This window comes from Spinacia oleracea, chromosome 3 (assembly GCF_020520425.1).
Source record: "Spinacia oleracea cultivar Varoflay chromosome 3, BTI_SOV_V1, whole genome shotgun sequence".
Classification (NCBI taxonomy): Eukaryota; Viridiplantae; Streptophyta; class Magnoliopsida; order Caryophyllales; family Amaranthaceae; genus Spinacia; species Spinacia oleracea.
Window position 1 is genome coordinate 83,110,640 of NC_079489.1, and position 72,089 is coordinate 83,182,728.

Consider the following 72,089-nt stretch of genomic DNA (forward strand, 5'->3'; position numbering starts at 1 on the left):
CCATGAGACATGGGTAGGTAGCCTCGTTTGGAGTCTGCCATCTTGAACCTATCAAGTACTTTATTGATATAAGTGCTTTGACTAAGTCCAATCATCCTTTTAGATCTATCTCTGTAAATCTTGATGCCCAATATGTACTGTGCTTCTCCTAGATCCTTTATCGAAAAACATTTCCCAAGCCAAATCTAAACAGAGTTCAACATAGGAATGTCATTTCCGATAAGTAATATATCGTCGACATATAATACTAGAAAAGCAATTTTGCTCCCACTGACCTTCTTGTATACACAAGATTCGTCTGCGTTCTTGATGAAACCAAAGTCACTGACTGCTTCATCAAAACGTAAATTCCAGCTCCTGGATGCCTGCTTCAATCCGTAGATTGATTTCTTTAGCTTGCATACCTTTTTAGCATTCTTTAGATCCTCAAAACCCTCAGGCTGTGTCATAAACACAGTTTCTGTTAAAACGCCGTTTAAGAAAGCGGTTTTGACATCCATCTGCCATATTTCGTAATCATAATATGCAGCGATTGCTAACATTATCCGAATAGACTTTAGCATTGCAACTGGTGAAAATGTTTCATCGTAATCCACACCGTGGACTTGCCTGTAACCTTTTGCAACCAATCTAGCTTTGAAAACTTCAAGTTTCCCATCCTTGTCCTTTTTCAGTTTGAAAACCCATTTGCTTCCAATGACTTGGTAGCCATCTGGCAAATCGACCGAATCCCATACTTGGTTTTCAGACATGGAGTCTAATTCAGATTGCATGGCTTCATGCCATTGCTTGGAGCTAGGGCTCGTCATAGCTTGTTTGTAAGTCGCAGGTTCATCACTTTCAAGTAATAGAACATCATAGCTCTCGTTCGTCAAAATACCTAAGTACCTTTCTGGTTGAGATCTATATCTCTGCGATCTACGCGGGGTTACATCTCTAGATTGACCATGATTCTCACCAGATACTGAATGTCATCTTGAGCATTCTCTAGAGTTTTTTGTTCGACTCGAATTTCTTCGAGGTCTACTTTTCTCCCACTTGTCATTTTGGAAATGTGATCCTTTTCCAAAAAGATACCATCTTGAGCAACAAACACCTTGTTCTCAGATGTATTGTAGAAGTAATACCCCTTTGTTTCCTTTGGATAGCCCACAAGGATACATTTGTCAGATTTTGGATGAAGTTTGTCTGAAATTAATTGTTTGACGTATACTTCACATCCCCAAATCTTAAGAAAAGACACTTTTGGAGGCTTTCCAAACCATAACTCATATGGAGTCTTTTCAACAGCTTTAGACGGAGCTCTATTTATAGTGAGTGCAGCTGTATTTAGTGCATGTCCCCAAAATTCTATTGGAAGTTCGGCCTGACCCATCATTGATCTAACCATGTCTAGCAAGGTTCTGTTCCTCCGTTCCGACACACCGTTCCATTGTGGTGTTCCAGGTGGAGTCAATTCAGATAGAATTCCACATTCTTTCAGATTTTCATCAAATTCATAGCTCAAATATTCACCGCCTCTATCAAACCGCAGTGCCTTAAAATCTTCTTGCCTAATTGATTCTCTACTTCACTCTCAAAATCCTTGAATTTGTCAAAGGATTCAGACTTATGCTTCATTAGGTAGACATAACCATATCTACTGAAGTCATCAGTGAAAGTGATAAAGTAGCTCAAACCACCCCTAGCATTTGTACTCATTGGTCCACATACATCTGTATGGATTAAACCCAATAGTTCAGTTGCTCTTTCTCCAACTTTAGAGAAAGGTTGCTTTGTCATTTTGCCAAGTAAACATGATTCGCACTTACCATAATCCTCTAAGTCAAATGGTTCTAGAATTCCTTCCTTTTGAAGTCTTTCCATGCGTTTCAAGTTAATATGGCCTAATCGACAATGCCATAGATAGGTGAGATCTGAATCATCCTTTTTAGCCTTTTTGGTATTTATGTTATAAACTTGTTTGTCGTGATCTAATAAATAAAATCCATTGACTAATCTAGCAGATCCATAAAACATCTCTTTAAAATAAAACGAACAACTATTGTCTTTTATTAAAAAGGAAAATCCCTTAGCATCTAAGCAAGAAATAGAAATGATGTTTTTTAGTAAGACTTGGAACATGGAAACATTCTTCCAGTTCCAAAACTAGCCCAGAGGGAAACGACAAATAATAAGTTCCTACAGCTAATGCAGCAATCCGTGCTCCATTTCCCACTCGTAGGTCGACTTCACCCTTTCTTAACTTTCTACTTCTTCTTAGTCCCTGTGAATTGGAACATAAGTGTGAGCCACAACCTGTATCTAATAACCAAGAAGTTGAATTAACAAGTGTACAGTTTCTAACGAAAATACCTGAAGATGGAACGACTGTTCCGTTCTTCTGATCTTCCTTTAGCTTCAAGAAATCTCTCTTCCAATGCCCCTTCTTCTTGCAGTAGAAGCATTCGGATTCAGAAGTGGTTTGACTGACCTTCCTCTTTTCAGACTTGGCGCCAGTTTGCTTATTTGGGCTGGCCTTGTTGCCACCTTTCTTAGCATTCCTCTTCTTTCCAGATTTCTTGAACTTGCCCCCACGCACCATAAGCACATCTTGCTTATCACTTTTGAGCGTCTTTTCAACGGTCTTCAGCATACCGTGAAGCTCAGTGAGCATTTTGTCCAGACTATTCATACTGTAGTTCAGCTTGAACTGATCATACCCGTTATGAAGAGAATGGAGGATGGTGTCTACAGCCATTTCCTGAGAGAATTGCTGATCCAGCCGACTCATATTCTCAATGAGTCAAATCATTTTGAGAACATGTGGACTTACGGGCTCGCCTTTCTTAAGCTTGGTCTCAAGAATTTGCATATGAGTCTCGAATATTTCGACTCGAGCCAGATCTTGGAACATGTTTTTTAACTCACTGATGATCGTGAAAGCATCTGGGTTGATGAACGTTTTCTGTAGATCTGCACTCATGGTTGCAAGCATTAGACATTTCACATCCTTGTTGGCATCAACCAACGATTGAAGGCTGCCTGAGTGACCCCTTCGCCTGCGGCTTCGGGCATCGCCTCTTCCAGGACATACTCCTTTTCTTCCTGCATAAGAACTATTTGCAAGTTCCTTTGCCAGTCAAGGAAGTTTTTCCCGCTCAACTTCTCCTTTTCGAGAATTGATCGAATGTTGAATGAATTGTTGTTTGCCATAATTAAAACTACAATTGAAAAAGAATAAACAAATAAATAATCATTCACAGTTTCTCTTAATAAACTTAAATTCTAGCATACATGCATAATTCAATGTTCATTAAGCATTTTATTCAAGTTATGTGTTCCGGCAGGTGTGAATAAAATGATTCCAAGATCCTAAAAACCATTGAAGAATTAAGCACATTATGTATTTAGACTCAATTCTAAAATCTTTTAGGTAAGCAAAAGCCTTATGCTAATAGTCTAGAAACTACTCTTGGTTGATAGGTACGTCTAAGAACTTATTAGGTAAACCTATCGATTTTGCCACGACATAAAAGGACTCCTTACTTATATCGTTGAGTTTCACCAAAACTAACATGTACTCATAATTATTTGTGTACCTTACCCCTTTAGTATCGATAAGTAACACCTCGCTATGGCGGAAAACTATTACTAAGATCGATGAAAAAAGGATATCCAAGTAAGTGTTATTTTGGCATGGCACCTTTTAACTCAATTTTTAAGTTTGGAACTTAAGGCTCTTACTATGTTGGTTAGATTTTAAGTGAACTAAAATCCTTAATCATGCAACATAATCAAGCTTTGATCTCATGCATATTTAAGACATATTTAAAAGCAATAAATAACTTAAACCATGCATAAGATAAATGTGATCTAGTATGGCCCGACTTCATCTTGAAGCTTCAACTTCAAAGTCCGTCTTGAAAATCTCCGTGGGAGGCGCCATTTTCTTCAAATAGGATAAGCTATAATTAAACTAATTACAACTATTTGATGGTACGCAGACCATATTTGAATTGACAAACAATTTTGGTACTTTAGACCAATTACATTCAAATTAATGGCACGCAGACCATATTTTCTATCCTATTTGGGCCATACTAATCACTTCATAACCTGCAAAACAGTACATATACAATATATACCATTCACCCATTCATTATCATGAATGGCCCACATAGCTGGTTAGTAAAACACGTTATGCATCACATAAATATTTGCAGCAATTAATCAAGGGCACCAATAATCTACCAATTATCCAGTCCTTATTAATTCTAATCAAGTTGTTTAACCTTAAAGGATTTGTAGACCTAATCAAGAGTTTATGACTAAAATTGCTCCCACTTAAACCAATAAATTCATATGCTTTACTAATTTTAAACATAAAAATATATTTCTAGTCTAACCGGAAACATACAAATTTAATTAAAATTTAAAGCTCATATAAATTTATAATTGAATCCACTTATTTAATTTATTTTCAGTCAAATTTAAATTAATTCAAGGTTTTTAATTTTAGTAAAATAATTAGAGTAAATTAAAATTTATAATAATTATAATATTCAAAATTAAAATCCAAGAAAACAATTTAAATTATTAATTTTAAAATTAATTAAAATTACATGAACTGAAAATCTCAAATTAAAATTTAAAACGCGACAATCGTAACATGACGAGCACTTGGGCTTGCGCCCAAGCCCCGTCGAGTGCACGACCAATCGCTGGCCCATGGCACACCGCAGCAGCAGCCACGCGCAAACGCAACAAGCCAAGCCACGCTTGCGCGCAACCTGCTTGCCCGCATGCATCGCAGCAGCTACGGTAGGAGCGCTCGCTCGCTCGCGCGCAAGCAAGCCCTCGAGGCCACGCGTGTTGGTGCGCGGCGCAGCGATCGCTGGGCGACCCAGCTCTCGCCCTCGCGCGCGCGCCTCTCCTCGTGCCACGCCATCGCCCTTCGCCCATCTCCCATAGCACACAGCACACACGCACAGGCTCCCTTGCCTCGTGCGCGGGCCATGCGTTAGGTTGCTCGCTGCATTCGTACCGCACGGGCGACGAGCTCCCTTGCTCGTCGTCGCGTGCCCGCACTATACAACACCCCTTAAGGGTAACACGTAACTTCCATTACTTTGTGCATGCAACATTCATGAGCGTTTTCATAAAAATTTAAAATTTTTAATTTAAAATTATTGACAAATTAATAAAACATATTAATTTCATAATTTTAGGGCGAAAAATCGAAAATTTATTAATCAATTAATTTCCGATTAACATGGATTCAAATCTAGGTCATAAAATTTAAAAATTTAACATAAATTAACAATTTTTATGGTGGATTTTAATCATTGGTACCTAATTAAATTATTAATTAATCCTGAAAATCAAATCAATTCTAAATTATTCGAATTTCAACAAATTAATCATAATTACAAATTAGGTTGTATAATTAAAAAGTCTAGGCATTCATAATTGTTAAAGATATACACTAGGTCAATCAAAAACTGAAGATTTATCAACAAGAATCGCAAATACTTAATTTAACATCTTAAATTTACAAACTTTTGCGTTCGAAAAACTAAAACCTCCGAAAAGTCATAGTTAGGCTTCGAATTTGGGAATTCTGGGTTCGACCGAAATTTTTTATTTTTGTCAAAATTTTAGAATGCCTTTTACATGCGGAATTGACACAAAAATCACTCGATTTGGATGAGTAACGAAGAAACTGCCGAAAAACTACGTACATATAATTAAATAAACGCAATTTGCAATTAATTACGAAAATTAATCACCCCTTTAATTCTTTGCAAATTTGTAAAATTTAACCATGTTCATGCAATTTAGATTATGAAAATAATAAGAGGCTCGTGATACCACTGTTAGGTTATGATACATATGAATAAACATAAATCATGCGGAAAAACCATAAAGCCAGGAAACATATTATTTACAAATAATCATATAGCATAATTTAGATGCATACACTTTGTAGCGTGCCCTCCCTAGCTGCGCCCGAACCGAACAAGAACAAGTCTTTAGGACTCCAAGTGTCGTCCCTCCGTAGATAGTCCACAACACGTCCGGATCCGCCTTAAGATTGACCAACTAGAATCGCCCTTAAGGTACTATAATTTTCGGCAATTACGGGCAAGAATGTGACTGAATTTTTGCTCTCAAAAATCACTTTGAATACTTCAAAAACTCGTTATAAATTGTGAACCCAGGCCACATATTTATAGGGGTATGGAAAGAGAATTGGAATTCTACTAGGATACGAATTAATTAAATTAGAATCCTAGTAGAACTCTTATTTAAATAATTTATCTTTTAGGATTAGGAATTTAATCATTTAAACGAATCCTATACGCTTTAGGTTTCGTATGTGAACACAAACACACATGCACGCACAGCATCCCACGAGGGGCGCCATGCGCGCGCGCGCGCAGCCCACGAGCACTCGCAGCCCCTGCCACGAGGCCCACACGCTGCCGCAGCCTTGGCGCGCGCTGGGCCTGCCTTGCGGTGGGCCTGGCGCAGCCTTGGCTGGTGCGTTGTGGCGCGCGTTTCTCTTGCTGGACGTGGGCCTGGCTTCGTGTTGGGCCTTCGTCTAGCAATCTCGTCCGATGCTAATTCGTACGACGCGCTACCGATTAATTTCCCGATTCCGAACAATATTTAACATTTCCGATTCCGGAATTAATTTCCGTTTCGAACAAATATTTAATATTTCCGTTTCCGGAATTATTTTCCGGTTCCGATAATATTTCCGATTCAGACAATATTTCCGTTTCCGGCAATATTTCCGATTCCGGCAATATTTCCATTTCCATTAATATTTTCCGATACGTACCATGTTTCCGTTTTCGGCAACATCTACGACTTGGATAATATTTATATTTCCGATACGATCCATATTTCCGTTTCCGGCAATATCATCGTTTCCGGAGTATTCATTTCTTGCTTGTGACGATCTCAGCTCCCACTGAAACCAAGATCCGTCGATTCCGAATATCCATAGATGGAGTATTTAATGCCATTAAATACTTGATCCGTTTACGTACTATTTGTGTGACCCTACGGGTTCAGTCAAGAGTAAGCTGTGGATTAATATAATTAATTCCACTTGAACTGAAGCGGCCTCTAGCTAGACATTCAGCTCACTTGATCTCACTGAATTATTAAATTGTTAATTAATACTGAACCGCATTTAGACTTAATATTATATGCATACTTGGACCAAGGGCACTATTTCCTTCAATCCTTACTAGCTCAGCATAAATAATTGAAGGGACATGCGTTAAACTATTAAACTATTCTGAATTGATTTTAGCAATATGCAACACATAATACTAAATCGATCGTGATTATCTTATTTAGATTGATTTAAGGTACCTAGCATGATAATTCAATTGTCCAGGGTATTATCTTATTAGGCGTGATAGATCAATCAAATTAATAGTTTGACAATTTTATAAAAGGGTTATGAAAGCGATTAAATCATATGAGGGACACATTACAACGCACCCTTGAGAGGTGCGTTGTGGTTCTCAGAAAACTAACCACTTGGCTTTGCTATTTCTCCTTTTATTTAGCGAATCTCGGGTTTCCAAGCAATGTTCCAGTATTTAGGCTTAATTCATCAAGCTACAAGGGGCAGGATGCGTCCTGTTCGACTTTTGGGTCGATTGCGACAGAACGCCTGATCAATTTTGTAGCGTGAGGCTTAGGCTTAAGGCTAGAGTCAATACTCAGATTATGGAAATGTTTGTTCTTTTCACGTCGGTTTTTAGGCTGTATTTATAGGAAAAGAGTGTGTGAAAAGGTGAGTACAATTTTCAAGATTAAAAATTTCAAGCAAAAATAGTCATACTCCAATAAGATTGGATATTAATGCAATAATACAGTAGGATTAATCTATCGGATCGAGTATAAATGCATAATAACTGTAATGAAAAGGTGAGTAAATCGAACCTGAAGATGCGATTTTAGCCCTTATTGGATTTTCTATTCCGTACAACTTAGGCCCTGTTTAGTTCACCTTATTTCAGGACCTTATTACTTATTTCAGATCTAATCAGATCAGATCAGACCAGATCAGACCAGATCAGATCAGATCAGATCAAATCAGAAAAAATAAGTCCAGATCAGATCAGATCATATCAGAAAAGATAAGTTCAGATCAGATCAGATCAGACCAGATTATTATTATTATTATTATTATTATTATTATTATTATAATGAGAAAACACCAGAACGTTACAAGCTTAACCAGCTACAAAGATCAAGTGAACTATAAGAAGTTGGAGGGGAGCCGAGATACAATCTGGGCCCCCACTCCTCTAGCGATGGCGAACCCGATCCTGCTGAAAATGTGGGCAGCTGCCCGTGCCCCAATGTCTTGAGCCCTGGAGTACGTCTGGACCCGCTTCAGCAAAGAAACAGCCCCTTTCTCTAATTCCCCAAAAGAAGAGAAGGAAAAAGGAAAGAAACCGTAACCCAAAGCCCTACAACATGCCGCATACTTATCCAGCTTCCGCTGCGCTGCAACCGCCACAACCCGACCCGGAACGAAGCCTGACAACCCCGATTGCGTCATAGGGGAAGACCCAGTCAAGTCAACACACACATCTAGACCGCCATCCCATGAATAAAGCAATATATTTGCAGGACGAAGAGCTCCATCACCCTCACTAGTCAGCCCAACATCAACCTCCTTGCGAGCAGAAATCCCCGACCGATAGCAAATATCCAAAAGGGTATCACGAACAACATTATGTCGATGTTTGATACCCACAATCCCAGCACAAGACACGGCATGATCCCCATAAATGTCCCCATCAAAAACCCGAGAGCAAGCAGAACACGGCGTCGAATCAGAGAACAACGGAATACCCAACCGATAGCAAAGAACCGAACGATAAGTCTTACCGTTCATAGTCTGGCCTAAACCTGAGATGGGGACTGCCCGCAACCAAGCTGAGGAGTGATCCCCCTGCTGTGATTTCCATAAGGCAACATGACGTGAAGATAAGGAGTAAGCGGATACCGCATCAACAGTAACCTTCGTGAAATATATGTCTGCCAATTTCTTCATGAGTGTGGGGGCAGCGATCTCACTAGGGCTACTCATAAGGTCGGTATCCACGGTCCTATTGAAAAGACCAAGAGCATCATCGAAGGCCGGTCCCCGACCATCAACACCTGAAAGCCGAAGAAGCGAATCCTGCAAACCAGAAGACTGCAAACGGGATGCAAGAAAAGCATAATGCCGAACATCACCAGCTGAATAAACACCCAATCCTTCATAAGAATAAGGCAAGGTGGCAAGACGCCATTGCCAGTCACCGAACCCAGGTCCCGAAGCAGTCACGATACGCTCTAAAGAAGCCCGAAGAGCCACATCAAAGGATAATTGGGCCGCTTCGAAAAGATGAGGCGGACAAGTGCGCATAGCAAAGTAGAGTTTAGAGACTCCAGTACACGCACGAAGAAGCAACAACTCACACTAGGGATCATTAAGCTTAGCTACAGCATCCATCAACACAAGAGTCTTCGACACACGCTGCGAAACCAACTCCTTACAAAAAGAGGAATCCGAACTGACTGGACCACCAAGCAACTTAACACCAAGCGCAGGACGAGCAATATCCGCAGGAAAAACACCCTCTAAACGACTGCGTGGGTCCTCCGAAGGCCAGAACACCTCTGTCTTCTCAACATTAACATGGAGACCTAAATGAGGACCCTCCTCCAAAATCAACTCCAAGACCTTTCCAACCACCAAAGTGTCACCAATGATAGTGCCATCGTCCAAGTACCAAGCCTGTAGAGATAGATCAAAAGAGTCCCTCATTCGACACACCAATAGATGTAGAACCAAAGAAAATAGCAAAGGGCCGAGAGGATCCCCTTGCTGCACACCTTGACAAGACCATAAGGTATGCTCCCCATAATACAACCGTGCTGGAGAAGAGTAGCAGAATTCAACCCAACGCGAAAGAGCAGGACAATGTAGCCGAACCTCACGCAACAAAGCCGAACGATCAACCAAATTGAAAGCATTATGAAAATCCACCAATAACATAGACAGGCCGACATTGGCCCCACGAGCCTCAACCAAACGATTGACAGCATGGAGAATGGCCTCACCACCTGCTGGAACCCCAACTCCAAACTGAAGCCCTCCTAAGTAGTTCCCTAAACGCGGACCAATCATAGCAGCCCCGACCTTAGAAACAAGACGCTTCCAAATAGTGCCCACAGCAATAGGCCGAATACCACCACCAGGCTTAACAAGTGGCGTAAGAGGAGCACTAGCAATATATCCACCAAGCTCAGCAGGACACTTTCCAGCAAGAAAGAGATTAACTACCTGGGTGATAGAGTCCACCAACTCATCAGAAACAGCTACAGCAGCACCACCCAAGCAATCCAAAAGGTGTTGAGCACGCAAGCCATCTCTACCGCACGAAGTACCACACGGAAAGCCCCTAACCTGCTCCAACACAACAGCGGAGGAAGCAATAAGGTGATGATCAACTGGGATATCCGGTAAGGTAGGTACCGGAACAGAAGGGTGCTTTGCTTGCAAATCAGCAAGAGTAGCATCATTGTAAGGGGCAAGACCTGAGGACGAAAGAACTCTAACGGCAGCCGTGTAGTGACCGTCAGAAATCTTTCTCTTGCATTGCTTAATATTACGCTCCGCCAAATCATGGTCGTCGTCAACATCCAATGGAGGGGGAGACCCGCTAGCCAATGTGTCTAAGACAAGCTGCTCAGAACCACCAGGCACACCCCAAGAACGAATAGCAGAGGTGATACTCTCTTCCTGTCGTCGCCGCCTAACACCGGAGGAACACTCACGATTGCTCCGCGGAGAAAAAGTTGTGAGGACATAAAGAGGTAACACGAGCAACTGAACCCAACAAGCGATGTCATCTGATCTGCAAATCACCTTATCAAGCGCCCCTTTCAGAACTCGCGAAAAACCCAAACGACATTTGGGGGGGATGGATTTCACAGAACGCAACCGCTTAGACAACAAAGAGTCTAGAAGAGCAACATCAAAAGAAAAATGATGTTCTCGAGGCGCATTAGAAGAAGGAAGCTCGGAAGTAGGACCTAGAGGTTTTTGAATACCGTAGAGAATAAAACGAAGAATACCATCCCCAGAATCAGGAGGGTCCACGAAATCAGAACTAGAACCACTGCCATGTCGACACCTAATACGATGAGTATGAGTCTTGAAACAATCTCCACATAGCCAAATTCCCATACGACGAAAGGTCACCTCAGCCGAAGAAAAAACCTGCAAATTGGTAGTAAGGGAATGACGGATAACATCCCGCACACCGAAGCAACAATGACGATCCCGTAAGTGAGTAAGCAGAGAACTCCTCACCAAACCACGCCCACCACCATCCTGGCACCCGCTAAGACCCACAAAAGGGCAATGAAACTTTTCCACGGAAGCCGCCATATCAAAGCACTTCAATCAAAAAGTAACTCCAACGTCACTGCACCGGAAACTGAAACTGAACACACCGAATCTGATCACCGAAACTGAAATCAAATGCCCCAAACTACCAGAACCACAACACCCAAAACTGAAACTGAATTCACAAAACACTTTCTGCCTTGAATATTACCACGCATATGCCGTGGCTGATGACTGAAGAACGCACCACACAACCACAACGCACAACCCTGCTAACACCACAGCAGAACTGGAAACTGCCACACAACACCACTGAACCAGAAACACCACACTGCCGTCGCAACAACCCCACCGCTGACGTAAACAACTGACATATCGAGCCCTACAAACTGACCGAAAACACGCCTGAAACGCCGGACAACAGCACCGGAAAACAGCACCGGAAAATCGAGCCCTACAAACTGACCAAAAGCACGCCTGAAAACCTTGAATGCCGCCTAAAAACCGCTAAAAACTGCACCCAATAGACGCTGCCAACTGCTCCAAAACGCCCGCAAAACGCCCTAAAAACACCCTCAAACTGCCTGAAAATCGCCGACTAATCTCAGGCAATCCACGCCGGCGATATTGCCACCGGAATAACGTGGAACCGACGAACGAGAAAGCCCTAATCCCCCATAATCTCCCCTTTGAGAGAAACGTTAAATTATGGATATTTGCTATTATTTCTTCATGAGTGTGCGGGCAGCGATCTCACTAGGGCTACGCATAAGGTCGGTCTCCACGGTCCTATTGAAAAGACCAAGAGCATCATCAAAGGCCGGCCCCGGACCATCAACACCTGAGAGCCGAGGAAGCGAATCCTGCAAACCAGAAGACTGCAAACGGGATGCAAGAAAAGCATAAAGCCGAACATCACCAGCTGAATAAACACCCAATCCTCCATAAGAATAAGGTAAGGTGGCAAGACGCCATTGCCAGTCACCGAACCCAGGTCCCGAAGCAGTCACAATACGCTCTAAAGAAGCCCGAAGAGCCACATCAAAAGATAACTAGGCCGCTTCAAAAAGATGAGGCGGACAAGTGTGCATAGCAAAGTAGAATTTAGAAACTCCAGTACACGCACGAAGAAGCAACAACTCACACTGGGGATCATTAAGCTTAGCAACAGCATCCATCAACACAACAGTCTTCGACACACGATGCGAAACCAACTCCATACAAAAAGAGGAATCCGTACTGACAGGACCACCAAGCAACTTAACACCAAGCGCAGGACGAGCAATATCCGTAGGAAAGACACCCTCTAGACAACTGCGTGGGTCCTCCGAAGGCCAGAAAACCTCTGTCTTCTCAACATTAACATGGAGACCTAAATGAGGACCCTCCTCCAAAATCAACTCCAAGAACTTTTCAACCACCAAAGTGTCACCAACGATAGTGCCATCGTCCAAGTACCAAGCCTGAAGAGATAAATCAAATGAGTCTCTGATTCGACACACCAGTGGATGTAGAACCAGAGAAAAAAGCAAAGGGCCGAGAGGATCCCCTTGCTGCAAACCCTGACAAGACCACAAGGTATGCTCCCCATAATACAGCCGCGCTGGAGAAGAGTCGCAGAATTCAACCCAACACAAAAGAGCAGGACAATGTAGCCGAACCTCCCGCAACAAAGCCGATCGATCAACTAAATTGAACGCATTCTGAAAATCCACCAATAACATAGAGAGGCCAACATCGGCCCCACGAGCCTCAACCAAACGATTGACAGAATGGAGAATGGCCTCACCACCTGCTGGAACCCCCACTCCAAACTGAAGACCTCCGAAGTAGTTTCCTAAACGCGGACCAATCAAAGCAGCCCCGACCTTAGAAACAAGGCGCCTCCAAATAGTGCCCACAGCAATGGGCCGAAATCCACCACCAGGCTTAACAAGTGGCGTAAGAGGAGCATTAGCAATGTATCCTCCAAGCTCAGCAGGACACTTTCCAGCAAGAAAGAGATTAACTACCTAAGTGATAGCATCCACCAACTCATCAGAAACAGCTACAGCAGCACCACCCAAGCAATCCAAAAGGTGTTGAGCACGCAAGCCATCTCTACCGCACGAAGTACCACGCGGAAAGCCCCTAATCTGCTCCAAAACAACAGCGGAGGAAGTAGTAAGGTGATGATCAACAGGGATGTCCGGTAAGGTAGGGACCGGAACGGAAGGGTGCTTTGCTTGCAAATCTGCAAGAGTAGCATCATTGTAAGGGGCAAGACCTGAGGAAGAAAGAACTCTAACGGCAGCAGTGTAGTGACCGTCAGAAATCTTTCTCTTGCATTGCTTAATATTACGCTCCGCCAAATCACGGTCTTCGTCAACATCCAATAGAGGGGGAGACACGCTAGCCAATGTGTCTATGACAAGTTGCTCAGAACCACCAGGCACACCCCAAGAACGAATAGCAGAGGTGATACCCTCTTCCTGTTGCCGCCGCCTAACACCGGAGGAACACTCACGATTACTCCGCGGAGAAAAAGTCTTGAGAACACAAAGAGGTAACACGAGCAACTGAACCCAACAAGCGATGTCATCTGGTCTGCAAATCACCTTATCAAGCGCCCCTTTCAAAACTCGCGAAAAACCCAAACGACATTTGGGAGGGATGGATTTCACAGAACGCGACTGCTTAGACCATAAAGTGTTTATAAGAGCAACATCAAATGAAAAATGATGTTCTCGAGGCGCATCAGAAGTAGACGGCTCGGAAGCAGGAGCTTGCGGTTTTTGAATACCGTAGAGAATAAAACGAATAGTACCATCCCCAGAATCAGGTGGGTCCACAAAAACCGTACTAGAACCACTGCCATGTCGACACCTAATACGATGAGTATGCGTCCTGAAACAATCTCCACATAGCCAAATTCCCATACGACGAAAGGTCACCTCAGCCATAGTAAAAACCTGCAAATTGGTAGTAAGGGAATGACGGGTTACATCCCGCACACCAGGGCAAAAATGACGATCCCGTAAGTGAGTGATTAGAGAACTCCTCACCAAACCACGCCCACCTCCATCCTGGCACCCGCTAAGACCCACAAAAGGGCAATGAAACTTCTCCACGAAAGCCGCCATATTACACAAAACCTCTGCCACTTCAAAACCACACCAAGACAACACCAACAACGCTGCCCCAAACTGCACACCATAACAAACAATCACGCTGCAAACTGCACCACTTTCGCTAGAATAACCAATTCGATCCCCGCAACACCACGAAGCTGCAACACTACAATGTTGATTCGAACCCACCAGAATAATCCAAATACCAAGCACGAATACAACACACAAAAACGCCGCACGAAAAACCAAACAGAACGCCTGAATTAAACTCACGAATGAACTGAACTGTCGAAAACCAAACTGCCTGAACTGAACTCTCGAAAACCAAACAGAATGCCTGAACAATGAACCAAAGTGAACCCACGATGGCTGGAGATTCACAGCAAATTGCAATCACTACACAACATCAACGCACAAAAATGCAAGCACCACAGCCAAACCACAATGAACCAGACACACCAAAACAACACCAGAACCTACCGCCAAACCGCCACCGCCTGAAAATTAAACACCAAAACAAACCGCGAATAGCAACACTGACCAGAACCTATCTACGCAACCACAAGTATCACCGCAAAGCCAGTAGCCCAGAACCTATCTCCAGCACCAAAGCACACGCAGAAACGCCGGAAACCACACCGTAATGGGCTGAGAACCGTCCCGTATCCTCGACGCCTGAAACCGCACCGTTAAAGCCTGAAAACTGCCCCAAAACCGCGTCAGAACTGCCCCCCAAACCGCCTGAAAATTCCCTCAAAACCGCCTGAAAACCGTGCCTGAAAAAGACCCTCGAAACCGCCACAAAATTCCGCCCAGAACCGCGTTGAGATTGCCGGAGAATTCACCGGAATAGCCACCGGAATAGCGACGTGGGAGGTGCCCTAATCTCCCATAATCGCTTAATTTGAGAGAAATATTTTATATTTTATTACTATAGTTGCTTTAATAAAAAACCGATTTGTACAGATCATGTCCAGATCAGAATCGATATGTCCAAATTATAACTTGTCTAGATATCGACTCTGTAAAGATTATGTTCAGATCAGAATTGATCTGCAAAGATCATGTCCAGATCAGAACTAGTTTGTACAGATCATGACCCGATCAGAACTAATCTGTACAGATCATGACTAGATCAGAACTGATCTGTACAGATCATGATCAGATCATAACTGATCTGTACAGATCATGACCAGATCAGAACTGATCTGTACAGATCATGTCCTGATCAGAACTAATCTATACAGATCATGTCCAAATCATGTCTAGATCAGAACTGAACTGTACATATCATGTCCAGATTAGAACTGATCTGTACAGATCATGTCCAGATCAGAACTGATCTGTACAGATCATGTCTAGATCAAAACTAAACTGTACATATCATGTCCAGATCAGAACTGATTTGTACAGATCATGTCTAGATTATGACTAAACTGTACATATCATGTACAGATCAGAACTAATATGTTCAGATCATGTCCAGATTAGAACTGATCATGTCCAGTTCATAACTTATATGTACAAATCATGTATAGATCAGAACTGATCTGTACATATCATATCCAGATAAGAACTTATATGTCTAGATCATAACCGATCTATCTAGATCATGTATAGCTCTATCTAATATAAGGAATAGTTTAAGTCATGAGCAAAGTCAAGTAAATAATAACAATATTATAAATTTGTGTAACATTTATTTTACACGTAAGTCGTTTAATATTAATAAATGTAGATTTTTGTTTAAACTTAATTCAGAAAAATCAGATCAGATCAGATCAGACCAGATCAGATCAGATCAGAAAAATAAGTTCAGATCAGATCAGATCGGAAAATATAAGTTCAGATCAGATCAGACCAGACCAGATCAAATCAGATCAGATCAGATCAGATCAGGAGAAATAAGGTGAACTAAACAGGGCCTTACTTTGCAAAAATGACTAAGGAGTGGCGGTTTAGTGGATTACATATATGGTAAATGTGATCGAATTAAATCTACTTCTCCGGCCTGTTGGACAAACGGCCTGCTCCGGTCTTTTTTTTTTTTGTTCTTTAAGGCTTTGTTTGGCAATACTAACTGAAATTTAGCTGAAACTGATAAGTTAGCTGAAACTGATAAGGTGCGCCTGTAACTGATAAGGTGCTGAAACTGATAAGGTGGTTATTTGCTTAACTGTTTGGTAAAAATAATTTCTGAATTACCTGAAACTAGTTGTTCATCCGCAATATATTTAATTTGATATTTGAATATAATTAGATACTAAAATATCAAATTAAATACATCTAAGAATAGAATAATTAGTATATCTCCATATCTAAGTATTTTATACGGAATAGTATTTTCTTAAAAATAATCATATCCCTTTCTTGTTTATTGATGGTACTGAAGGGATTTATGAATTGTTTTACAAACATAAAAAATAAAAGTGCGATAATTCCCTTTACACTCATCATCTTCCTCCGGACCCCAACCATCACAACCTACAAACTACATCTTCTTATATGTTTTTCCAATTCCATTTGTGGATTTAATTTCAAGATCAAAGGTTTCTAGAAATCGATGCAAAGTCACCCACTCTCTTTTTCATGGGTAAATCACAAGGTAGTTCATATCATCTCAATTTTTTTTCATTACTCAACTTTTTCGATTTTAATTTGTCATGATTTAGGATCTGACCCCCTTAATACTCCACCAAATTTGAAATTTCCTTTTAATTTTCATAACTACTTTAACTTAACAACAAAAATAGCAGAGATATTATGGAGTTTGTAGATTAGTTCGCATCTTCTTCTATATGCACTACACTTTCCACAGTTTTGCAATACCTTGCAATATGATGTTACTCCGTATTTATTTTTCACGGAAGAAAAAAAATTTCAGGTGCTGAAAGTGAAACGTTAATCAGAGTAACGTTTCAAAATCAGTCATCTTATTCACCTTAAATTTAATTTCAGCTCTTTACCAAACACTTTTAATATTTTAAGTTGACTTATTTTATTAGCACCTTATCATTTAAGGTGACTGAAAGTGTTTGTCAAACAGAGCCATTGTATGTGTGAGGGGGTCGAAAAAGCACGAGGCTAATGCATGACCTCGTCCCTCGTGGGCGTGACGTCGTCAGATCAAGTGTAGTTAGATTTCCTGTGAGTTTACAAACCAATAATAGACAAGTAATATAGGAGTCGCCATTCAGTTTTTAACGACAATGAGAAAAACTGACAAAACCCGGTTATCGTGACATAAAGGGAGTGCAATTATGTTTGACCACGACGGCCGTAGGTTCCCTTGTGATCCCTGGTGTGGGGATCTCTCAACATACACCCGCAAGGTAGAGATTGAGGGTTCGGGGGACTGTAACTACCGAGAGGAGTACTTCGCTCGTCGATAACTCCAGAGGCAGGATATCCTTACTAGCTCAACATAAATAATTGAAGGGACATGCGTTAACTATTAAACTAATCTGAATTGATTTTAGCAATATGCAACATATAATACTAATTCGATCGTGATTATCTGATTTAAATAGCATTAAGGGACCTAGCATGATAATCCGATTTCCCAAAAATATTATATTTGTTAGGCGTGATAGAACAATCAGATTTAGTTAGTTTAACAGTTCATAAAAAGGGCGAGGAAAGCAGTTAAATCATCGAAAAGGACACATTACGACGCACCCTTGATAGGTGCGTCACGGTTCTCAGAAAACTAACCACTTTGACTTTGCTATTTCTCCTTTTTATTTAACGAATCTCAATTATGGGACAGGATACGTTCTGTTCGATTTATGGATCGATTGCGACAGAACGCGTGAACAGTTTCGCAGCGTGAGGCTTAGGCTAAGGGTTGGAGTCAATACTCTGAATATAATTATGTGTTGTGTTGTGTCTTTTCACGTCGAATTTAGGGGTCTATTTATAGGGAAGAGTTCGTGGAAAGATAGAATTGCAGAGTTCTAATCCACAAAGAATTAGGAAAAAACACGTACCCAGGTATTTTCAGCGCCCAGGCCTGGGCACCGAAGATTTCGGCGCCCAGAGCCAGGCGTTGAAAATAGGGTATGCGCTGTTTTCTTTAGTCAGATTCGGATTCCTGAAATCCGTAGAGTTTGAGATTTAATCGAGTCTTTTAGCGCGTATCAATTTTATGACGGAATGCGTCTGGGCCCGTTACGAACTCTAGGCTCGTTAGGATTTTAATTAATACGTAACTCTTATTTCCGAATCATATTAGGAATAGGATTCTCGCAGTTTTCTATCTCATTTAGGATTTATGTTGGAATGCAACACCTAATTCTGACAGGTTTCTATCTTTTATGACTTGCCACTTTTAACAGCTGCCCATTACGGCATTTACTATTTTTAGCAGGTTTTCATAAATAGAAGGTTTCTATAAATAGCAGGTTTCGGGTGAAATGAAAAGGGGAATAAAGATTCGTTATTTTATAGGAGATGCGTTGTCAAGTGGAGATTTATGTTTTCATCATCGAACCTTTCCCTTTCGGAAATGGGGACAAAAGTAGGTGTCTACAGTTAGCCCCCACTTTGACTGAGTCTTGGAGTAAGACGATGGTCAAAGTATTTAGACGGAGTGCGTCACACAAGCCATGGTATATGTGACCTGTTTTGCGAGGGTCTCACGAGCCCCCGAGTGATAACATTTGACTTAAGGGTCATCACTTGAAGTGTCGACATATCCCTCACGTGTCATTGGGATTTGGCAACTGATAGTATAGAAACTTCCTCACTTTGTCATTGGAAGGATCTAAAGGTGCGTAGAAACTCCCTCACTTTGTCATTGGGAGTAGCTACAGATGTTTTCAAAATCAAAGCTATAAAGTGTAATTGGGCCTGGCCAAGCCCAATCACGAGGTAAAAGTGTTTTTAAAGATTCTCATTTTCAGGGCTAGCTAAACGAGAAAACCCCCTTGTTTTTATGGGACGTAAAACGAAGGAAAATCCAGCACATCGCTCTTTTTTGGAAAAAACGGAAAACCAATCCTTTTAATTTTGGAAAAGGGAAAACCAGAAAAAGTTATCGCTGCAGCGACTAAGGACCTGCATTGTTAGTGATGCAGACCCCGCCGGCTAAAGATGGCGAGCCTGTCCGCTAAGGGTGGACACCCTGTCCGATAGAAGTGGACGAATCTGTTTTTGAAATTTGAAAATAAGGACCTACGCGGTTTGTGACGTAGACCCCGCCGGCTAAAGATGGCGAACCTTGTCCGCTAAGGGTGGACACCCCGTCCGATAGAAGTGGACGAATCTATTTTGAAACTTGTTTTGCTTTTTTGAAAATAAGGACCTACGCGGTTTGTGACGTAGACCCCGCCGGCTGAAGATGGCGAGCCTGTTTTAATTTTGAAGACTTTATTTTTTCGAAAATTGAGGACCTGCGCGGCTAGTGACGCAGACCCCGCCCGCTGAGGGTGGGCGAGCCCTGTCCGCTAAGGGTGGACGTCCCTGAATTTATTTTTTCGATTTGGGAACTCGCGCGGTTGGTGACGCGATCTTGCCGACTGAAGATGGACAAGTTCCTATTTCTTTGGTTCTTTGTGATTTCTTTTGAGAATTTCTTTTTATTCATTCTTGCAAGAGCGAATTCTTTCGAGGGACGCTCGAATTTAGTTGTAACCTGAACGTGGGCTGACAACGTGTTCAGACGGATCTTTGTCTTGCGGCCGTCTGCTTTCGTGATTTTGAGCTAGTCTTTACGGCTCGACTTGGTCTTTGATCAGAGGACCGTGCACAAGTGTCAGTGACGTCCTTTCGATGAGGTCAAACCTATTGTTGTTCTTTTTGAGATATCCAAACATGATATGGTGTATGGCGTAGTCCGGGAATGTGATTTTGATCGCGCGCTCCTTGTTGGAGTCCATTTTTTCGCGAGCCCCCAAGCACTGGGGCTCGTTGGTTGTTTTTCGCATCTTGTAATCATGTTTGGGGTCATGCTCGTATGTGCGAGCGACCTTTTATAGTAGTGTGCTACTTTAGCGAAGCCGTGGAGTGCGACTTTATTTTTCAGGCGACATCCGGTTTTAGCTTGGCCCGGATTAACCCTTTGACAGACAAACATTTTTTATTTGGAAAACCAATGACTTGACGACACATATTTTTGGTGTTTCGAAGAATGACCATGATATTTAACTTGTTTTTTTTGAAAAGTGTACATAAGCATTTTCTGAGACGAGTCTAAGTTTCGACCAAGTTTTAATGTTATATTTTTTTCTTGCTTATTTGGGAGCTAAAGGTGCTTTGGGCTTGATCCTACTTGCAATAGGGCCTCGTGTTTAGCAACACGGTCTTAAGTCCTTTCCTGTTCCGTGTTTTGTGAAATCTGGGCCTTGGGCTGCATTTTCAGCGCCCAAGGCCAGGCGTTAAACATTTCGGCGCCCAGCCGTGGGCGCTGAAAGTCCTTTCCTGGTAATATTTGACTTTCGGATTTCCTAACACGTTTCCGAATGGGATCAGGATGTCATTGGGTGCGTTCAGCTATATATAGGGGCTAGATACGTCCCTATTTTCTACTACTCTCAAATTCTTTCTTTTCTTTTTGTTGTGCTTTAATTATTCATTGCTTTTGCCATGTCGATCCCTACTTTCTCACTCCAACGGACTGTTAGGCGTTGGCTACGGGCCCTTACTCCCACAGAAAAAGCTTTGTTAAAAGAATACCACTTAGAGGGTACTTTTAGGCTTACAACAAATTAATATTGATTATAACTTTCTGCATGCTGCCCTAAGCTTTTGGGACTCCAATCATCATGTTTTTGCCTTTCGGGGCAACGAAATATGTCCTTTGCCCGATGAATTTGCTGCGATCCTTGGTTATCCTACTAATGCTACTCCTGTTACCCCTAGCACTATTGAAGAGGGTAAAACAACCATAAGGGCTTTCCTAGGGCTAGATGATAACATGTTTGCTGAAATTGTTGTAGATGATAAGGTTAACTTGGCAAAACTTGTAAAACATCACTTTAGGCCTAGTAAGAATATGACCGAACAGAAATTGAATATTCGAGCCCTTGTATTTTGCTTGTTGAATCATTATTTGCTATCGAATAACAATGGTGAGTTCGGTGACATAAGGTTGATCCCCTTGATTAGCCAGATGAAAAGTTGCTATTCTATCATGCCGTTGGTTGTTGCCGAGACTTTGCTGAGTGCGGATGAGTTGAAGAAGGAGGCCAAATCCGAACATTTTAAGGGAAGCCCCCTATTACTGCAGGTGATCGATTTTTCCTTGCGCACGTATACGTCCCTTTTGCATATATTTTTTTTTGCCTGGGGCTGAGTTTCAGCGCCCAGGGCTGGGCGCTCGAGTTTTCGGCGCCTGGTCCTGGGCGTTGAAACTGCGCCCCAGGGACAATTTTTTTCATCCTTTTGATTCGATCGTACCTGTTTTTGCAGATTTGGCTTGCGGAACGGCTTAGACTTTTGGAAGCTCCTGCCGATCCTAAACATTATCGCCCTATAGCCTTGGGTAACCGAAAATACTTGCACCAAGGCCAGGACGAGGCCGAATGGACCTCCTTTTTTACTTATGGCATTTGTTCTATTAAGTGGGTGGTAGCATGGTGGGGTTTGACTACTATGACAGGGGGTTCTGATGTATCGGTTTATGTTTCTTTGTTGGGGCTATCTCGTCCCATTTATATTTTCCCTTACCGAGTCATGCGTCAATATGGTTTAAGGCAGACTATCCCCTTTTCTGATACGGTACCACCTAAGGTAGCGGCCTTTTCACAAACACGGGTCTTAGCGTGGGCTAAGTATTATGATGGTCTCCCGTGTTGGGCCGTAGCTACAAATGGCTTTGCGGGTCTTTCTAAAAACTACAAGTTCTGGATGAGCTCCGATGACAAAGATGTGAGGACCGAGGCTCGTAATGGGGAGCCGGCTGAGCTTTTGATACCTCGTATTCGTGTTAAGTATGAGGGTCCTGATTCTCCCAAACCTCGTACCTATAGTGTTAAGACTGTGAAAGCTCGTCCTGATCGAAAGCGAAAGGAAGTTCCTCCCCGTTCCAGTTTCAGGCCTAAAAAGATGCCTAACATGAAGGGGCCTGCTGTTGTTAAAAGAAATGCAAGCTCTCGCGGAGATCGTCGCCGGAACAATGTATGGGTTAGGAAGGCTCAGCCGCCTGTAGAAACAGTGGCTAGTCTAGTTGATGATAATAATCCTTCTCCCACCATTGCCTGTGCCCTCGAGGCTGAGCGGGCTATAACTGAGAATGTTTCTGAAGCCTTGGCATCTTTGGAAGTTAGTGTCCAGGAGCCGGTTCTTATGGAGATTGACATTGGGGCAGCACAGAAGACTGTGGGGGTGGATCCTGCGAATATTGCCCTCTACAAGACTTTTTTTGATGATCCAGAAGAACTAGAGTAGTGTAGTTCTTGCTAGGGTGTAGGTGCCCTCCATTTATTTCAGTCGTGTTTGTTTTTATTTTTAGCACTCTGTTTTCCTTCTTATTATATTTTAATAAAGGCGTATTTTTAGTTTTCATTTTCATTTATTTTTGTTTCTCCTCTTTTTTATATATTTTATATGTCTAACACTTTTTGCACAAAGAATATATATTTTTTCTATTGGACCGAATCCTTGGTAAGGATTGCCTACGTATCTTGTCAGAATCAGGTCGCGCGTAGTTCTAGCTTTTGAATTAGTTCTAGTATGCTGGATTTCGGTAGATATGCCCTGAGGTGGAAACATATTACTTAGTCGGTCAAATGAGTGAAGTATTATCATTATTTTCATCTGCCATTTTTTTTTGCCATAAGTCGTGTAAAATATGAAATTCGAAATTCGACTAATTTGTATGGCTATATTCTTGGTTGGTAAGCCTATTTGGATACGTACTGTACCCCCCAAGTGTTCGTTATTTTTCCGTTGTGTGCGGATAAAATGACGAGCACTTCTGAATTTTTTTTTGTTAGGCAGAGAGTTTCCACGCCCAGGCTGGGGCGTCAGAAATTTCGGCGCCCAGCCCTGGGCGCTGAAAATGACTTGGGCGGTCAATTTTTGACGCTTTGCTTCACATGTTCTTGCATTTCTTTCTCTTTCTCTTTTTTGTGCCTTGATATTTTGCTCGTATTTAAAGGCCAATTTTGAGGCTACTTTGGAGGCTTTTTGACTGTTAGCGTGAAATGCGTTTTTGTCCGAATCAATTTTTTTCTATTCGTGACTCGAAACAGTTTTGAAAATGGGGTTAGGGTGTGGAAGTTATGAAGATCTTTGTGTAGGTTTTTGAGGTGTTGTTAGTGAAGGGTATGATGGAATCTATGTTTTATGAATCTGTTTTTTTGGTAACATTTGTATTGTTTTGGATTTTGATTTCCTTTGACTCTGGGTTGCATGGATTGACTCTTATGATGACACTGGTTTGGCTTTTTAGGTTTTGGGGATATGAATGGGATGGTGTGGTTTATTTTGTGGGTTTCGGGAATTGGTTCCCATGGCACTATTTCAAAACCGAGTGGGCTTTGTTTGTTGGGCCTGGAGTGGGCCGCCTCTTTATTTTTGTATTTTGCTAGTACATTTGGTGTTTATTTAGTGTTTGAATAAGATTTTTAGGAGAAATATTACGCCTTTATTGATTCGAAAAGTAAGGAAAACACACTGAAATAAAACTGACCCATATTCTAAGGGGCCTTAGGACCATCTAAAGTCTCTATTTTTTTTTCTATCAATCTAAAGAACTACTAGGCGCTTTTTACTAATGGTGCTCTATGTGGCTTAAGCCTGGGGTTTAGTCTCATAAAACTTCGGTCCTTCACCGGTACTCATCTTGAATTCCATTCCTTTTGCATTGACCCACTGATATGTCTTCACCCATCCGTTCTCGACCTCTTCTAGTGTTGATGCAGGAGAGATTAACCGGGTTGGATCGAAACGTTCATCTTGTAAAGCTAGGGTAGTCATCACAGTCTCGTTCTCCATAGGCCTCGATTCGTTAAACAATGTCCATAGAGCCTGGTTGTCCAATATTTCAGCTGTTCTAGTCTTGGTGAGGTGGGGTGCCTCATCCAAGGTGTGGCAGTCATGGAAAATTTCAAATCCGGGTTTTAGCAAGCCATCCTGAACGAAGGGTTCAGGGAAATCACAGCATGGGTGTTCTTCTCCTTCCCGAACGAACATCCCGTTAAGGGTCCTTTGATATGGGGGAAGGAAGGTGGTTTGTTTGGCTTTGTTAAGGCGTAGCCTAGATAGGCGGTCAACAATATCTTCCTCCGTTGGTTCATAACCTAAGCCAAAGGGAGTAGATTTGTCGGGAAAAGGACGGAATGTGTATTCCTTCTTCCTTATGCCCAATGGGGTTCCTAGGAAATAACCTTGAGCTAACAACATTCTAGGGATGACTCGGGATGCATGCGGGTCTAGGAATGCTGGGTCATAATCTTCGATGAACTGGATTGTTTCTTGCATTTGATTCCCGTAAAGGTCGTCTGCAGTTTCGGCCGTTCCAACCATAGTGCAACTGACGTCGAGAGGAGGGGCGCGGATTTCTAGTATTACCCCGTTATGGTTAAGTTTAACCATTTGGTGCAAGGTAGAAGCCACACCTCCTAAGTCATGGAGCCAAGGTCGCCCCAAGAGGAGGTTGAAAGTGGGCTTGATGTCGATTTTTTAAAACTTCGTGGTGCGTGCCACAGGCCCGGTTTGTATGGTGAGGTTGATTTTTCCCAATACAGGCCTTCGGGAGTTATCATAAGCTCGTACCCCTTGCGTGGAGGTTTGGAAGTCATCGTTTCCTAGCCCCAAGCAATGGGCGGTTCGCAATGGGCAGACGTTAACCGCCGAACCATTATATACGAGCGCTAGGGGGATGTTTTGTCCTTTGCATCCAACCACTAGGTAAAGGGCTTTATTGTGAGCACCCCCCTCTTTGGGTAAGTCTTTATCGGTGAAAACTATGGCCTTTTCTCCGGCATCTCTCGTGACATGGCTAACCAATGAGTCAGGTGTGATATCCGTAGGTACTGAGATGAGGTCAAGTGAGCGAATAAGCTTTTCGCGATGTTCCTTTGAAGTACACATAAGATCCCAGATGGTAATCTCGGCCTTGGTTCTTTTTAGTTGTTTCAGGAGAGGATTTTCAATGACTTCAGCGACGGTGGCGTGCCGTCCATTCTCAGGAGTTTGCCTAACCGGGATGTCTTCCATAGGAGGTGGGTGAATATCCGGTTGGTATATTCTTCCGGATCGGGTGAGGTTGTCGACCTCGGGCTCCTGAGGGGTGGTGTCAATGAGAGCATACCCGGGCCAAGTTTCAGTGAAGAGGTCCTGGCCCGACACTTGAGATAGTTAAATATCTTCAGCATCATCATTCCACACACCGCACACTTCCCTCTCGATTCGATCCATAGGGACCACAGCGAGTGGTGCACCTTGAGGTATAATATACACCGTGGGGTCGAAATTCTCTGGTTGGTCGAGAGAGATGTGACAAGAGCCGAGTGGGCTCTTGTTGTTGTTGGGTTTTCCAACGTTAGGGAGAGGTATCACTTCATCCTCTATCATGTCCTGGATCGTATGTTTTAGATTCCAGCAGTTTTCAGTGTCATGTCCATTTCCTTGATGGAATTTGCAGTAAGTACCTTCGACCCAATATTTTCTTTTGACAGGAGGGTCACGGGTGGGGCCTATAGGTCTCAACTTTCCTTGATTGGTTAGTCATTCAAAGGCTTGTACCAAAGTCGACCCGAGTGGGGCAAACTTTCGGTCTCGGACCCATCTTCCAGGGTTTCTTCGGGCGGGAGTCTCTTCTACAACATGGACTTCTTGGGCTTGGGATGTGTTACCCTGATTATAGGTGTTGTTCTTATATGTGGGTTTGCTTTGTATGGTTTTGGCGAGGTCGTCCTCGATCTTTATTCCCACATCATAAACTCTTTTGAAAGTGTCAAGTCCCAGGTACCTAAGGTGTTGTCTGTAAGCCGGGTCCAGGTTGTCAATGAATTTTTGGACCAATTCTGTTTCGGGAGGCCTATTGATTAGCTGGGCCGCCTGGTCCCTCTATCTAGCAAAGTAGGTCGTGAAACCCTCGTTTTTCTTTTGGAAGAGAACTTCCAGCTCGCGCATGGTGACTTGGAAATCCATGTTCGACGAGTATTGCTTGATGAAGACATTGACAAAGTCTTCCCAAGTGGGGAAGAGCTTAGGGTCCTGGTGATAGTACCATTTGAGCGGCACAGGTTCCAAGGACAAAGGAAAGGCAGGTAAGTACATGGACTTGTCCACGCCTTTCAAGTTCTTGGCATTCACAAAGCTCAGTAGATGATCACGGGGGTTGTCCGTGGCCTTGAACTTTGGTAAGTCAGATGAACTGAACTTTTCTGGTAGTTTTCCAAGAAAAGGTTCAGGATCGAGGGAGAAGTATTTTCTCCCCATGGTTTGCTGTAGGACCATTTTTTCAATCCTCTTCTCGTTATCGAGGTCATTTTTGGCTTGCGCAGCCGCTGAAGCTTCATTTTCCATTTTTAGTTGGCCCATGAGTCGGGTCATTTGAGCCATCTGCTCTTGCAAATCTTCGATGGACATATTTGAAGGTGCGAATCGAGGTTGGGGAAGCGGAGATCCTTGAAATGAGGGATGACGGACGGAACTTGGAGTCACTAAACCTGGTGTTGGCGATGTATATTCGAGACGCACTAACCGTTGATTCCCTGATCGGCACCAAGTGGCAGGACCAGTCCTAGGCATAAGATAAGCTAAAGTTTAGGTTCCCAAAGTTTCAAGCATTACTTAGTCTAGACTTCGACTCTCTACATTGGTTTTTCACTCTTTCTTTTGTCGGTACACTTTTTTATTTTTTTTTATTTTGGTCATTCTTTGGATTTTCGAAACACTTGCCCGTGTGACATTCATAGTTATTAGCATGTTCGGTTTTGGTGCCGGGTATTGTCGTCGTAGGAGGCCTAACAACGACACAAAGAGTTATTAATTTTTTTACGAGTCGCTTTTGAAATCGAGTGCTTTTCTTACGCCCTCGTAGCAATTCTTTTTACGGACATTTTATGTGCTACGTATTTTCCTTTCGCGCGGGTACCGAGGCTGCTGCGCTTAACCAGAAGGCCAAGCAGCAACTTCAGCGCCCAGCGAGGGGCGTGAGAAATTCTGGCGCCCAGCCAGGGGCTTTGAAAATGCGTCCCTGGCTGGTTCTCGTTTTCTGTCTTCTGTTTATGCGACTTCGATTTGCGTGCTTGCTTAATAAAGTCCTTTACGCGTAACAGCGTTTGTTGGATTCGTTACAGGCCGTCCCGAGCGTCGCTTATTTTTGTGGCGATCATTCGGGCTTGCGGAACACGTGTTTCGATATAACTCTTTGGCAAATTAGTCTATGAATGTTTGGGCAATTTTTAAGGTCGTTGGTTTTCTAGGATAGTTTGTCGCACACAATCACATATTTCGCTACACATAACTACATTACAAACATGGATTTGAAAATTAAATATGCCACGTAGTTTATGATAGGCTTCTATGGGTAGTTTATTTGCGCCTGGCTTGGTACCGCTTCTATCGTAGATCCAACACATGCCCCGGTCGAGGTAGTGTCTTCAACAGACGAATTTCGCTCAAGAGGCCAACCCGCAAGTGCAAGCCAAGGGTGTTAGGTTATGATACATATGACATTTACATAGATCATGCGGAAACAACCATTAACCCAGGAAACATATTATTTACACATAATCATATAGCATAATTTAGATGCATACTCTTTGTTGCGTGCCCTCCCTAGCTGCGCCCGAACCGAACAAGAACAAGTCTTTAGGACTCCAAGTGTCGTCCCTCCGTAGATAGTCCACAGCACGTCCGGATCCGCCTTAAGATTGACCAACTAGAATCGCCCTTAAGGTACTAGAAAATTTCGGCACTTTTGAGCAAGATGTGTGTTTGATTTTCTCTCAAAAAACTCACTTTTGAATACTTTGAAACTTGTGTATAAATTATGACCCCTAGGCCTTTATTTATAGAGTTATGGAAAAGGAATCGTAATCCTAGTAGGATGCGAATTAATTGGAATTAGAATCCTACATGAATTCTATTTAATTAATTTATCCAATTAGGAATAGACATTTAATCATACACTGACTCTTGCAGATTCAGGAATCACGCATGAGCACAAACTCACACACACACGGCAGCCACAAGGGCTGCCCATGCGCGTGCGAGCAGCAGCCCGCGCAGCACGGCCCACACAGCCGTGGCCCTTGGCGCGCGCTGGGCCTGCCTTGCGGTAGGCCTGGGCGCTGCCTTGGCTGGGCTTGTGGCGCGCATGCTTGCTGGGCGATGGCCCCGGCTTCGTGCTGGGCCTTCGTCCGGCAAGCCTCGTCCGATGCTAATTCGTACGATACGCTTCCGATTAAATTTCCATTTCCGGAATCTATTTCCGATACGAACAATATTTAATATTTCCGATTCCGGAATTAATTTCCGTTTCGAACAAATATTTAACATTTCCGTTTCCGGAATTATTTTCCGATTCCGGTAATATTTCCGATTCTGACAATATTTCCGTTTCCGGCAATATTTCCGATTCTGGTAATATTTCCATTTCCAATAATATTTTCCGATACGTACCATGTTTCCGTTTCCGGCAACATCTACGACTTGGATAATATTCATATTTCCGATACGATCCATATTTCCGTTTCCGGCAATATCATCGTTTCCGGAGTATTCATTTCTTGCCTGTGACGATCTTAGCTCCCACTGAAACCAAGATCCGTCGGTTTCCGAATATTCATAGATGGAGTATTTAATGCCATTAAATACTTGATCCGTTTACGTACTATTTGTGTGACCCTACGGGTTCAGTCAAGAGTAAGCTGTGGATTAATATCATTAATTCCACTTGAACTGAAGCGGCCTCTAGCTAGGCATTCAGCTCACTTGATCTCACTGAATTATTAACTTGTTAATTAATACTGAACCGCATTTATTAGACTTAACATAGAATGCATACTTGGACCAAGGGCATTATTTCCTTCAGTCTCCCACTTGTCCTTAGGGACAAGTGTGCATTTCCTAATTCCTTTGTCGCTCGATGCTTGCTCTTGAACATAAGGTAAGAGTTGTCATCCTTATTATGTCCAGAGGTGTTCCTCGGTTTCAGAGTTCAACTGATCAAATAAACAGATAATCATAGCCTATGATTCATCCGAGCACGGCCATGCATTTCACAGTTTCTAGCTCTCCGAGTGGCCTTGTACAACTTTTAAGCATCTCATCCCGATATATGGGAGGACAATCCCAATCTTGCGATCTTGAGATTAGACTTCGTTTGATAGGTGATTACCTGAGCGTTGCCTTTATAGCCTCCTTTTACGGTGCGACGGTTGGTCAACGTCAAAGCAACCAGTTCTCAAACAAGTAATCTCAAATCACTCAGGTATTGAGGATTTAGTGTCTAATAATTTAATGAAATTTACTTATGACAGACTTTCATCTCTTACAGTAAAGTTTCATAGGTCTTGTCCGATACTAGTCTTCCCAAAGTAAGTATCTATGCAAATGATTATGACATTGCCATGTCCACATAGTTCAAGAAACAGAACTACTAGTCATCTTGCATTCTAATCGTCTAACGTTTTCTATGCGTCCAATTTTATAGAAAACTCCGATTAGGGACCATTTTCAACCTTTGACATTCAAGTTCACTTGATAGACATTTCTTAGTCACAGGACTGGTCCTGACAGTCTATCTTGAATATATCGTCAAGTTGAAGGGACTCATCATTTAATAAACCACAAATTAAATGGAAAAATGAATTTCTTTCATTTATTGTGAATGATTAACCAATAATGTTTTACAAAGATTTAAACTCTAAAACTTTAAAACATTAAACAGAGACATCAAAGCCATTCTCCAATATGCTTGATTCCCATAGCTGCAGTGTGCGAGTTGTGCTTCGCTTGCGGCAGAGGTTTAGTTAATGGATCTGATATGTTGTCATCAGTTCCAATTTTGCTTATCTCGACTTCTTTTCTTTCAACGAACTCTCGTAGAAGGTGAAATCTACGAAGTACATGCTTGACTCTCTGGTGGTGTCTAGGCTCTTTTGCCTGTGCAATAGCTCCGTTATTATCACAATACAGGGCTATTGGTCCTTTAATGGAGGGGACTACACCAAGTTCTCCTATGAACTTCCTTAGCCATATAGCTTCCTTTGCTGCTTCATGTGCAGCAATGTACTCCGCTTCAGTTGTAGAATCCGCAATGGTGCTTTGCTTAGCACTTTTCCAGCTTACTGCTCCTCCGTTGAGGCAGAAGACAAACCCAGACTGTGATCTGAAATCATCTTTGTCGGTTTGGAAACTTGCGTCCGTATAGCCTTTAACAATTAATTCATCATCTCCACCATAGACTAGGAAGTCATCTTTGTGCCTTTTCAGGTACTTCAGAATGTTCTTGGCAGCAGTCCAATGCGCCTCTCCTGGGTCTGACTGGTATCTGCTCGTAGCACTGAGTGCGTACGCAACATCCGGGCGTGTACATATCATAGCATACATTATTGAACCAATCAATGATGCATATGGAATCCCACTCATTCGTCTACGCTCATCAAGTGTTTTTGGGCACTGAGTCTTGCTTAGAGTCATTCCATGAGACATGGGTAGGTAGCCTCGCTTGGAGTCCGCCATTTTGAACCTATCAAGCACCTTATTGATATAAGTGCTTTGACTAAGTCCAATCATCTTTTTAGATCTATCTCTGTAAATCTTGATGCCCAATATGTACTGTGCTTCTCCTAGATCCTTCATCGAAAAACATTTCCCAAGCCAAATCTTGACAGAGTTCAACATAGGAATGTCATTTCCGATAAGCAATATGTCGTCGACATATAATACTAGGAAAGCAATTTTGCTCCCACTGACCTTCTTGTATACACAAGATTCGTCTGCGTTCTTGATGAAACCAAAGTCACTGACTGCTTCATCAAAACGTATATTCCAGCTCCTGGATGCCTGCTTCAATCCGTAGATTGATTTCTTTAGCTTGCATACCTTTTTAGCATTCTTTGGATCCTCAAAACCTTCAGGCTGTGTCATAAACACAGTTTCTGTTAAAACGCCGTTTAAGAAAGCAGTTTTGACATCCATCTGCCATATTTCGTAATCGTAATATGCAGCGATTGCTAACATTATTCGAATAGACTTTAGCATTGCAACTGGTGAAAAGGTTTCATCGTAATCCACACCGTGGACTTGCCTGTAACCTTTTGCAACCAATCTAGCTTTGAAAACTTCAAGTTTCCCATCCTTGTCCTTTTTCAGTTTGAAAACCCATTTGCTTCCAATGGCTTGGTAGCCATCTGGCAAATCGACCAAATCCCATACTTGGTTTTCAGACATGGAGTCTAATTCAGATTGCATGGCTTCTTGCCATTGCTTGGAGCTGGGGCTCGTCATAGCTTGCTTGTAAGTCGCAGGTTCATCACTTTCAAGTAATAGAACGTCATAGCTCTCGTTCGTCAAAATACCTAAGTACCTTTCCGGTTGAGATCTATATCTTTGCGATCTACGCGGGGTAACATTTCTAGATTGACCATGATTCTCACCAGATTCTTCTAAAGATCTCTGAGTTTCATCCTGAATGTCATCTTGAGCATTCTCTAGAGTTTGTTGTTCGACTCGAATTTCTTCGAGGTCTACTTTTCTCCCACTTGTCATTTTGGAAATGTGATCCTTCTCCAAAAAGACACCATCTCGAGCAACAAACACTTTGTTCTCAGATGTATTGTAGAAGTAATACCCTTTTGTTTCCTTTGGATAGCCCACAAGGATACATTTGTCAGATTTTGGATGAAGTTTGTCTGAAATTAATCGTTTGACGTATACTTCACATCCCCAAATCTTAAGAAAAGACACATTTGGAGGTTTTCCAAACCGTATGGAGTCTTTTCGACAGCTTTAGACGGAGCTCTATTTATAGTGAGTGCAGCTGTATTTAGTGCATGTCCCCAAAATTCTAATGGAAGTTCGGCCTGACCCATCATTGACCTGACCATGTCTAGCAAGGTTCTGTTCCTCCGTTCTGACACACCGTTCCATTGTGGTGTTCCAGGAGGAGTCAATTCTGATAGAATTCCACATTCTTTCAGATGGTCATCAAATTCATAGCTCAGATATTCACCGCCTCTATCAGACCGCAGTGCCTTAATCTTCTTGCCTAATTGATTCTCTACTTCACTCTGAAATTCCTTGAATTTGTCAAAGGATTCAGACTTATGCTTCATTAGGTAGACATAACCATACCTACTGAAGTCATCAGTGAAAGTGATAAAGTAGCTGAAACCACCTCTAGCATTTGTACTCATTGGTCCACATACATCTGTATGGATTAAACCCAATAGTTCATTTGCTCTTTCTCCAACTTTAGAGAAAGGTTGCTTTGTCATTTTGCCAAGTAAACATGATTCGCATTTACCATAATCCTCTAAGTCAAATGGTTCTAGAATTCCTTCCCTTTGAAGTCTTTCTAAGCGTTTCAAGTTTATATGGCCTAATCGACAATGCCACAGATAGGTGAGATCTGAATCATCCTTTTTGGCCTTTTTGGTATTTATGTTATATACTTGTTTGTCGTGATCTAATAAATAAAGTCCATTGACTAATCTAGCAGATCCATAAAACATCTCTTTAAAATAAAACGAACAACTATTGTCTTTTATTATAAAGGAAAATCCCTTAGCATCTAAGCAAGAAACTGAAATGATGTTTTTAGTAAGACTTGGAACATGGAAACATTCTTCCAGTTCCAAAACTAGCCCGGAGGGCAACGACAAATAGTAAGTTCCTACAGCTAATGCAGCAATCCGTGCTCCATTTCCCACTCGTAGGTCGACTTCACCCTTGCTTAACTTTCTACTTCTTCTTAGTCCCTGTGGATTGGAACATAAGTGTGAGCCACAACCTGTATCTAATACCCAAGAAGTTGAATTAGCAAGTATACAGTCTATAACGAAAATACCTGAAGATGGAACGACTGTTCCGTTCTTCTGATCTTCCTTTAGCTTCAAGCAATCTCTTTTCCAATGCCCCTTCTTCTTGCAGTAGAAGCATTCGGATTCAGAAGTGGGTTGACTGACCTTTCTCTTTGCAGATTTGGCGCCAGTTTGCTTAGTTGGGCTGGCTTTGTTGCCACCTTTCTTAGCATTCCTCTTCTTTCCAGATTTCTTGAACTTGCCCCCACGCACCATAAGCACATCCTGCTTATCACTTTTGAGCGTCTTTTCAGCGGTCTTCAGCATACCGTGAAGCTCAGTGAGCGTTTTGTCCAGACTATTCATACTGTAGTTCAGTTTGAACTGATCATACCCGCTATGAAGAGAATGGAGGATGGTGTCTATAGCCATTTCCTGAGAAAATTGCTGATCCAGCCGACTCATATTCTCAATGAGTCCAATCATTTTGAGAACATGTGGACTTACGGGCTCGCCTTTCTTAAGCTTGGTCTCAAGAATTTGCCTATGAGTCTCGAATCTTTCGACTCGAGCCAGATCTTGGAACATGTTCTTCAACTCACTGATGATTGTGAAAGCATCTGAGTTGATGAACGTTTTCTGCAGATCCGCACTCATGGTGGCGAGCATTAGACATTTCACATCCTTGTTGGCATCAATCCAACGATTGAGGGCAGCCTGAGTGACCTCGTCGCCTGGAGCTTCGGGCATCGCCTCATCTAGGACATACTCCTTTTCTTCCTGCATAAGAACTATTTGCAAGTTCCTTTGCCAGTCAAGGAAGTTTTTCCCGTTCAACTTCTCCTTTTCGAGAATTGATCGAATGTTGAATGAATTGTTGTTTGCCATATTAAAAACTACAATTGAAAAGAATAAACAAATAAATAACCATTCACAGTTTCTCTTAATAAACTTAAATTCTAGCATACATGCATAATTCAATGTTTATTAAGCATTTTATTCAAGTTATGTGTTCCGGCAGGTGTGAATAAAATGATTCCAAGATCCTAAAATCATTGAAGAACTAAGCACAGTTTGTCGACTTAATCCTAGAACATCTTAGGTAAGCAAAAGCCTTTTGCTAATAGTCTAGAAACTATTCTTGGTTGATAGGTACGTCTAAGAACTTATTAGGTAAACCTATCGAATTTGCCACGACATAAAAGGACTCCTTACTTATATCGTTGAGTTTCACCAAAACTAACATGTACTCACAATTATTTGTGTACCTTGCCCCTTTAGGACCAATAAGTAACACCTCGCTGAGCGAAAACTATTACTAGATTGATGTAAAGGATATCCAAGCAAGTGTATATTTTGGCATGGCACCTTTTAACTCAATTTTTAAGTTTGGAACTTAAGGCTCTTACTATGTTGGTTAGATTTTAAGTGAACTAAAATCCTTAATCATGCAACATAATCAAGCTTTTGATCTCATGCATTTTAAGACATATTTAAAGCAATAAATAACTTAAAACATGCATAAGATATTTGTGATCTAGTATGGCCCGACTTCATCTTGAAGCTTTGACTTCAAAGTCCGTCTTGAAAATCTCCGTGGGAGGCACCATTTTCTTCAAATAGGATAAGCTATAACTAATTACAACTATTTGATGGTTCGCAGACCATATTTGAATTGAAAAATAACTTTGGTACTTTAGACCAATTATATTCAAATTAATGGTACGCAGACCATATTTTCTATCCTATTTGGGCCATACTAGTCACTTCATAACCTGCAAAACAGTACATATACAATATATACCATTCACCCATTCATTATCATGAATGGCCCACGTAGCTGGTTAGTAAAACACATTATGCATCACGTAAACATTTGCAGCAATTAATCAAGGGCACCAATAATCTACCAATTATTCAGTCCTTATTAATTCTAATCGAGTTGTTTTAACCTTAAGGATTTGTAGACCTAATCAAGAGTTTATGACTAAAAAACGCTCCCACTCAAACCAATAAATTCATATGCTTTACTAATTTTAAACATAAAAATGTATTTCTAGTCTAACCGGAAACATACAAATTTAATTAAAATTTAAAGCTCATATCAATTTATAATTGAATCCAAAAATTTAATTTAATTTCAGTCGCATTTAAATTAATTCATGATTTTAATTTTAGTAAAATAATTAGAATAAATTCCATTTATTATAATTATAATATTCAAAATTAAAATCCAAGAAATTAATTCAAATTATTAATTTTAAAATTAATTAAAATTACGTGAACTGAAATTTTCAAATTAAACATTCAAAACGATCTAATCGTAACGCAAACACCCTACGCGTTGCACGCCCATGGGCCGTACGCACACAGCCATTGCTGGCCATGTGCGCGCAGCCCATGCGCTCGTCGCATAGCTGCTGCTGTCTCATCGCAAGCCTCCGCACAGCGCCCCATCGCACGCGAGCTATCGCTCGCAGTGCGCGCGCGAGATCGCTCGCTGGGCGCGCTGGCTCGCTCGCTGTGCGCGCGAGCCATCGCTCGCTGGGGCGCGACATCGCTCGCTGGGCGAGCGACATCGCGCGCTGCGCGCGCGAGCCATCGCTCGCTGGCGCGAGCCATCGCTCGCTGGTGCGCGACATCGCTCGCTGGGCGAGCGACATCGCGCGCTGCGCGCGCGAGCAGTGCTGGGCGCAGCGCTCGTGGCACGCGAGCTTGCGCTCGCTGCGCGCGAGGCTGCGCGCACTTGTGCGAGGCAGCGCGCGTTGTGGCGCAGCTCGCTTGCTGCCCACACGCGACTGCCTTGGCTCGCTCTACGCCCATGCCCATTCGTCCATTGGTCGTGGCACACGACACAAGGCAGGGCTGCTGCCTTGTGCTCGTGCACTACGCCCTTGCTCATTGCATTCGTGCCGCACGGGCGACGAGCTCCCTTGCTCGTCGTCGCATGCCCGCATTATACAACACCCCTTAAGGGTAACACGAAGCGTCCATTGCTTCGTGCGTGCAAGTTATATGAACGAATCGCATAAAAATTTAAAATTTATATTTAAAATTAATGACAAATTAATAAATAATATTAATTTCATAATTTTAGGGCGAAAAAATCGAAAATTTATTATCCAATTGATTTCCGATTGTTATGGATTCAAGTCTAGGTCATAAAAATTTAAAATTTATCGTAAATTTACAATTTTTATGGTGGTTTTTAATCATAGGTTTCTAATTAAATTACAATTAATTATGAAAATCAAATTAATTCTAAATTATTCTAATTTTCAACAAATTAATCATAATTACAAATTAGATTGCATAATTAACAAGACTAGGCATTCAAACTTGTTAAACATATGCAGTAGGTCAATCAAAAATTCAAGATTTATCAACAGGAATCGCAAATATTTAATTTAACATCTTAAATTTACGAAATTTTGCATTCGAAAAACTAAAACCTTCGAAAAGTCATAGTTAGACTTCGAATTTGAGAATTCTGGGTTCGGCAGAAAAATACTATTTTTGTCAAAATTTTAGAATGCCTTTTACATGCGGAATTGACACAAAAATCACTCAATTCGGATGAGTAATGAAGAAACTGCCGAAAAAACTGCGTACATATAATTAAATAAACGCAATTTGCAATTAATTAACAATTACGAAAATTAATCACCCCTTTTAATTCTTGCAAATTTGTAATATTTAACCATGTTCATGCAATTTAGATTATGAAAATAATAAGGGGCTCGTGATACCACTGTTAGGTTATGATACATATGACATTTACATAGATCATGCGGAAACAACCATTAACCCAGGAAACATATTATTTACACATAATCATATAGCATAATTTAGATGCATACTCTTTGTTGCGTGCCCTCCCTAGCTGCGCCCGAACCGAACAAGAACAAGTCTTTAGGACTCCAAGTGTCGTCCCTCCGTAGATAGTCCACAGCACGTCCGGATCCGCCTTAAGATTGACCAACTAGAATCGCCCTTAAGGTACTAGAAAATTTCGGCACTTTTGAGCAAGATGTGTGTTTGATTTTCTCTCAAAAAACTCACTTTTGAATACTTTGAAACTTGTGTATAAATTATGACCCCTAGGCCTTTATTTATAGAGTTATGGAAAAGGAATCGTAATCCTAGTAGGATGCGAATTAATTGGAATTAGAATCCTACATGAATTCTATTTAATTAATTTATCCAATTAGGAATAGACATTTAATCATACAATGACTCTTGCAGATTCAGGAATCACGCATGAGCACAAACTCACACACACACGGCAGCCACAAGGGCTGCCCATGCGCGTGCGAGCAGCAGCCCGCGCAGCACGGCCCACACAGCCGTGGCCCTTGGCGCGCGCTGGGCCTGCCTTGCGGTAGGCCTGGGCGCTGCCTTGGCTGGGCTTGTGGCGCGCATGCTTGCTGGGCGATGGCCCCGGCTTCGTGCTGGGCCTTCGTCCGGCAAGCCTCGTCCGATGCTAATTCGTACGATACGCTTCCGATTAAATTTCCATTTCCGGAATCTATTTCCGATACGAACAATATTTAATATTTCCGATTCCGGAATTAATTTCCGTTTCGAACAAATATTTAACATTTCCGTTTCCGGAATTATTTTCCGATTCCGGTAATATTTCCGATTCTGACAATATTTCCGTTTCCGGCAATATTTCCGATTCTGGTAATATTTCCATTTCCAATAATATTTTCCGATACGTACCATGTTTCCGTTTCCGGCAACATCTACGACTTGGATAATATTCATATTTCCGATACGATCCATATTTCCGTTTCCGGCAATATCATCGTTTCCGGAGTATTCATTTCTTGCCTGTGACGATCTTAGCTCCCACTGAAACCAAGATCCGTCGGTTTCCGAATATTCATAGATGGAGTATTTAATGCCATTAAATACTTGATCCGTTTACGTACTATTTGTGTGATCCTACGGGTTCAGTCAAGAGTAAGCTGTGGATTAATATCATTAATTCCACTTGAACTGAAGCGGCCTCTAGCTAGGCATTCAGCTCACTTGATCTCACTGAATTATTAACTTGTTAATTAATACTGAACCGCATTTATTAGACTTAACATAGAATGCATACTTGGACCAAGGGCATTATTTCCTTCAAAGGGGGCATGCAGGCGAGAGGGACCTAATGAGCGAGCGATTGGGTTCGGGATAGGTGTACTACCTGCACAAGTACCGAGTGGGCAACATGCGCGGCGTATGCACCCCCCTATTGGCGGGAAAATGTATCCTCCCAACTCCCGAGGGAGCCGAGATTCGTTATGCGGTTCTGCCCGTTCACATTAATATGCTGATTTTCAGGTCGTCCCAACTTGATGGGGAAATAAACGCGGGGTAGGATCGTTTCACCCTTCGGCTATTTTGATTACCTACAAGCACGAGTATTTCCTTCACTATCCCCAGTGGAGTCGCCACTGTGAGGGGGTCGAAAAAGCACGAGGCTAATGCGTGACCTCGTCCCTCGTGGGTTTGACGATTCTTTTTTATTCAATCAAGTGTAATTGGATTTCCTGTGAGTTTACACCCAATTGACTAGTAATATAGGAGTCGCCATTCAGTTTTTAACGACAATGAGAAAAACTGACAAAACCCGGTTATCGTGACATAAAGGGAGTGCAATTATGTTTGACCACGACGGCCGTAGGTTCCCTTGTGATCCCTGGTGGTGGGGATCGCTCAACGTACACCCGCAGGGTAGAGATTGAGGGTTCGGGGGACTGTAACTACCGAGAGGAGTACTCGCTTTTCGATAACTCCAGAGGCAGGATATCCTTACTAGCTCAGCATAAATAATTGAAGGGACATGCGTTAACTATTAAACTAATCTGAATTGATTTTAGCAATATGCAACATATAATACTAATTCGATCGTGATTATCTGATTTAAATAGCATTAAGGGACCTAGCATGATAATCCGATTTCCCAAAAATATTATATTTGTTAGGCGTGATAGAACAATCAGATTTAGTTAGTTTAACAGTTCATAAAAAGGGCGAGAAAAGCAGTTAAATCATTGAAAAGGGACACATTACGACGCACCCTTTAGAGGTGCGTCACGGTTCTCAGAAAACTAACCACTTTGACTTTGCTATTTCTCCTTTTTATTTAACGGATCTCAATTATGGGACAGGATACGTTCTGTTCGATTTATGGATCGATTGCGACAGAACGCGTGAACAGTTTCGCAGCGTTAGGCTTAGGCTAAGGGTTGGAGTCAATACTCAGAATATAATTATGTGTTGTGTTGTGTCTTTTCACGTCGAATTTAGGGGTCTATTTATAGGGAAGAGTTCGTGGAAAGATAGAATTGCAGAGTTCTAATCCACAAAGAATTAGGAAAAAACACCTACCCAGGTATTTTCAACGCCCAGGCCTGGGCGCCGATGATTTCGGCGCCCAGAGCCAGGCGTTGAAAAATAGGGTCTGGGCTGTTTTCTTTAGTCAGATTCGGATTCCTGAAATCCGTAGAGTTTGAGATTTAATCGAGTCTTTTAGCGCGTATCAATTTTATGACGGAATGCGTCTGGGCCCGTTACGAACTCTAGGCTCGTTAGGATTTTAATTAATACGTAACTCTTATTTCCGAATCATATTAGGAATAGGATTCTCGCAGTTTTCTATCTCATTTGGGATTTATGTTGGAATGCAACACCTAATTCTGACAGGTTTCTATCCTTTATGATTTGCCACTTTTAGAAGCTACCTTTTACGACAGTTACTATTTTTAGCAGGTTTCCATAAATAGCAGGTTTCGGGTGAAATGAAAAGGGGAATTGAGATTCGTTTATTTTATAGGAGATGCGTTGTCAAGTGGAGATTTATGCTTTCATCATCGAACCTTTCCCTTTCGGGAATGGGGACAAAAGTAGGTGTCTACAGAGGGACACATTACAACGCACCCTTGAGAGGTGCGTCACGGTTCTCAGAAAACTAACCACTTGGCTTTGCTATTTCTCCTTTTATTTAACGAATCTTGGGTTTCTAAGTACTGTTCCAGTATTTAGGCTTAATTCATCAGCTACAAAGGACAGGATGCGTTCTGTTCGACTTTTGGGTCGATTGCGACAGAACGCTGGATCAATTTCGCAGCGTGAGGCTAGGCTTAAGGCTAGAGTCAATACTCAGGTTATGGAATTGTGTCTTGTGTGTCCTCTTCACGTCAGTTTTGAGGCTGTATTTATAGGGAAAGAGTTTGTGGAAAGATAGTTTTTTAGAATACGAATTCAAAAAGAATCCGGAAATAAAACGGCCCTAGGCATAAAACGGCCCTAGGCATTTTCAAAGAATCCGGGCTGGGCGCCAAAGATTTCGGCGCCCAGGGCTGGGCGTTGAAAATATGATTTGGGCCGATTTCTTTTGAGATTTATCCGAGTCTTTTAGTGCGTATTAACTTTATGACGGAATGCGTCTGGGCCCGTTACGAACTCTAGCTTCGTTAGGAATTTAATTAATACGTAACTCTTATTTTCGAATTATAGCAGGAATAGAATTCCTTTTGCCAATTCTATCTCTTTTAGGAGTTATGTTGGAGTGCAACACCTAATTCTGACAAATTTCTATCTTTTATGGCTTTGCCACTTTTAACAACTTCTTACGGTAGTTACTATTCTGAGCAGGTTTCTATAAATAGCAGTTTTGGCTGAAATGAAAGGGTGATTGAGATTCGTTATTTTATAGGAGATGCGTTGCCAAGTGGAGATTTATGTTCTCATCATCGAACCTTCCCTTTTGGGAATGGGGACAAAAGTAGGTGTCTGCAGTTAGCCCCCACTTTGACTGAGTCTTGGAGTAAGACGATGGTCAAAGTATTAGACGGAGTGCGTCATACAAGCCATGGCGTATGTGACCTGTTTTGCGAGGGTCTCACGAGCCCCCGAGTGATAACATTTGACTTAAGAGTCATCACCTGAAGTGTTAACACATTCCTCACGTGTCATTGGAATTTGTTAAGTTTAGAAACTCCTTCACTTTGTCATTGGAAGTACCTACAGATGTATAGAAACTCCCTCACTTTGTCATTGGAAGTATCTACGGATGTTTTCGAAATCAAAGCTATAAAGTGTAACCAGGCCTGGCCAAGCCCAATCACGAGGTAAAAATGTTTTTAAAGATTCTCATTTTCAGGGTTAGCTAAACGAGAAAACCCCCTTGTTTTTATATGACGTAAAACGAAGGAAAATCCAGCACATCGCTCTTTTTGGAAAAGCGGAAAACCAATCCTTTGATTTTTGGAAAAGGGAAACCATCTTTTGATTTTTGGAAAAAGATAAACCATCCTTTTTATTTTTTGGAAAAGGGAAACCATCTTTTGATTTTTGGAAAAAGATAAACCATCATTTGATTTTTGGAAAAAGATAAACCATCCTTTGATTTTTGGAAAAGGATAAACCGGAAAAAGTTATCGCTGCAGTGACTAAGGACCTGCGCGGTTAGTGGCGCAGACCACGCCCGCTGAAGGTGGGCGTTCCTGTCCGCTGAGGGTGGACGCCCCGTCCGATAGAAGTGGACGAATCTGTTTTGATGTTTTGAAAATAAGGACCTACGCGGCTTGTGACGTAGACACCGCCGGCTGAAGATGGCGAGCCTGTTTTTGTTTTGAAGATTTTATTTTCTTTTCATTTTCGAAAACTGAGGACCTGCGCGGTTAGTGGCGCAGACCCCGCCGGCTGAAGATGGCGAGCCTGTTTTTGTTTTTTGAAGAATTTTATTTTCTTTCGAGGGATGCTCGGATTTAGTTGCAACCTGAATGTGGGTTGACAACGTGCTTATACGGACCATTGTCTCGTGGTCATCATTTTTCATGGTTTCGAGCTAGTCTTTACGGCTCAATTTTGCCACTATCTGGGTCCTTGATTAGGGGACTATGTATAAGTATCAACGGCGACCTTTGTCTTGAGGTCGTAATCCGGTTTTATCTTTTGAGATTATCCAAACACGGGACTTCGTACAGCGTAGTCTGGGAATATTGTTGTAACTTTGCATACTCTCTTTTGAAATATTTATTTTCTTTCGAGCCCCCAAGCACTCGTGCTTGACGGTCATTTCTTGTCAAAGAGGTTCCTTGGGGATACGCATTTTGTAATGTCCTTGATCGTGTTTGGGATCGTGCTCGTAAGGGCGAGCGATCTTTGTAGTGGTGTGCTACTCTTAACAAAGCCGTGAGGTACGACTTTCAGTAAAGAAATCGGCAATTTTCGAGTCGAATGGATACGACAGGACGCCATAGAAGTCAGGGCCTCTTTTGGGTCCTGGGCACATTTTAGGCACCCAGGCCTGGGCGTTAGAAATATTTCACACCCAAGTGGGGCGTTGAAAATATTGCTTGGGCTGGTCTTTTGATGACACAGTTGGCCTCTTGTTCGTTCGTTTATTTCACTTGGAAATTCTACGTATTTTCTTCTCTTTTGTTTTTCTTTATTTTTGGAACGTAGAATTTTATTTAGGGATCACAATGAGTTGAGCTGATTTCCAGCGCCCAGAGCTGGGCGTCGGAATATCTGGCGCCTGGTCCTGGGCGTTGAAAGTGCGTCCCAGGCAGGACTTTCTCGTGATGATTTCTCAAGAAGCCGTAGCCGATTGGTGGACTACGGTGTTTGTCGCTTTGGGGCGATTATTTAAAGGAACTGTTACTCTTAAGGCGTACAGTTATTGCAATAGTTGGGCGAGTCTATATGGCCCGAGGAACATACCTTGAGGCGTAAGACTTTAATCGCTCGTATATTTTTTCCTTTTGAACGCGTTCGTGAATGTTCGATACTTAGGATGATGATACGTATGTGCGAACGAGCGTTCATAGATGGCCGATGCGTGCGGTCCATTAATCAGTTCGCTTGAATCATTTTTTTTGAGCAATGACTGATGTTGAATAGTTTGCTTAGAAGCTTGATAGGGTTCAGGCCCATTCATGAAGTGGGATCAAGCATCGTGCCCTTTTGATCGTTCAAACATTTGCTTTGAGACTTCTTTTTTTTTTTTTTTGCCATGGTCGTTTCGTAGCTTGGAGCCCCCAAGTATGCATGTTGGGATGCTTCCTTTTGGCGTACGATTTTTGTAGGTTCTTTCGAGAAAGATGCCTTGGGGTTCCGCTCGTGTAGGTGCGAGCTATCCCTTCGGTGGTAGGTAATGTTTTGCTACCTTTAATCCTTAATGTAGAAGTTGTGTGGCTTGCATTTTGAATTTGGGCGATAAGTAGTCCTTGCCTGTTTTACGCATGCTCTTGGTCGTGCCCGCATTAGTGCAATATGCCTTACTCTTTTATTTTTAGACTTGTACCGTGGGATGGTTGAACTTATGGTGCGACGTAGGCTTGTGTGGCCTACAGCATGTCTTAGAACATTCCTCTAGGTGTTGGGGTATCATTATTTTTTTTGCATTGGAGTATTTCATTACGCCTCGTTCAGGTGCTCGAACAAGTGTAGCACCTTCTGCGTGGGTGCGCACGGCTTATTACTTCGTTCGATGCGAGGATTCATAGATGTTTCTTTCCCTTTTTTATCCTTGATTTTTCTTCCGCTTTTGCTTTTGGAACGACGTAGACTGTGTAACGGGCGCTTGTAGGGCGAGCGTTATGTGCAGTAGTTTGATCGGAGTTTTGGTGACTCGCGATTTTCAGTTACCCTTGTTAGTGGGGTGACTTTATATATTCTAGGTAGCGCTTAGAACTTGGGAGGGGTTGTAGCCATTCTAAAGTTCGTTTTACACGATCAAACCTTAGGATTGTGCCCCTATGACGTGTGTATAGCATTAGCGTCGAGAATTTGCGATAAAATCGTCATTTCGAGCATTTTTAGAGTGTTTTTCTCAAGCCCCCAATTGTAGCTACGGGATTGGCTTGGTGCTATAATGCTTGGCATACGTTTTTATGCATTCATGGTGACATGGAACATGAATAGTTTGAACCAGACTCGTTTAGTGCGAGGTACGTTCGAGTAGTGATTGGCTACTTCTCTTGTAAATGTCGCATTGTGCGACGTTGCCATGGTCAAGGTAGTCACATGTTGAAATGTGCCTTGACCAAAAGCTAGGTGCTTTTCTTTACCCATAATCATATTTAGAAATCTTTTTAACTCACTTGCAACATCGAGATAAACGCATACTTAGCTTAAACCAACGACACTTTATTATGTTCGAAGAAGTCTTTGAAAATTATTTGAAATCCGAGCCCTACTGTGTACAATCCAAGGTGTCCTAAGTAAGTTGACTTATAGAAGGGTTCGTACAGGATTACATGAGTGAACCAAAATACTATTACGATTTTCGGAATGCTGTCTAAGGATTTGCTGGAAGCCAGGGTGCATGCGTCAAGATATTACTTGTGCCCGTGTGGCACATGCTTTAGGTTTTTAGGGCCATCATTTCCAGAATTGCAGCAATATAAACCTCTTTCAAATTGACTTAGATTTACTTGGTGTATGTCTGTACAAAAGGTCAAGGTATACATAGTTCTTTCCCTAGCTCTTTCATTTCAATTTTTAGCCCCCAGTTGCTATTATGTCTTCTCAAATTTAGATTTTAGGTGCCCGTGTCATATGTCTGAGTAGGGTGAGCCTTGGTTAAGTGCCAAGTCCTATTGACAATGTCTGATTTTTTCAAAGAGGATTCACAAGCATTTGAATTACCATGAACGGGTGCCCTAAGTTCGAAGGAACGATGGGGTGATGCCGTAGAACAATCCTCTTTATTGCAAGCTTACTGCCTTTACTACTAGCTTGTTGGCGATTATGACTGTGTCTAGTGGTGAAAGAAGGTCTTTAAGTGAGTTACTTTGCTTTAGGGAGGGTCAAGTCGAGTATTTTAGAGTTCATGGACGCTCGCGCTAGCCCCCATTCAATTGAGGCAAAGCGAATTTTGAGTATTGGCTAAGTGTCTAGGAGTGTGAGTGCTCCTTCTGGCAAGGGTAGGTTCCCTTATTATTTTTCGATGTGTGCTCATTTTGGCATCTTGATGACCCGGATTCTTCCTTTGACTTAAATTTTTCTTTCGACTTGGATTGCAAGTAATTAAATTTCAATAAGGGACTCTATTCTTTATTCTTGTTATTCTATAGGCTTTAACATTTTTGCAAATTGGTTGGACCGAATCATGGATTGCCTACGTATCCGCCTTAAATAAATTTAATTTGGAATCAGGTCTTGCGTAGTTCTTGGCCAGAAAATGGTTTCTTAGGATGCCGATTTTAAACAAGTACGTTCGAGTGGAATCGTAATGTTTGAAATAGGGTGAAATAAGTGTACGAAAATTTTGGAGCGCGCGTATTTTGCGTATTTGATATGATCTTCTACCCCCAAGTGTTCGTTATTCTTCTGTATGTATATACGAACACTTTTGGGAATTGGGAGTTGAAAAATGATAAGCAAGAACGGCGCCCAGGGCTGGGCGTTATTATTTTTGGCGCCCAGGCTTGGGCGTTGAAAAATGTGTTATGGGCTGCCTTTTTGCGCTGCTCCTTTTCGTTTTGTGTCAAATATTTGCGAATCTTTTTTGTGCGCTAAATGTTTTTTTTTCTTTTTAGACGAACTTCAAAAGGTGCTTTGCAAAGTTTCTTTTTTATTTTATTTTACGTTAAGCGTAGAATGTACTTTCATTTGTTTTTTATTTTTATTTTTTATATTCGTGACTCAAGACGGCATGAAAGATGGGTTGAATGAGATAGGAATATTTGTATAAATATTAGTCAAGCATGAGGATTGGAAAGGGTAGAAGATCGTAGAACTTTATGTAGTTTATGTGGTATGATTTGGGTTGGTTGACTCAATTGTTTTCCTTCGTTTACTTGGGTAGATTTCGCACTTTGGGAGGTACGGGCTACGTATTTCGTGGCTTGCTCTTTTCGCTCTCCCTTTTCTCTTTCTCTTTTTTTCTTTTTTGCTTGGGATTTCTCCCCTTTTTACTTGGGCTAAAAGGTAGATGGTTGTGGTCTTTGAGTCACGAGGCGAGACTGAGTGAGCCTTGTTTGGTAGGCCTATAGTGGACCTTTAATTTTAGTAGGCCTAGGGTGGACCTTTAAATTGTCTTACTTTGCAAGCGTATTTAGTCGTTTCTTTAAAATGTGCAAATAGCGTAGATTCAAAATGTTGTTTTTACTTTATTGAAATTTAACGAAAGATTTACATCGAAAATAAATGTTTTTTCTTCTTTTCAGATTCCAGTTTCCGGGATCTAATTGGAAGTTGTGATTTAGACTCGAACTTTCATTAATTTTTCTGATTATAACCCTTGTATGAATACAAGGAGGTGGCCTAGACTTAAAATAATGACGTGGCGTAAGCCTATAATACTTGACCAAGCGACTCTCAGACTTAGGCTAATTGGACCATAACTTTCGTTGGTTGACACTTTCAGATTTTAACCCTTGGGTGTTCGTTTGTCATGCGCCATTTTGCTTAATGTTGGCAAGGTAGTTAGTTTGGGAGATCGAATTTTTATTTTTGCAAGACTAGAATCATTAGTGCGGCTTCCCTCTTAGTGTGTATTGCTTTACCCCAATGGTAGCCTTATGGCATGCCGATTTGGGTATTTTCATGGTTCATCATGTTGTATTCATGGAAAATCTTTTAGTCCGTACTTAGGAGTACTTCAAGGAGCGAGTGGCTCGAGAGGACTATGATAGTCGTGACCCAATGTGATCATAATCCTTGAAGCCATTAATTTTTTTTCTTGCCAATGGTATTGACACCTTAGGCTCACTTTGGGGGTTGTGCGACTATGGAGGAATGATTTTCAGAATGTGACTGTTTTCCATTTTGCAAATACTTGAATTACATAATATATTCTTTTTATGGGTGAGAGAGAGTATTGAGGCCGTAGATTCTTAGTAAGGGATGACAATTACATATGGGTGCTTATTGATTTAAATGTTAGGAAGGAAGACTCAATATGGTTTAACCTTTTAACTTGCAGAACGACACCAAGCATTAGGACCGATTCTATGTATAAGACAACTAACACTTAGGATTTAGATTGTACTTTGGCATAACCTAGTCTAGACTCGGATTTATTTATTTTTTATTCGAACATTATTTTTTCTTCGAAAATTTTATTTGAACATCATTTTTTTGAATACTTTGCCCATGTGACATTCAAGGTCGTTTAATCAGCGCGCTCGGTTTAGTGTCGAACATAGTCGTTATAGGAGGCCTAATGACGACACAAGGATTTATTTATTTTATAAGCCGTTCTTAGAATCGAGTGCCTTTTCCATACGTCCTCGTAGCAACTTTGTTACGAATTTTTTAATTGCCACGTATATTTGTGCGCGGGTACCGAGGCTGCAGTGCCTGGCCAAAAGGCCAAGCAGCAACTTCAGCGCCCAGCAGGGGTGTTGAAATAATTGGCGCCCAGCCAGGGGCGCTGAAAATGCGTCCCTGACTGGTACTCGTATTCTGTTCGTCTATTTTTTCGTACATACGACTTAATTTTGCGTGCTTGCCCAATAACGTCCTTTGCGCGTTATGCAGCGTCATTTGCGCCGACTTGGTACCGCTTCTATCGTAGATCCAACACATGCCCCGGTCGAGGTAGTGCATTCAACAGACGAATTTCGTCCCAAGAGGCCAATCACGATGCAAGCCAAGGGGGCATGCACCAATGAGAGGGACCTTAGTGGGCAAGAGATTGGGTTTGGGACGGGTGTACTACTACCGAAAAGTGCTGCGTGGACAACATTCGAAGCATATGCACCCCCCTGTAGGCGATGGGTATCCTTAGTCCCAACTCCCAAGATGAAACATGCCAAGGGAGCTGAGATTCGTTATGCGGTTCTGTCCGTTCACATTAATATGCTGATTTTCAGGTCGTCCCAACTTGATAAGGAAATAAACGCGGAGTAGGATCGTTTCACCCTTCAGCTATTTTGATTACCTACGAGCACGAGTATTCCATTAACGTTCCCCAGTGGAGTCGCCACTGTGAGGGGGTCGAAAAAGCACGAGGCTAATGCTTGACCTCGTCCCTCGTGGGCGTGACGTCGTCAGATCAAGTGTAGTTAGATTTCCTGTGATTTTACACCCAATCGACTAGTAATATAGGAGTCGCCATTCAGTTTTTAACGACAATGAGAAAAACTGACAAAACCCAGTTATCGTGACATAAAGGGAGTGCAATTATGTTCGACCACGACGGCCATAGGTTCCCTTGTGATCCCTGGTGTGGGGATCGCTTAACGTACACCCGCAGGGCAGAGATTGAGAGTTCGGGGGACTGTAGCTACCGAGAGGAGTGCTCATCGATAACTCCAGAGGCAGGTTATCCTTAATAGCTCAGCATAAATAATTGAAGGGACATGCATTAAACTATTAAACTATTCTGAATTGATTTTAGCAATATGCAACACATAACAATAAATCGATCGTGATTATCTTATTTAGATTGATGTAAGGTACCTAGCATGATAATTCAATTGTCCAAGGTATTATCTTATTAGACGTGATAGATCAATCAAGTTAATAGTTTGACAATTTTATAAAAGGGTGATGAAAGCGATTAAATCATATGAGGGACACATTACAACGCACCCTTGAGAGGTGCGTCACGGTTCTCACAAAACTAACCACTTGGCTTTGCTATTTCTCCTATTATTTAACGAATCTCGGGTTTCTAAGCAGTGTTCCTGTATTTAGGCTTAACGAAAATTGTTTTGATTCTTGGTATTTGATGATGGGCAATGTAGATGTGTTAGCCATGATTTGATGTTCGATTGCTTTGATGCCTAAACATGAGTCAACTCCGACTAACTACTTGTGGACTTGGTGCTTGACTAGTTGACTTGGTTAGGATGTGTGATAGCTTCCTGGTGTGCCATTGATTTTGAGTATTGGTTTGCAACTATTAGTAATGTTTTATGACTCATATACATGCACATTGTGGAGGACGAAGGCATTTTTTCTATTTAGGTAGCCTTCAGATGAAATTAGATACGTTTGTTCCCTCTTTTTCTACCCATGTTGTGCTTGTGCCATTTATTCGGTGACTAACCACATTACAAGCCCGTAAATTCCCCATTGGTTACTAGTCCCAAGCCTAGCTTGGGGGAGCTAATAGTAGTGAGGTGAGGGAGTTGTAGTGTGGTACATTTTGAGCATATTGAGTATTGAAAAGGGAAGTTCTTCTTATCATGATTGTTGTTGAAAAAATGAGATGAAAAATGAATGAGATGAGGAGAATAAAAAAAAAATTGTGTGAAGGTTCCAAAAAAAAAAATGAGATTGAGCAAGAAAAAAAAAAAGAAGAAAAAAATCGTTATTCTCAAGATAATTCAAGCTTTTGTCACTCCGGTATTATAATTTCTTATCTTCATGAGTAATTGGTTATAATTGTGAAATCAAGGCAAGAAAGTATAGTGTGGTTGTTTGTTGTTTTTATTCATGTGTTGAGTGGGAGATTGTGGTCATCATTTGTGGTTGATCATGGATTTGCTAGGATTTATGCTCCCCAAAGCCAAGGCTTTAAGCTCACATTTTACCCAAATTTACCGCACCCTTACCTAAGCCTATCATTACAAGCTTGAAAGACCTTCCGACCTTTGTGCATAGAGTTGTATTAATGTGAAAGTAGTTGTTTATCAATGCAAGTTATGACATGACACATTCCGAGTCGACTACTAGGTTGAGTGCATGTTTTTCTAGACACACGAGTGTTGTGAGTTTGGGAGGGCATTGTACACATATATGTTGGGAGGGGAGCGAACGGGTACATTTTTTATCCGCCACATAAATGAGTGACGAGTGTGTGAGAACTAGTCTTGAATTCCATTGTACACTTGTGGTTCGCTTTGCGTGACTATTGTTAAGGTGGATTGGCGATTGAATGAATTTGATTGGTTAACATTGATGCATGCTTGTTGGATTTTGCCTCGAATTATGTTTTTCATTTTGAATTATGTCGGGGGTGAAGTTGGTTTTGTGTTCATCGATGATTTCCTTGCTTAGGGACAAGCAAGGATCTAGCTTGGGGAGGTTTGATAAGCATGTTTTATATAGTATTTTTACCCCCGTCCCTTAGTACTTTTATGTGTCAAACGTGCTCTTAGGAGCCGTTTCTAGTACTAATGTGTGTTATTGAGTGTGCCTTGAGTTTCAGGTTTGATTATGAGAAATTGGTCGTTTTAGACCCGTTTGATTGTTGATCTAGGCCACTATATGAGTCCGAGAAGTTCGGGTCCTCCATCGTCGACTTTCGGGAGCCTTGGATGCTTATGGTTGAGCCCCGGGAGTTAGACTCAGTGATATGGGCGAGCTACATTGAAAATTGCAAATCGCCCTGGAAGCTGAGGGCGAAATGCGACCATCGGGCGGAATTATAAACAATCTGGATTCATCAACGCGCGCCCGATCGGGCGCACCTCGCCCGATCCGGATCGGGCGATATCCGAATGCTCATTTTCTTGACTTTTTCCTGCCCAGAATCATCCTTGACTTTTCCTCGAAATTTTCATCAACCGCCCGATCGGGCAAAATAATTTCGCCCGATCGGGCGTTCCACTCGCCTTCTGCGCTCGATCGGGCAAACAATCGCCCGACTCGGGCGTTCCACTCGCCAGACCGCCCGATCGGGCAAAATAATTTCGCCCGATCGAGCATTCCACTCGCCAGACCGCCCGATCGGGCAGAAATAAACTGCATGAAACTCATCCGTGCGCGCCGGATCGGGCGCACCTCGCCCGATTCGGATCGGGCGGTTTGCAGCGTGCTTGGCCTTGTGCGTAATTTCACTTTCTCGAACTTGGAGCTTTAGGCCTCGAACTTGGAGCTTTAGGCCTGCACATTATTAAACACCCAAACAGCGTAATGCCCTCTTCTCGCCTCACTAACACCAAAAACAATACTTAAACACACTTAGGTATGGGAAATACTAACTAAACACACAAAAATAGAATATAAAAAAATCAAACTTATACTACTAAAGCGATAAAATACGGGTTGCCTCCCGCAAAGCGCTGGTTTATTTCTAGGTCCCGCTCGACCTTGTTACCTTGAATATGCAGTCTATGAGGCGGAGGGATTGAGGTGATGGACCTCAACCACTCCTACAGTAGCCCCATCATGGTACAACTTCAGACGTTGCCCGTGGACCTTGAATCGTTCACCATTCTCATTCTCTACTTCAACAGACCCAAACTTGCTTACCATAGTCACGGTGAACGGCCCAGACCACCTAGACTTAAGTTTTCCAGGAAATAACTTAAGCCTAGAGTTAAAATGTAGAACCTTGTCGCCCACCGCGAACTCTCTATGCAAAATGTGATTGTCGTGCCACTTCTTGGTCTTTTCCTTGTAAATCCGGGCACTATCATAGGCTTGTAGTCGGAATTGATCGAGCTCACCCAATTGAAGTAACCGCTTCTCACCGGCTAGCTTTGCATCCATGTTGAGCTGTTTGATTGCCCAATAAGCCTTGTACTCCATTTCTACTGGTAAGTGACACGCCTTGCCATACACCAACCGATACGGGGAGGTACCAATAGGTGTCTTAAAGGCGGTTCTGTATGCCCATAGAGTATCATCTAGCTTATCGCTCCAATCCTTCCTAGACTTCGCCACCACTTTCTCAAGGATAGATTTGATCTCTCGGTTGGAGACCTCGACTTGACCACTCATCTGAGGATGGTAGGCTAGCCCAGTGCGGTGGTAAACCCCATACTTGCGCAGGAGCGCATCCAGATGCCTCTCATGGAAGTGTGACCCTCCATCACTGATCAAAGCGTGCGGAACCCCAAATATAGGAAAAATGATCTTCTTGAACAAGGAGATGACTGTCTTAGCATCGTTAGCAGGTGAGGCAACGGCTTCCACCCACTTTGACACATAATCTACAACAACAAGGATATACAAGTTACCCTTGGACGATGGGAATGGTACCATGTAATCAATTCCCCACACATCAAAAATCTCAACCTCAAGGATCCCGTTCTGTGGCATCTCATACCTCCTCGAAATAGTGCCGGCCCTCTGGCACGCATCACAAGCCATAATAAAAGCCTGTGCATCCTTGAACATAGTAGGCCAGTAAAAACCACATTGTGACAACTTAGCGTTTGTTTTAGACGGTCCATGGTGACCACCATAAGGTGAAGAATGACACCTACTGATAACACCTTGAACTTCCCATTCTGGAATACAACGCTTGTACAACCCTTCAGCAGTCTCACGAAACAAATAAGGGTCATCCCAAAAGTAAAACCGAACATCATGTAGGAATTTCTTCTTCTGTTGATATGAAAGATCGGCCGGAAGAATTCTCCCCACAATGTAGTTAGCAAAATCTGCGAACCATGGTGACTGGCTGGCAAGTGTAAGTAAATGATCATCCGGAAATGAATCATCAATCGGTGTAGTTCCCTTACCATCGTCATACCTCAATCTAGACAAGTGATCTGCAACCACATTCTCAGCCCCTTTCTTGTCGCGGATCTCTAGATCGAACTCCTGTAGCAGTAGTATCCATCGAATAAGCCTAGGCTTGGCTTCCTTCTTAGAGAGCAGATAATTAAAGGCCGCATGGTCAGTATAGACTATCACCTTGGATCCAATCAGATAGGTGCGGAATTTATCCAAGGCATAGACTATAGCTAGAAGCTCCTTCTCAGTAGTAGCTGTTGGGTTATGATACATATGATATTACATAAATCATGCGGAAACAACCATTAACCCAGGAATACATATTATTTACACATAATCATATAGCATAATTTAGATGCATACTCTTTGTTGCGTGCCCTCCCTAGCTGCGCCCGAACCGAACAAGAACAAGTCTTTAGGACTCCAAGTGTCGTCCCTCCGTAGATAGTCCACAGCACGTCCGGATCCGCCTTAAGATTGACCAACTAGAATCGCCCTTAAGGTACTAGAATTTTCGGCACTTTTGAGCAAGATGTGTGATTGAATTTTTCTCTCAAAAACTCACTTTGAATACTTTGAAACTCGTTATAAATTGTGAACCCAGGCCACATATTTATAGGGTTATGGAAAGGGAATTGGAATCCTATTCAGATACAAATTAATTAAACCTAGAATCCTACAAGAACTCTAATTTAATTAATTTATCAAATAGAATTAGGAATTTAATCATTAACCGAACTCTGCACGTTTTAGGAAACGTGCACGAACACAAACACTTACGCACACACACACGGCAGCCTCGATGGCCCGCCCATGCGTGCGTGCGAGCAGCAGCCCACGCAGCGAGGCCTGCGCGAGCCACAAGCCCACGCAAGCACCCGCGCGCGCTGCGCGCGCTGTGCGCGCTGCGCGCGCTGTGCGCGCTGCCACGGCCTGCTGGGCCTGGCCTTGCGCTGGGCCTGGCGTGGCTGTTTGTGTGGCGCGCTTGGCTTGCTGGGCGATGGCCTGGCTTCGTGCTGGGCCCTCGTCCGGCAGGCCTCGTCCGATGCTTATTCGTACGATACGCTTCCGATTAAATTTCCGATTCCGGAATTTATTTCCGATACGAACAATATTTAACATTTCCGATTCCGGAATTAATTTCCGTTTCGAACAAATATTTAATATTTCTGTTTCCGGAATTATTTTCCGATTCTGGTAATATTTCCGATTCTGACAATATTTCCGTTTCCGGCAATATTTCCGATTCTGGTAATATTTCCATTTCCGATAATATTTTCCGATACGTACCATGTTTCCGTTTCCGGCAACATCTACGACTTGGATAATATTTATATTTCCGATACGATCCATATTTCCGTTTCCGGTAATATCATCGTTTCCGGAGTATTCATTTCTTGCCTGTGACGATCTCAGCTCCCACTGAAACCAAGATCCGTCGATTCCGAATATCCATAGATAGAGTATTTAATGCCATTAAATACTTGATCCGTTTACGTACTATTTGTGTGACCCTACGGGTTCAGTCAAGAGTAAGCTGTGGATTAATATCATTAATTCCACTTGAACTGAAGCGGCCTCTAGCTAGGCATTCAGCTCACTTGATCTCACTGAATTATTAACTTGTTAATTAATACTGAACCGCATTTATTTAGACTTATCATAGAATGCATACTTGGACCAAAGGCATTATTTCCTTCAGTCTCCCACTTGTCCTTAGGGACAAGTGTGCATTTCCTAATTCCTTTGTCGCTCGATGCTTGCTCTTGAACATAAGGTAAGAGTTGTCATCCTTATTATGTCCAGAGGTGTTCCTCGGTTTCAGAGTTCAACTGATCAAATAAACAGATAATCATAGCCTATGATTCATCCGAGCACGGCCATGCATTTCACAGTTTCTAGCTCTCCGAGTGGCCTTGTACAACTTTTAAGCATCTCATCCCGATTTATGGGAGGACAATCCCAATCTTGCGATCTTGAGATTAGACTTCGTTTGATAGGTGATTACCTGAGCGTTGCCTTTATAGCCTCCTTTTACGGTGCGACGGTTGGTCAACGTCAAAGCAACCAGTTCTCAAACAAGTAATCTCAAATCACTCAGGTATTGAGGATTTAGTGTCTAATAATTTAATGAAATTTACTTATGACAGATTTTCATCTCTTACAGTAAAGTTTCATAGGTCTTGTCCGATACTAGTCTTCCCAAAGTAAGTATCTATGCAAATGATTATGACATTGCCATGTCCACATAGTTCAAGAAACAGAACTACTAGTCATCTTGCATTCTAATCATCTAACGTTTTCTATGCGTCCAATTTTATAGAAAACTCCGATTAGGGACCATTTTCAACCTTTGACATTCAAGTTCACTTGATAGACATTTCTTAGTCACAGGACTGGTCCTGACAGTCCATCTTGAATATATCGTCAAATTTGAAGGGACTCATCATTTAATACTAAACCAAGATTAAATGGAATATGAAAATACATTTCATATATGATAAATGTTTAACCCAATTGTTTTACAACCATGGGCCTCAAACCCATCTTTAAAACAGTTCATGGAATTCAAAGCTATGCTTGATTTCCAGTGCTACAATGTGAGTGTTGCTTCTCACTTGTTGCATAGGTTTAGTTATCATGCTTTGCCAATCTTAATATCCTTTTCATCGAATGTTCTTCGAGATATGATGATAAGATCTTTTCGAGTTTGTTTATTATGTGATCTAGTCTTTCTTACTTTGATGGTGGTTTCACTCATTTTGCAATGAAGAACCATCAAGTTAGCAGACGTTTTTCTTGCTTCAAGAGTGGTTCTACGCATTTTTCAATGAAGAACCATCAAGCCAGCAGATAGGTGATCTACCCAAGTTCAGTGAAGAACTTTAAACAACCCTGTTTTATTGCTTCTTAGGAAATAATTACTTTTACTTCAACTGTATAGGTTGCTAGTGATGCTTTGTTTGGATTTACCTATCCAAGCAGTTCATAGATATGTGGAAGACTCTCCAACTATATCTTAGAACATAGAAATTATTATTTTAATTTCCCACGCAACAACTCATGGTCTCCAACCCATGTTGCCATTTCAAAACACGATGCTCTATAGCTCGTCCTTATCAATGGTTAACTCCAAAGGGTCTTGCTTGATCCTTTGCCAGTGTTTATGCGTGTAGCATCAATATTTAGCATATCTTTATTTCCTTGAATCAAGAACTATTCCTATGTACTTTTTCAAGTACCATAAGTATTCTTGATCTCAATCTAGTTGATCTTCACTTAGATCAATAGAGATTGGTATATGTTCGTCATGCCTAAAGTCATACGATACGTTTTTGGCGATCCTCATATTATATCATACATGATAAATTCTTTTGCAGGATAATTCCCAATTGAATTCTATTCATGTAACTTTAGCTCATTCAATTTCAGCAGATACTGAATCCAGCTAAATTCTTTGACATATAATATAGGTTTAAGAATCTCATTTAGACTCTTTGATGTTTAACTTAGTAAATGCTTATACATAGTTCAAATATCCTTTACTTAGATTTATTCACATGGGTCGAATATCTCCAATGGAGACTTTCGTGTTTGATTTAGTAAATGCCATTACTTAATCCAAAACAATATCATAAGATCTTTGTAAATAGATCTTAATACCCAGTATGTACTAAGTTTCGCCATGGTCCATCATTGATGAATAATCTCAAATCTAAGTCATTAGCATTTGAATGTTATTTTACAATAGAGAGATATGTGTGTGATACACATAGGACCAATTAAGTTTTTATGTACTCCCACTAAACTTCTTTTATATCTATAAGAATCATGTATATTTTATGAAACTAAAATACTTATTAGCTTCACTAAAATACATTTCTAATTCCCAATTGCTTGCTTTAAATCTGTACTTAGATTTTATAAACCAGCTTTTCTATTCAAGCATTTATTTGGATCCACAAATCCTATGACATACCATGTACAAAGTTTATTCCAACATTTGATTGAGGAATACGTTTTGTCATCCAATTGCTATATGTACCAATATGCAATCATTGCTTGAATTATAGACTTGAGCATTACGATTATGCATGAGGTTTCAACACAATCCATGCCATGAATTTGCTTGTAACCTTTAGCAACTAATCTAGCTTTGTGTGTGAACACAATTCCATGTTTGATGGTTTTTATCCTTAAAACAAACTTGCAACCAATAGGTGTGAAACTATTCTTGCAAATCAACAAAATTTCAATTTTGTCATCAAAACATTGAGTATGTTTTATGGCCTCTAACCATTTAAAACATTTGAGTCTATATATGGCCTCTAACCATTTTAGGGAATCTGGGTTTCGTCATAGCTTTCTTACAGGTCACAAACTCATTATTCTACATGATAATAGTTTGACTGCAAGTTGTAGGTTTCTTCACTATTTAATAGAAGAATCTCATAGTTTCATTGACCTGATCTCTATGTTTCTTCACTATCTAATAGAAGAATCTCATAGTTTCAGTGACTTGAATTCTATGCCTACTTGGGTATAGAACATCAAACAATAGAATATCAATAGCCACTTGAAAGTCCTTTGAATATTCTGTTCTCTTTGCAGCACTTGTAAAGTCTTCTAAGAGAAGTCTATTCTTTAAAGCCACTTCTAAAGTCCTTAAAGAATAAGTTCGGGTTTTCTGAAGCACTTCGAAAAGCCTCCGGAATGTCCGTTTATGTTTGTTGTTCGCCTCGAAGACTTTCGAGGTCTTTTTCTCCCACTTGTCATTTTGGAAACGAATCTCCAAAAAGGACATTATTTCGAGCAAACAAACATTATGTTCTCAAAAATTCGTGGTAGAAACAATACCCTTGTGTCTCATTTTGAATAAATCACAATGAAACATATATCTAGACTTGGGCCTTAGTTTGTTGAATAACAAACACTAAGCTCCCACTGAGTTTAGCAACTCTTTAGATATATATAATTGAAAAGATATCCTGAAATTACTTTTCAATAGCTTTGACGAATTTGGTTTAGTTTGGTGGTAGTTGAGCATTTTGTTTTAGAAATTATAGGAAAAGTCTTTATGATTCATCATTGATCGAATCAAGTACTAATTGACTTTGATCATTCCAACGTAGATATGCCATATCTTATGGAGCTAGACTATGAAATTACAACACACAATCATTGATGATCATATTTGGTCTCAAGTAATCATCAACATGATCTAACCTAGATCTTTATGATTTCTTGCCAAGTGGATTTTATACTTCTGAATCTTTGAACTAGCCAAACAGATTCAACTTATATCACATTTGAGTAAATAAACCTATATTCACTCAAATCCATGTGAAATAATAAAGTCATAAAACCTTTCTTTAGCTTTGAACTCTATCGTCTAGGCGTTCTAACAGTAGTTCATATTCTTTGTTACTTTCAACAAGTAAGACTAGCTTGTCTTAAGTTGATCTAGAAATCAACCAATTTTCAAAAGTCCATCAAAATAGAGCTTTTGAATGTTAACTTGTTGATATGGTCTAAGCAACAATGCCAAAGATTAGTGGAACTCAAATCAAGGGGTTGATTTGAACCTAGTAAAGTTTTATTGTTAAAGAGTTGTTTGTTTTAATCAAGCATATTGACTCAACCCGTAATTGACCATTTCATTCAAATAAACAAACAAACAAACATTGTTTTTGTTCTTCTGAATGTGAGTCTTTCTGTGTTTGAAACAGAAATTTAGGTATGCTGATTATGGAACAAAATACCCATTAAGTTCCAGCCTTGAAAGGACTTAAAACAAACTAGATGACCCTACAACTAATGTAGCATTGCCATGCTTCATTTCCCACTTGTAGGTCATTAGTGTATCCTAGCTTCCATTGTTTGAGTTATTACCGTAGTAAGAACCTCAAGCGGTATATGATACCAAGGAAGTTTGATTGCTAGGTCACTTCTCTTTAAACATAAAATTATAGGTAGAAACGGAATCGTAAATTCCTTTCATTTGTTCCTCGTTTTCCTATTTCTTGTACCCTTTCTTATAGTCTTAAGAATTGAATTCTTTAGTGTTGACTTTTATACTTTGTTAGACATGTCCAATGTCACCAACAAGGTTCTTTACCATTTTAATTTATGTTGAATATTTTGTTTCAACTAGATGATCTTACCAGAAGCTTCTAAAGTTCTCTAAGTATCGATCTATTCGAATGTCTAGGAACTAGACTCATTCGAGAATTTAAATGGACAAAGATATTAGGTTGTTAACCATTGGTAAAGCTGAGCGTATTAAACTCAATGCTTTATGATCTCAAAACTACAGTGTATTTTGAATTCGCAAGCACCAATTGGTTTGCCATTCGACTTTGATGTTCGAAAACAACCATAAAAGTCGCTATAAGAAACGTACATTTTAAATTGCTCACTTTCTCTCATTTCCGTGAATCGTTCTTGGATTCACTACCAATCGAGGAAATTTACTGTTACCTTTCTAAAAGGATTTATTGCAGTGCAAGATATTTAATTATAAACAATAATTAAAACATTCATTGAAGCATGCAAAGTCTAAACATTTATCATGAATAATAACTTGAAATTAAAGCAACCATGCAATTCAAACAAGTCATTAGCATTTTATTCGAATTATGTGTTCCGGCAGGTGTGAATAAAATGATTCCAAGATCCTAAAACCATTGAAGAATTAAGCACAGTTTGTCGACTTAATCCTAAAACATCTTAGGTAAGCAAAAGCCTTTTGCTAATAGTCTAGAAACTATTCTTGGTTGATAGGTACGTCTAAGAACTTATTAGGTAAACCTATCGATTTTGCCACGACATAAAAGGACTCCTTACTTATATCGTTGATTTTCACCAAAACTAACATGTACTCACAATTATTTGTGTACCTTGCCCCTTTAGGACCAATAAGTAACACCTCGCTGAGCGAAAACTATTACTAGATTGATGTAAAGGATATCCAAGCAAGTGTATATTTTGGCATGGCACCTTTTAACTCAATTTTTAAGTTTGGAACTTAAGGCTCTTACTATGTTGGTTAGATTTTAAGTGAACTAAAATCCTTAATCATGCAACATAATCAAGCTTTTGATCTCATGCATTTTAAGACATATTTAAAAGCAATAAATAACTTAAAACATGCATAAGATATTTGTGATCTAGTATGGCCCGACATCATCTTGAAGCTTTAACTTCAAAGTCCGTCTTGAAAATCTCCGTGGGAGGCACCATTTTCTTCAAATAGGATAAGCTATAACTAATTACAACTATTTGATGGTACACAGACCATATTTGAATTGAAAAATAACTTTGGTACTTTAGACCAATTACATTCAAATTAATGGTACGCAGACCATATTTTCTATCCTATTTGGGCCATACTAGTCACTTCATAACCTGCAAAACAGTACATATACAATATATACCATTCACCCATTCATTATCATGAATGGCCCACATAGCTGGTTAGTAAAACACATTATGCATCACGTAAACATTTGCAGCAATTAATCAAGGGCACCAATAATCTACCAATTATTCAGTCCTTATTAATTCTAATCAAGTTGTTTTAACCTTAAGGATTTGTAGACCTAATCAAGAGTTTATGACTAAAAAGCGCTCCCACTTAAACCAATAAATTCATATGCTTTACTAATTTTAAACATAAAAATGTATTTCTAGTCTAACCGGAAACATACAAATTTAATTAAAATTTAAAGCTCATATAAATTTATAATTGAATCCAAAAAGTTTAATTTAATTTCAGTCGTATTTAAATTAATTCATGATTTTAATTTTAGTAAAATAATTAGAATAAATAACATTTATTATAATTACAATATTCAAAATTAAAATCCAAGAAAATAATTTAAATTATTAATTTTAAAATTAATTAAAATTACGTGAACTGAAATTTTCAAATTAAACATTCAAAACGATCTAATCGTAATGCAAACACCCTACGCATTGCACGCCCATGGGCCGCACGCACACAGCCATCGCTGGCCATGTGCGCGCAGCCCATGCGCTCGTCGCATAGCTGCTGCATCCCCATCGCAAGCCATCGCACGCTGTGGTGCTTGCTGCGCGCGCGCCAGCGCTCGTCGCACGCGAGCCATCGCTTGCAGTGCGCGCGAGCCATCGCTCGCTGGGCGCGCGACATAGTTCGCTGTGCGCGCGACATCGCTCGCTGGGCGCGCGACATCGCTCGCTGTGCGCGCGAGCCATCGCTCGCTGGGCGCGCGAGCCATCGCTCGCTGTGCGCGCGAGCAACGCTGGGCGCAGCGCTCGTGGCACGCGAGCTTGCGCTCGCTGCGCGCGAGGCTGCCCGCTCTTGCGCGAGGCTGTGCGCGTTGTGGCGCAGCTCGCTTGCTGCCCACACGCGACTGCCTTGGCTCGCCCTTCGCCCATGCCCATTCGTCCATTGCTCGTGGCCCACGACACAAGGCAGGGCTGTTGCCTTGTGCTCGTGCACTACGCCCTTGCTCATTGCATTCGTGCCGCACGGGCGACGAGCTCCCTTGCTCGTCGTCGCATGCCCGCATTATACAACACCCCTTAAGGGTAACACGAAGCGTCCATTGCTTTGTGCGTGCAAGTTATATGAACGAATCGCATAAAAAATTTAAAATTTATAAAATTAATGACAAATTAATAAATATTATTAATTTCATAATTTTAGGGCGAAAAATCGAAAATTTATTATCCAATTGATTTCCGATTGTTATGGATTCAAGTCTAGGTCATAAAATTTTAAAATTTATCATAAATTTACAATTTTTATGGTGGTTTTTAATCATAGGTTTCTAATTAAATTACAATTAATTATGAAAATCAAATTAATTCTAAATTATTCTAATTTTCAACAAATTAATCATAATTACAAATTAGATTGCATAATTAACAAGACTAGGCATTCAAACTAGTTAAACATATGCAGTAGGTCAATCAAAAATTCAAGATTTTTCAACAAGAATCGCAAATATTTAATTTAACATCTTAAATTTACGAAATTTTGCATTCGAAAAACTAATTTGTGCGGAACCCCAAATATAGGAACCCCAAATATAGGAAAAATGATCTTCTTGAACAAGGAGATGACTGTCTTAGCATCGTTAGCAGGTGAGGCAACGGCTTCCACCCACTTTGACACATAATCTACAACAACAAGGATATACAAGTTACCCTTGGACGATGGGAATGGTACCATGTAATCAATTCCCCACACATCAAAAATCTCAACCTCAAGGATCCCGTTCTGTGGCATCTCATACCTCCTCGAAATAGTGCCGGCCCTCTGGCACGCATCACAAGCCATAATAAAAGCCTGTGCATCCTTGAACATAGTAGGCCAGTAAAAACCACATTGTGACAACTTAGCGTTTGTTTTAGACGGTCCATGGTGACCACCATAAGGTGAAGAATGACACCTACTGATAACACCTTGAACTTCCCATTCTGGAATACAACGCTTGTACAACCCTTCAGCAGTCTCACGAAACAAATAAGGGTCATCCCAAAAGTAAAACCGAACATCATGTAGGAATTTCTTCTTCTGTTGATATGAAAGATCGGCCGGAAGAATTCTCCCCACAATGTAGTTAGCAAAATCTGCGAACCATGGTGACTGGCTGGCAAGTGTAAGTAAATGATCATCCGGAAATGAATCATCAATCGGTGTAGTTCCCTTACCATCGTCATACCTCAATCTAGACAAGTGATCTGCAACCACATTCTCAGCCCCTTTCTTGTCGCGGATCTCTAGATCGAACTCCTGTAGCAGTAGTATCCATCGAATAAGCCTAGGCTTGGCTTCCTTCTTAGAGAGCAGATAATTAAAGGCCGCATGGTCAGTATAGACTATCACCTTGGATCCAATCAGATAGGTGCGGAATTTATCCAAGGCATAGACTATAGCTAGAAGCTCCTTCTCAGTAGTAGCTGTTGGGTTATGATACATATGATATTACATAAATCATGCGGAAACAACCATTAACCCAGGAATACATATTATTTACACATAATCATATAGCATAATTTAGATGCATACTCTTTGTTGCGTGCCCTCCCTAGCTGCGCCCGAACCGAACAAGAACAAGTCTTTAGGACTCCAAGTGTCGTCCCTCCGTAGATAGTCCACAGCACGTCCGGATCCGCCTTAAGATTGACCAACTAGAATCGCCCTTAAGGTACTAGAATTTTCGGCACTTTTGAGCAAGATGTGTGATTGAATTTTTCTCTCAAAAACTCACTTTGAATACTTTGAAACTCGTTATAAATTGTGAACCCAGGCCACATATTTATAGGGTTATGGAAAGGGAATTGGAATCCTATTCAGATACAAATTAATTAAACCTAGAATCTTACAAGAACTCTAATTTAATTAATTTATCAAATAGAATTAGGAATTTAATCATTAACCGAACTCTGCACGTTTTAGGAAACGTGCACGAACACAAACACTTACGCACACACACACGGCAGCCTCGATGGCCCGCCCATGCGTGCGTGCGAGCAGCAGCTCACGCAGCGAGGCCTGCGCGAGCCACAAGCCCACGCAAGCACCCGCGCGCGCTGCGCGCGCTGTGCGCGCTGCCACGGCCTGCTGGGCCTGGCCTTGCGCTGGGCCTGGCGTGGCTGTTTGTGTGGCGCGCTTGGCTTGCTGGGCGATGGCCTGGCTTCGTGCTGGGCCCTCGTCCGGCAGGCCTCGTCCGATGCTTATTCGTACGATACGCTTCCGATTAAATTTCCGATTCCGGAATTCATTTCCGATACGAACAATATTTAACATTTCCGATTCCGGAATTAATTTCCGTTTCGAACAAATATTTAATATTTCCGTTTCCGGAATTATTTTCCGATTCCGGTAATATTTCCGATTCTGACTATATTTCCGTTTCCGGCAATATTTCCGATTCTGGTAATATTTCCATTTCCGATAATATTTTCCGATACGTACCATGTTTCCGTTTCCAGCAACATCTACGACTTGGATAATATTTATATTTCCGATACGATCCATATTTCCGTTTCCGGTAATATCATCGTTTCCGGAGTATTCATTTCTTGCCTGTGACGATCTCAGCTCCCACTGAAACCAAGATCCGTCGATTCCGAATATCCATAGATAGAGTATTTAATGCCATTAAATACTTGATCCGTTTACGTACTATTTGTGTGACCCTACGGGTTCAGTCAAGAGTAAGCTGTGGATTAATATCATTAATTCCACTTGAACTGAAGCGGCCTCTAGCTAGGCATTCAGCTCACTTGATCTCACTGAATTATTAACTTGTTAATTAATACTGAACCGCATTTATTTAGACTTATCATAGAATGCATACTTGGACCAAGGGCATTATTTCCTTCAGTAGCATAATTAACTTGAGCTTCATCTAAGGTCTTACTTGCATAATAGATGGCATGTAAAACCTTCTCCTTTCTCTGACCCAGAACTGCCCCAACTGCGTAATCACTTGCATCACACATTATCTCAAACGGAAGATCCCATTCGGGAGAACGAATGATGGGAGCCGAAATCAGTGCCTGTTTAATCCTGTCAAAGGCTTCAAGACAAGCATCAGTAAACACAAACGGGGCATCCTTGAGGAGGAGCTGGGTAAGTGGTTTAACAATTTTAGAAAAATCCTTGATAAAGCGGCGATAAAACCCCGCATGACCAAGAAAACTTCTAACACCCTTCACATTAACTTGAGGGGGTAATTGTTCAATCACTTGGACCTTAGCTCGATCCACCTGAATGCCCTTATCAGATATCAAATGTCCCAAAACCACCCCTTCAGTAACCATGAAATGACACTTTTCCCAGTTCAAGACTAAATTGCACTCTTCACATCTTTTCAAAACTTTAGTCAGATTTAGCAAGCAAGAATCAAAAGAAGTACCATAGACGCTAAAATCATCCATAAACACTTCCATGATAGACTCAATAAAATCAGAAAAGATACTCATCATGCAACGTTGGAAAGTAGCAGGTGCATTACACAGACCAAAAGGCATCCTACGATATGCAAAGGTACCATAGGAACAGGTGAAGGTGGTCTTTTCCTGGTCGTCTGGATGTATGGGAATTTGAAAGAAACCTGAATAACCATCCAGATAACAGAAAAACTTGTGACAGGCTAGCCTTTCTAACATTTGATCAATGAAGGGAAGGGGAAAATGGTCCTTTTTAGTAGCAACATTATGACGCCTATAATCAATGCACATGCGCCAACCTGTGACTACCCTAGTTGCTATCAACTCATTTTTTTCATTTCTCACCACAGTTGTCCCCCCTTTCTTAGGCACTACCTGAACAGGACTCACCCACTTAGAATCAGACACAGCATACACAATACCCGCATCAAGCAATTTCATAACTTCAGCTTTTACAACATCTTGCATGACAGGGTTCAAACGACGCTGGGGTTGGATGCATGGTTTATGATCTTCATCTAGATGTATCCTATGCATACAAAAGTCAGGGCTAATACCCTTTAAATCATCAATACTGTACCCAATGGCCTTTTTGTGCCTTTTCAACACAATAAGAAGTTGGGATAACTGGTCTGCATCAAGTGAAGTACTGACGATCACAGGGCAAAGTTGTTCATTATCTAAAAACGCATACTTAAGGTTAGCAGGAAGAGGCTTAAGTTCAGGTTTCTTTACCTCTTTAACAGAACAAACCGGCCGAACTAACCTCTTCAATTTGGTGCTCTCCGGCTCAGATTCTCCACCATTAAGAGCCAACTCCGGAGCATCCACTTCAGCACTCCAAGAACTGCTATCACCTGCAGAAGACTCACAACAAAGCACTGCCTCCAAAGGGTCTCTTTCGAGAACTTGGGAGACGTTATCACGAGTAATAAAGTCAACTACATCTATGCGATAGGATTGTTCCTCCTCTAGCATGGGACTTTTTAAGGCACTGTTTAGATTAAACGTCACCTTATCATCCCCAACAGACAATGTCAATTTCCCACTTTTAACATCAATTACCGCCCTCGCCGTGTGAAGGAAGGGTCTACCTAAGATTATGGGAATTTGAGAATCCTCCTGCATGTCTAATACTACAAAGTCTACAGGTATATAGAATTTACCTACTCTAACAGGGACGTCCTCTAAAACACCTAAGGGGTATTTGACAGAACGGTCGGCCATTTGTAGAGTGATATTGGTAACTTTAAGCTCACCCATATTCAGTTTAGTACAGACAGACAAAGGCATGACAGACACACTAGCACCTAGATCACATAAAGCTTTATCAATAAATACGGTGCCAATGTTACATGGGATGGAAAAACTCCCGGGGTCCTTAAGTTTAGGTGGAGACTTGTTTTGCAAATTAGCACTACATTCTTCAGTGAAAGCTACAGTCTCTACCTCACAAAAAGCATGTTTCCTGGTCAAAATATCTTTCATGAATTTAGCATAAGCAAGAACCTGTAAAATTAATTCAGTAAAAGGAACCGTTACTTGCAAATTTTTGACCACTTCCAAGAATCTGCCAAACTGCTTGTCTAGCTTATTCTTGAGTTGTCGATTTGGGAAGGGGAGTGCAATAGGTGGTACTTGAATATCCACCCCCTTCTTAACCTCAGTTGTAGCCTCATTCTCATTGACTACCTTTTCAGCTTCCTTTCCATCCATAACTATCTTCGGGATTTCCTCACTGACCAGATCACTAGCAGACACCCCGGAATCAACCTCAACCGGCATAGAAGGACCATCATAATCCCTACCACTCCTCAATGTAATTGCATTAGCAGTCTCCCTATTTTCGGGCTGTGAAGGAAGTTGGCCTGGTGGCCTCCCTGCAATAGTAGTAGCCATCTGTGCCAACTGTGTATCAATGATCTTGTTGTGAGCAGTAAGAGCATCGATTTTTGCATCCTTTTCACTTAGAGATTTTTGCATTTGTAGCATCATATTTCTCATCTCTACTAGCATAGGGTCAGGCTGTGTGGTTTGAGGTGGTGGTGGTGGAGGTGATGTGTGTTGTCTAGGGAACCCAGGTGGTCCACTAGACTGTTGGTTGTAGTTGTTCCGTGGTTGGTAGGGTTGGTATGGTTGTTGTGGTGGAGATTGGACTTGGTAAAGGTTCTGGATATTGTTGCTCCTGTAAGATAGTAGAGGGTTATTTTTGTAGCCCTCATTGTAAGAGTTGGAGAATGGGTTATTTTGTTTGTAGGATTGAAATGCGTGACATTGTTCAACAGAGCTCCTACATTCCGGTGCGTAATGACCAGACATTCCACAACTTTCACAAACAGTAGCAGGTTAGGCACTCATAGCACCTACACTAGCAGGTTGGGCAGATTGAGTATTCGCTGCTTGCATATTATCAAACTTATAGTGTAAAGCAGTCAATTGGGCAGTTAATTGTTCAATAGAATTTAAATCATGCTTACCACCCCTGTTAGATAGACCTCTAGGATTTCTATACTGGGCATTGTGAATGGCTATCTCCTCAATCACCTCCATAGCTCTAGGCACCTCAAGTTGCATGAACCTCCCACTGGTAGCTGAATCCAACAAACATCTAGACTCATTGCCCAGACCATTATAAAACTGCTGAATCAAGAACCAATCTTCCAAACCATGGTGCGGGCACTCTCTTTGCAAATCCTTGAATCTCTCCCAGACCTCGAACAAACTCTCATCCGCTTGTTGTGAGATACCTAATATCTGACCCCTCAGACGAGCCGTTTTCTCAGGTGGAAAATATTTAACATAAAAAGCAAGAGCCAAGGATTCCCAATTATTGATTTTCAAAGCCGCCCGATTCAACCCATTAATCCACAATTTAGCTTTCCCACTCAAAGAGAACGGGAAAAGTATCTCCATAGTCTGCTCCGGAGTCAATCCCTTTTGCTTGATGGTGGAACAATATTGGATAAAGGACTGAATGTGAAGATTCGGATCTTCACCTGGTTCCCCACCGTACTGGCGTCTCTCGATCATGTTAATCAATGCAGGCTCAATCTTGAAGGTCTCAGTTGCAATGGAAGGCATGATCGCCTTTGGTAGCACAGACAGACTTGGCTTAGAATAGTCCGTAAGCCGTGGGGTAGGTGGCGGTATCATATTTTCGTCACCCATCTCTATCTCTTAAACTGAATCTGTATCTGAAGGAAAAAGATCGCCAATATTATGATCAGAATCAGAGTAATTCCCACACTGTGCAATGAAAGTTCTTCGTCTACGAAAGGTTCTTTCGGGCTCAGGATCGAATGGAGTAAGATTACTAGTACCTACGGTCCTGGGCATAGACAAAGACTACAAAACAATGTGAGATCCGGTCTCAAGGAACGTGAGTTCCTTGAGTAGTAACATAAAATAATCTAGGATAAGCAATCAACAACAGAAAATAAAACCGTCTCCCCGGCAACGGCGCCAAATTTTGACAGGCTAAAGTCGTATCACCTAATCAAAAATAACCTAAGGTCCACTAGCTAGGTAGCAAGGGAAGTCAGGATCGAATCCACAGGGAAACAGGAGTTCTTTCTACTATCAATTAATTAATCTAGACTATTGTGAACAAAGTTGGTTGATGATTTGTATACTAAGACTACGAACGAATATTAAACAAGAATGAATCAATATATTAAGGAATCTAGGGTATAGGTTTGCCAACAAATAATAATCCAGGACATTGAACAATCACGATAATCAACAAAGTAATTAGTTAGCCTAGCATGCTCTCTCAAGTCGATACTAATCATAGACATAGAATTAACGGGCTCTCGCTACGTATTAACTCTAATTCTACCTATTGACACAAGCCTAAACATCAAATTGCATCTCTCGAATCTTAATTTGATATTGCATAACTACCACAATTAAACCTGCGCAAATCTAATTGTATAGTGAAATAAACCAATCAATAGGAATCAATTACAATGCCAACAATCATAATCATTCAATCATCCCTTCATATTATTCATGGATTCCCAACCCTAGAAATTAAACTACTCAAGCGTGTTGACAATAAACAAAGAAATAATCATAATTGAAAGCATTATTAAAGCAAGATAATGAATTGAAATAAGAAATAATACCTATTGAAGAACAAAGGAAAGTGAAAGCTTGAATTTTTATTGAGAATTAAACTAAGTGTTTTTGCATAAACTAGAGAGAAAATTAGGCTAAGGGGAATAATACTAAGCTTCAATACTAGAAAATAAAGTGTTCTCTAAAAACAATTAAGGCTTGCTTATATAGTTTGCCCAAAATAAAGCCTAAAAAACGGAAAGAAAACTCGCGCATAAGTGCTGGGGGTTGGCGTCGCCCGATCGGGCGTCGCTTCCCCCGATCAGGCGATCCACTCGATAGTCGGCCCGATCGGGCCAAAATCCGCCCGATCGGGCGGTTTGTGAACTCTCCACATAGCCTCCAGATTGACCGCCCGGTCTGGATCGGGCGAGCTGCGCCCGATCGGGCGCGCGTTGATGAATCCAGATTGTTTATAATTCCGCCCGATGGTCGCATTTCGCCCTCAGCTTCCAGGGCGATTTGCAATCTTCAATGTAGCTCGCCCATATCACCGAGTCTAACTCCCGGGGCTCAACCATAAGTATCCAAGGTTCCCGAAAGTCGATGATGGAGGTCCCGAACTTCTCGGACTCATATAGTGGCCTAGATCAACAATCAAACGGGTCTAAAACGACCAATTTCTCATAATCAAACCTGAAACTCAAGGCACACTCAATAACACACATTAGTACTAGAAACGGCTCCTAAGAGCACGTTTCACACATAAAAGTATTAAGGGACGGGGGTAAAAATACTATATAAAACATGCATATCAGCAGCAGTCCAATGCGCCTCACCTGGTTCTGACCGGTACCTGCTCGTTGCACTGAGTGCGAACGAAACATCCGGCCTGGTACAAATCATAGCATACATGATGGATCCAATAGCCGAAGCGTATGGAATTCCACTCATCTTTCTACACTCATCAGATGTTTTGGGACACTGATTCTTGCTTAGATATACGCCATGTGACATGGGTAGATGGCCTCTCTTGGCTTCCATCATATTGAACCTAGCTAGCACTTTGTCAATGTAAGTGCTTTGGCTTAGTCCAATCATCCTCTTAGATCTATCCCTATAGATCTTGATGCCCAATATGTACTGTGCCTCTCCTAAGTCCTTCATTGAGAAACACTTCCCGAGCCAAGTGTTTACAAACTCCAACATAGGAATATCGTTTCCAATAAGCAGTATGTCGTCAACATACAAGACTAGGAATGCAATTTTACTCCCACTGACCTTCTTGTATACACAAGATTCGTCCTGATTCTTGAGGAAGCCAAACTTATTGACTGCTTCATCAAATCGTTTATTCCAACTCCTTGATGCCTGCTTTAGTCCGTAGATGGACTTCTTAAGCTTGCATACCTTTCCTTGGTTCTTTTGATCGACAAAACCCTCCGGCTGTGTCATGAACATAGTCTCTTCAAGAACACCGTTCAAGAAGGAAGTTTTGACATCCATTTGCCATATTTCATAGTCATGAAAAGCGGCAATCGCAAGGATTATCCGAATAGACTTAAGCATCGCGACTGGAGAAAAGGTTTCATCGTAGTCAACGCCGTGAACTTGCCTGTAAACTTTTGCTACCAATCTAGCCTTGTATATGTATACAATTCCATCTTTGTCTTTCTTCAACTTGAAGACCCATTTGCATCATATAGGTGTGAACCCATCCGGCAAATCAACCAAATCCCAGACTTGATTTTCAGACATGGAGTCTATTTCAGATTGCATGGCCTCTAACCATTTAATGGAGCTTGGGCTCGTCATATCTTGCTTGTAAGTCAAAGGTTCATCACTATCCAATATGAGAACGTCTAAGTTTTCAGTCAAGAGGACGCCTGTCCATCTGTCCGGCTGAAAAATAGTTCTATTTGACCTACGAGGGGCAACAACGTTTTGAGGAACTACTCCCACTGGCTCTTTTAAAAAGACCTTGGAGGTTCATCAACTTGAACTGCTTCTAAAGAGTTCTGAGTTCGTTGTTCGTCTCGAATCTCTTCGAGGTCTATTATTCTCCCACTTGTCAATTTGGAAATATTATTTCTTTCCAAAAAGATACCGTCACGAGCAACGAATACCTTGTTGTCTGACTTGTTGTAGAAATAATACCCCATAGTTTCTTTTGGATACCCAACGAAGAAACATTTGTCAGATTTAGGTTGTAGCTTGTCCGAAATTAATCGCTTGACATATGCTTCGCAACCCCAAATCTTCAGAAAAGATAACTTTGGAAGTTTCCCAGTCCATAATTCGTATGGAGTCTTTTCAACAGCTTTTGACGGAGCACGATTCAGTGTGAGTGCTGCAGTTTGCAACGCATGTCCCCAGAACTGTAAAGGAAGTTCGGCCTCACCCATCATTGACCTGACCATATCGAGTAAGGTCCTATTTCTCCGTTCCGACACTCCATTCCATTGAGGTGTCCCCGGAGCAGTCAATTCAGAAAGAATACCGCATTCTTTTAGATGGTCATCAAACTCGTGGCTAAGATATTCACCTCCTCGATCCGATCTTAGAGCTTTGATTTTCTTGCCATGTTGATTCTCTACTTCATTTTGAAATTCTCGGAATTTCTCAAACGATTCAGACTTGTGCTTCATTAAGTAAATATAGCCATATCTACTGAAGTCGTCCGTAAACGTTATGAAATAGCTGAACTCACCTCTAGCTTTCGTACTCATAGGCCCACATACGTCCGTATGTATTAGCCCTAGTAGTTCGCTTGCTCTTTTTCCCACCTTTGAGAAAGGTTGCTTTGTCATTTTGCCAAGTAAACAAGATTCGCATTGATCAATCTTCTCTAAGTCGAATGATTCTAGAATTCCTTTCCGTTGAAGTAATTTCATGCGCTTTATGTTTATATGGCCTAATCGACAATGCCACAGAAATGTGAGATCCGAATCACCAGTTTTAGCCTTTTTGGTATTTATGTTATAAATGTGTTTGCTCGTATCTAGCACATAAAGACCGTTTTCTTGTTGTGCTGAACCATAAAACATTCCAGTCAAAGAAAAAGAACAACTATTGTCTTTAAATTGAAAACTAAAACCTTTAGAATCCAAACTTGAAACGGAAATGATGTTTCTGGTGATACTAGGAACATAGTAAAAGTTTTCTAGTTCCAAAACAAACCCACTAGGCAAAGAAATAAAATAAGATCCTACGGCTAATGAAACAATCCGTGCTCCATTTCCCACGCGTAGATCC

The 72,089-nt window shown here is 41.4% G+C and overlaps 1 protein-coding gene and 1 non-coding gene across 3 annotated transcripts; both read left to right on the forward strand.

Annotated features, from left to right (window-relative positions):
• The first annotated feature begins 16,899 nt into the window (after positions 1–16,899).
• Positions 16,900–23,177, forward strand: LOC130469153 (uncharacterized). Of its 2 annotated transcripts, XM_056838116.1 has the most exons (3): positions 16,900–17,134; positions 21,641–21,757; positions 21,940–23,177. In XM_056838116.1, exons 1-3 carry the CDS (start codon positions 17,093–17,095, stop codon positions 22,915–22,917), a joined length of 1,137 nt encoding a protein of 378 aa, XP_056694094.1. In that variant the 5' UTR covers positions 16,900–17,092; the 3' UTR covers positions 22,918–23,177. The 2 variants fall into 2 exon arrangements, with proteins under 2 accessions (XP_056694094.1, XP_056694093.1); XM_056838115.1 differs by lacking the exon at positions 16,900–17,134 and having other exon boundaries at positions 20,712–21,757.
• A 44,260-nt stretch (positions 23,178–67,437) lies between these two features.
• LOC130470946 (small nucleolar RNA R71) lies at positions 67,438–67,544 on the forward strand. Its single transcript, XR_008931658.1, has one exon. It is a non-coding gene; the product is annotated as a small nucleolar RNA R71 (small nucleolar RNA).
• The last annotated feature ends 4,545 nt before the right edge of the window (positions 67,545–72,089 follow it).

Coding starts and splice junctions, on each gene's coding strand:
- LOC130469153 (XM_056838115.1), top strand. CDS start 21,446: ATGTTTGCTGAAATTGTTGTAGATGATAAGGTTAACTTGGCAAAACTT. Junction 21,758..21,939: donor GAAGCCCCCTATTACTGCAG/GTGATCGATTTT, acceptor CTGTTTTTGCAG/ATTTGGCTTGCGGAACGGCT.